The sequence below is a fragment of the Eulemur rufifrons genome, chromosome 5, assembly GCF_041146395.1.
Source record: "Eulemur rufifrons isolate Redbay chromosome 5, OSU_ERuf_1, whole genome shotgun sequence".
In the NCBI taxonomy this organism is placed as follows: domain Eukaryota; kingdom Metazoa; phylum Chordata; class Mammalia; order Primates; family Lemuridae; genus Eulemur; species Eulemur rufifrons.
Genome location: NC_090987.1, coordinates 41,772,713 through 41,831,013, shown reverse-complemented (window position 1 = coordinate 41,831,013; position 58,301 = coordinate 41,772,713). Strand labels below are relative to the sequence as shown.

Here is a 58,301-nt window from a genome sequence, read left to right as displayed (position 1 = left end):
TCAGGAGTTCAAGACCAGCCTGAGCAAGAGCGAGACCCCGTCTCTACTAAAAATAGAAAGAAATTATATGGACAACTAAAAATATATATATAGAAAAATTAGCCGGGCATGGTGGTGCATGCCTATAGTCCCAGCTACTCGGGAGGCTGAGGCAGGAGGATCGCTTGAGCCCAGGAGTTTGAGGTTGCTGTGGGCTAGGCTGACGCCACGGCACTCACTCTAGCCTGGGCAACAAAGTGAGACTCTGTCTCAAATAAATAAATAAATAAATAAAACCAAGAACAGTACCATATTCCAGGGTAAAGAACACTGAACAGTATAAAGATACTAGTTCTTTCTATTATTTGATTTTATGTAATTATCCTGGTGAATTTTTAAATAATTTATTGATAGTATTGCAAACTGATGTACTTAATGCTTATTCTATGCTAGGTTTTTTCCATTAATTTGTAGATTATTAATACAGTTGCCATAAAGGGATTTCTTTTAAATTGACAATATTAACTACTCTTATCATTTGACAAATACAGTTGTTTCTCAATACTAGTGAGGGGTTGGTTCCAGGATCCCCTGTGGATACCAAAATCTGTGAATGTTCAGCTGGGCGTGGTGGCTCATACCTGTAATCCCAGTACTTTGGGAGACCCAGACAGGAGGATCGCTTGAACCCAGGAATCCAAGACCACCCTGGGCAATATAGCAAGACCCCATCTATATAAAAAATTTTTTTAAATTAGCTGGGCATGATGGCACAAACCTGTAGTACTAGCTACTTGGAGGCTGAGGCAGGAGGATTGCTTGAGCCCAGGAGTTCAAGGCTGTAGTGTGCAATGATTGCGCCTGTCAGTAGCCACTGCACTCCAGCCTGGGCGACATAGCAAGACCCCATTTCTGAAAAAGAAAGATATGTATGAGAATGACTGATGAATTCAGGAAAGCAGTTACCTCTGAGGGATGGAACAAGGAAGGGAATTGTAATAGAAAGGACACTACTGAGTTTTTAGCTAGGTAATGTTCTGTTTCTGGACGATGGGCCATAAGAAATTGCTGATATGTGATTGGCCTATAAAAACAGTTTCACATGGTTCAGCTTACTATTTCTGTGCATTTTATATCTACAATATTACACAATTTTCAAAGCTGTGCTTGAAAATTTGGCTGAAGGACAATAAATAAACTGAGAGTCTAAGTACTCTCACTGTAGCAACTTTATCCTGGAAAATGACATTGGTAAGTGTGGGCATCAGACATTTGCTATATTTATGCTTGATGAATAAAACTAAAGGTGTTAGGAAAGTTTCAGAGGCCTAGGTGTTATTAGCCTGTGGTGTACTAGTAAATATTTTCCAAAGTGGCTGCACCATTTTACATTTCCACCATTAATACATGAGATTTCCCATTTCCACATCCTCACCAACACTTTTTATTATCTGATATTTGAATATTATCCTTTTTTGCTGTACAATAGCAAATGCAATATCCATATTGTGCCAACTTATTGCTTAAAGAGACCAAATAACTTCTGGGTTTGAATAGCAATTTTTTTCTCCAAGATATTGTTGCTTTTTAAAACATGATAATCTTACATTAAAACCACTGTAACGAAGATCACATTTCCCTCTGTATAAAGTCATGCTCAGGAAAATCAAACACCAATTAGATTTTTACATGAATCTTCCCTAGGACTTCTAGTAAGGAACACACCATACTAGGTCAGCCTGTCAGGAGAGGAGGTAGGAAACAATCCCATATCTCTTGACTGAAAGAGGCTTCCAATAAGCTATGTGCCCTGGAAACAAAATTTGTCTTTCAGCTCTTGTTCCAAATCACTGCCATATCTCATAATAACTGTTAGAGCCGGTTCCCCTTGGCCCCAGGAACAGAGAGGCAGAGTCATTGAGGCTGCAAAAAGGCAAAGGAGTTTATTGGCTAGTTCGAGCAAGGGTCCAAGTCCCAGAGCACCAACGCAGTGGCCTCTCCACAAACTAAGACCCCGCCCTGGGGTAAAGGTTAAGCTTTTATACTTTTCTGTATGCTAGTTTTCACACGACACGTTAGTCTGCACACGACATACTAGTCTGCACACGACATACTGGTCTGCACTCCATCCCCCTTTAGTTTATTCTTTTAGAAGTGGCTGATCGCGTTGGCTCCTGATTGGTTGACTCTAAGCTTTGGGCTTTCTGCGCCGGCGGGGAGGGTGGTGGGGGGAACTGTTGTTGCATACCTTCTAGTTTTTGGTTACACGCGATACTGGGAACACATGCCCTGCACAAGCCGTTCATGCGCTGATCATGTCTTGCCCTTCTTATCTACTCAGTTGGTTGGAGGGCCCCTGGACTCTCCAGCCTTTTATCAGGAAGTAACTTGTGGTTACCTCCCCGGGGCCTTGTTTTCCTTAACTTTAGTGAAGCCTGCCATGGCTCCACTTACGCTAAGCACCAAGCCAGCAAGCCACATATACAGAAGCAGAACTAGGCTGTTAGCTTCTCACATCCAGGAAGCCTAGCCTATCATGGAGTTACCCTTGCTCTTATACCTGTTTTTCATTCTGATTAACTATATTTATCAAACAACTAAAAGCAAGCACAGTCACAGAAGCAAATAGCACCAGTTAGAATCAAAGAGAGCACACATTTTCCTACTATCAATTCCTGTTCTTCAATTGGCCCTTGTCTACTGGCTGCAGGGGAGCAATAAGTCCTAGAGGAGTGGAACTGCAAGGCAGCTAAGGCCACGATTGTCCTGTGTTCACTAACAAACAGCCTTCATAGTGACAGACCCGGCCATTTGAGGACACAGCTGGCCCTGAGCCTTTCGCTCCGGGGATTTCTCAGGGATTATTTTGATGCATCTGGAGGGAAAAAAATCAACCTTTCAATTCTACAAGCCAAATAAAATATGGAAAGCAAACTGACAAAAACTAACAAGACTAGAGCTTCAATTTCCTTTGTCTTAATCCATAGTTCACTGAATAGCCATGCAACACTTACTTTTTTCCAGTAAGAGCCTTCTAAATCAGGGATGAGATTTTGCAATTTCAGTGACTATAAAGGTGCCAGCAGATGTTTCCAATTAAACAAGAGTCGCTTTCACATGTTCCCCATTTCACATGCTGATCTATATTACTTCACAGTCTGAACCTGAATTCTATTCTGAAGTGTTAAGATTTGAGTCAGGGGCCTGGCATTTGTTTTTATTGTGTACTTCCCCACTGTAGAATTAAAGCATTTGATAATTATTTTTTGTTCTTGCTAGAAATAGTGTACATCATCTGAGGGATTTGGCTACTATGGATTTGAATATACTGGTTGCTACTATAGTTTGGGTGTTTGTCCTTCCAAATTCCACGTTGAAATTTGATCCCCAGTGTTGGAGGTGGGGGCCAATGGGAGATTTTTGGGTCTTGGAGATGGATCTCTCACAAGTGGATTAATGTCTCCTTCAACGGTGAGTTCTCACTCTATTAGTTCCTACGAGCACTGGCTGTTAAAAGGAGCCTGCCACCTCACACTCTGGCTCTTTTGCTTCCTCTTGCCATGTGATCTTTGCACACACTGGCTTCCCTTCACTTTCTGCCATCAATGGAAGCAGCTTGTGGCCCTCGCCAGAGGCAGGTACTCAGTCTTGAACTTTTCCAGACATCAGAATCATCAGCCAAATAAACCTTTTTTTTTTTTTTTAAAAAATAAATGACCCAGCCTCAGGTATTCCTTTATAGCAACGCAAACAGACTGGTAGGTAAAAGAAAACCAATAAACTCTTTGCGGGGACTGTATTAGGATTCTCCAGAGGAATAGAACCCATAGGCGATATATAGAAAGAGATTTATTATAAGGAATTGGTTCGTGTGATTATAGAGGCTGAGAGGTCCCATGATCTGCCATCTGCAAGTTGGAGACCGAGGAAAGTGGGTATTGTGCCCCCGAGATAGTTTTGGGCAGGAAACCAAGGCCTGCCCACCATCAGCCCCCCAACCCCCCTCCACCGCCCCCTCCCAGCCCCTCAGGAACACCTTGAGGCTGTAAAACAAATTCTGAAAGCAGTTTCTGGCAAATGTAAAGAGGAAGATTTACATTTCCTTTCTGTTTCTGTCTTTCAGCTCTTTTTAGATGTTTGTGACAAAGGAACCCAGCAGGGTGCCTGCCAGCTTGGGAGAGAAACAGCAGAGAGTAGGGAGAGCTCATGATTGATCTTTAGATGTTAGGAAATTGCAGGATTAGATATTTTCCTGTTATTCAGCAAGGCTGCTCTTTCAGTGGAGCGGCTTATTTCTCCCTCCCCCACGTCCCTGGCAGTCAGTGGGTTCCCAAGCTGCTGGAGAGCTCGTCTACACTCACAAGCCCAAAAGCTGCTGCCACCAGTGAACTGGGAGCTTTGTGAGGAGGAAGCACTAGGCAGCTGGTGCCCTCGGGGTCACTTCCCATCACTGCAGACCAGAGCCCGGATGGCAGGCGCCATATTGTTTCTCCACCCAGCTTGCAGCTTTGTCCTCTCCAGGGGGCCTCAGCTCCTCAGTTTTCATCTCGCTTGTTCCCACACAAACATTTCCCAACTTCGGCCAACACTATGGGAGCCCCAGGGGGGCCGGTGGGTCCCAGGGAATCTGCATGACCCCAGCGTCTGGACATTCTGGGTGGGCTGCTTTCTGGAGAGAGGGACGGAGAGGACCAGAGTGCTGTCTTTCTTCCAGTCAGATTCTTTTCTTCCCCTTGTAGGGGGAGATAACCTTGGCTTGATCTTTTCTGCCAGAGTGTCAGGAAGTAACACACTTCCGCATACCTTACTGTGCCTAACTTTAAACATTTACTGCACTAAGAGCCCCCTACCCTCTCTTCCTTTGCGTCTTAACAACACCCCTTAGCCAGCGGGGTAAGAACCAGCTCGGGCGGTGGAATCCGGGCCAATGGGATGAGACTGAGCCACAGGTCTGCGCCCTGTGCAGCGCCTGCTGGCTGGCGGCTCCGACTGCCGCTGGGCGCCCTTCTGATCAGAAGTAAAGGTTTGGCCTTGCAGAGACAATTTGCAATGTCTGACTACTTTCTTAATGACACCGCGGGTCATTTCTAACACCCTTCCCCTGCCCGTGGCTGCTGAGAGACATTGATCCAGGGCTCGCAGGAACTGCTTCTCCTCTCCGTTGGTGCATTTACCACACCCGGCCTTCCAGACATTGGGGCTCAAACCTTTCCAGAATCTTTTTCTCCCCTTCACCACTCCCACCTGTGGCTGCCAAGAGAGGCAATAGAGCCACCACGCCAAGGCTTCCACAGAGAATGGGGCCGAGACCTTTCCTATAGCAGACTGAGGCGTGCTGGGACTATGAGCTCCCTGCCCGCTGGGCCTCCGTGGTGCTGCTTGCCAGGGGACTCCATCAGTGCGGGGCATGCCTTGAGGTGAAGGAACATCCAACCTGCTTGGGCACCCAGTGGGCAACTTGGGTTCAGCTGTGCTTCTTCCTGGCATGGTCAGGGATAGATCTTTGGGGACCCAGGGACAGGCCCACAGGCAAGATCCCCTACCCTCAGGTCTCATCGAATTGCTCAGGGGCAAGGAGGGGAGATTTGTGATTGGGTGAGGCCACTATAGCCCCTCCCTGGCAGCTTTGCCCAGAAGCTGGGAGCAGACCTTTGACCCTTGCTAAAACAGATCCCTTGTGAGCTTTGGTGGAGCCTGGGGGCAAGCTCACCCAACCCAGCCCCACCCAGCTGCATTCCCCAACCTGCCTCTTCTGTGACAGAGAATAAGGACTCACCTGAAGTTCCAGAGCCCCACCCACCAGCTGGGGCAATGAAGTGCTTCTGTGGAGGGACTAGAGCTGGTCACAGGACCCAAAAACAATACTGCAGCTTGTTCCTTCTGGCAAGCGCCACCTACTGGCAGGGAGGTCAATTTGCATGCCTTTTACAGCATTTACTGATTCAATCATACTGGGTGTAGTTGAGTCTCACCCACAAGTACCACCTGTCTCAGAGATTAAGCTGGGCATGCCATTATCTAATCAAAAGAAAATCAAAAAATAAGAAGCAAAAGCTGCTCCAGATGAGAAGAAATCAGTGAAAGATTTCTGGATACTTAAAAAATATAAGACAATAACTCTGTATCAAAGGAAACCAACCAAAATGAGAATATTGAAATGACAGATAAAGAATTTTGAATATGGATTATAAGGAAGCTTAATGAAATACAAGAGGAAATACAAACCTAAGGCATGAAACTATAAGAATTCTAGAAGAAAATGTTGAAAAAATTCTTACAGACATTGGCCTAGAGGTATAATGCACATTATCTGTGTGAGGGGCACACTTATAACTTTGACTCAAACTTTATAAAATCAATTTATGTAACCAAAATGTTTGTACCCCCGTAATACTCTGAAATAAAATTAAAACAAGGGCTGGGCGCGGTGGCTCATGCCTGTAATCCTAGCACTTCGGAGGCTGAGAGGCAGGCAGATTGTTTGAGGTCAGGAGTTCGAGACCAGCCTGAGCAAGAGTGAGACTCTGTCTCTACTAAAAAAATAGAAAGAAATTATATGGACAACTAAAAAATATATATATAGAAAAAATTAGCTGGGCAGGGTGGAGCATTCCTGTAGTCCCAGCTGCTTGGGAGGCTGCGGATCACTTGAGCTCAAGAGTCTGAGGTTGCCATGAGCTATGATGATTCCACTGCACTCTAGCTGGGGCGACAAAGTGAGACTCTGTCTCCAAAAAGAAAAAAAAAAAAAGAATTTCGTTGTTTTTTTTTTTTTTTTGAGACAGAGTATCACTCTGTTGCCCGGGCTAGAGTGAGTGCCATGGCGTCAGTCTAGCTCACAGCAACCTCAAACTCCTGGGCTTAAGCGATCCTACTGCCTCAGCCTCCTGAGTAGCTGGGACTACAGGCATGTGCCACCATGCCCGGCTAATTTTTATTTTGTATATATATATTTTAGTTGTCCATATAATTTCTTTCTATTTTTAGTAGAGACGGGGTCTCGCTCTTGCTCAGGCTGGTCTTGAACTCCTGACCTCGAGCGATCCACCCGCCTCGGCCTCCCAGAGTGCTAGGATTACAGGCGTGAGCCACCATGCTCAGCCATGAATTTCGTATTTTTGATAAAAAAAAAAAAGGCTGGCCGGGCGTGGTGGCTCACGCCTGTAATCCTAGCACTCTGGGAGGCCGAGGCGGGTGGATCACTCAAGGTCAGGAGTTCAAGACCAGCCTGAGCGAGACCCCGTCTCTACTAAAAATAGAAAGACATTATATGGACAACTAAAAATCTATATAGAAAAAAAAAAAAAAAAATTAGCCGGGCATAGTGGTGCATGCCTGTAGTCCCAGCTACTCGGGAGGCTGAGGCAGTAGGATCGCTTAAGCCGAGGAGTCTGAGGTTGCTGTGAGCTAAGCTGACGCCACGGCACTCACTCTAGCCTGGGCAACAAAGTGAGACTCTGTCTCAACAAAAAAAAAAAAAAAAAAAAAAAAAGGCTTTAATTCCCCCTGTTCAAATTCTTGATTAACTTTACCAAGCATAATATTACATGTGGGCTTTTGTTTCCTAAACTGAGAATCACTCTCCCTCTGTCAAAATGAGATTGGAGGCCGGGTGAGGTGGCTCACGCCTGTAATCCTAGCACTCTGGGAGGCCGAGGCGGGCGGATCCCTGGAGCTCAGGAGTTCGAGACCAGCCTGAGCAAGAGCGAGACCCCGTCTCTACTAAAAATAGAAAGAAATATATGGCCAACTAAAAATATATATAGAAAAAGTTAGCCGGGCATGGTGGCACATGCCTGTAGTCCCAGCTACTCGGGAGGCTGAGGCAGAAGGATTGCTTGCGCCCAGGAGTTTGAGGTTGCTGTGAGCTAGGCTGACGCCACAGCACTCACTCTAGCCCGGGCAACAGAGCAAGACTCTGTCTCAAAAAAAAAAAAAAAAAACCAAAATGAGATTGGGCATAATGGGTCTCTAAGAAATCCCATCCCAGCAGGTGTATAGGGGCACTATCTACTATACGGAAAACATGCTGCCCTATAAATTCTCCTAATTTAAGTAGAAGAGGATTAGATTTAAAAGCTATAATTGGGGAGTTTGAAACCCCCATTTGAATCTTTGCTTTTTCTGAGGGAGAGGGTTTTTAGTCAAGGTAGGGTTGAGGACTGATGGACTGACAGTGTAGCACTAGTGTCCACAAGGGCTCTGGTGTCTTCCCCATTTATGGATATTTCTATTTCCCCTAAAGCACTTGTTGGAAGTACCCTCTCTATTCTCTTGGAGCATCTTTATTCTGATTTTAAAGTTCTTTTGGTGCCTTTCTCTGGGGCCATCAGCCCATTTGTGCAAGCACCCATTTAAGTTTCTTGCAATCCTCTTTAAGATGTTCTTTGTTTTTGTAATAGTGGCAAACTGATTTCTCTTTGGCTTGTTGTGATCTTTGTAGGGAATGAAACCCTTGTGACCTTCCAACTTGGTTACTAAGTTGCTTTAGTTGTAAACTCATAATCTTAGAGGCTGTTTCCTTTTCTTTCTTAATAATCATTTGTGACAATTATTCAGCTATGGGCAGAGAAGCCCAAGCAACATTATTTCTTTTTATCAACGTCACTAATTCATCATCTAAGCCTTGTACAAATCCAGAATTTGGCAAAATGTCACTTTTACCATGCTCAAAGTTTTCAGGAGGTATCCCTGAATGTTGTTTGAATGCTTTTTCAAACCCAGTGTAAAAATCAGGTATGGTTTCATTTGGGTGTATTTTACATTGTTGTACCTTTGTCCAGTCTATAACTTTGGGGAATATCTGTGGTAAGTCTCACAGAGGTGGTTGCAAAGTTCCCTGCATTTTTCTTCCTCATTTGCATCTATTTTGTCAAAATCATCTAAAGGCTGCTTCCAATCAGCTACCCTAAACCATTCTTCCACTTTGTTTTTGGGGACCAGTAACTCAATTAGCTGATGTATGTCAGAAAACCCTGGATCACAGGTCTTAAGTGTTAATTGGAATTCCTTGGCAAACCCAAGGGGGTCTGGATCAGAGAATCCAGATACCAGGGCCCTTAACTGTGATTTGGTCTAGGGTGTACACAATATGTTAGGATCCCCTTTTCCAGTGGGTTTTAGTCTAAAAGAAGCAACTACTATTTCATCTTCTCCTCTTGCTATTTCTGATCCTTTTGCAGTTTAAGGTAAAGGAATAGGGGAAGGAAGAGGAGGAAAAATGAAATCATCCGGACAGGGAAGTTCAGAGAGCAGAGGGTTGGGGGAGCAGAAGGAGAGACAGTTTCTGGTGCCTTCCTGATTTCAGTAGTGGCTTCTGCTAGTTTCTTTAATTCCGAGACAGTCTCAAATATTTTCTCATTAACTTCCTGGAGCGAGGCAAGTTCATCATTTCCTCTTTTGGATGATTTCAGGTGCCAGTTCTATTATGCCCCCATTGATTTTCCTTGATTTGGGAGCCTAATTTCTATAATTTAATGCACAAGAAAACCAATTTGGAAATATCAAAAGTTCTCCATTTTGGAAGCCTTAGACCTAGGTCATCCTTAGGAAGTGTAGGGCTGGTGGCAGGCACCCGTCCCCTCCCTAATGGAAAAAGAAGAAGCCCATGAGACCTGCCGAGAACAATGCCTGCAAGGCCCACCTAAGTTAAAGGACAACCACACCTGGATGGTTACCCTGATAAGGGTCTCGGTTCCTAGAGTCCACACATACCACCGGCCCCTCTTATTTCTCAATACCCGCCCTAAAACTGCAACGGAAAATTCCTTGCTCTCCCCACCATAAATCTTCCCGCCAAAGAAACCTCCACCCCCCGCCCTAAAAACATATATAAACCCACTCAAAACTTCTGGGCGATGCAACTTCTCGGGTCTCTCTCTCTCTCTCTCCCCGCCCCCCAGGACCCGAGAACCTCGCCTGGGCCCCCCTCTCTTGGGACCCATTATCCTCACCCAGGAGCGTTACAATAAAGCTTCTTTACTTATCCCTTTCAACTCTGCTTGTCTTTCTTTCTCTGGCGCTGGCCAATCCAAAAAACCTTACAGTAAGGTCTTCCTATTTACACAAATACTTGCAAGTAGAGGTGCTGTAATTATCAAACATAAAACCAGCTGGGGTGCTCCAGAGGGGCCATTCTCCTTGCCTTTCCTCATTTTTGTGAGGATTTGTTTCCCATTTTTCTTTAGAAGAAGGAACTGGATTGTGGCCTGGGGTTATTGTAGTGGATCGCAGTGTGCTGATTGTGGGCGGGACTCCACGGTGTTTAACCACTGAATCATTCCTGCCCTCTTTCATGTCTCAATTTCTCTCTTTGGAGGTCTACTACCTCTGAGAGGATTCACAACACTGAATGATCAGCTCTTATATGAGTTTCCTGGATGAGCCTTCTTTTAATTAATTTTGTTGGGGGGTTCCCTGTCGGGCTACTTCATGTCTCAAGGAATCATCCCAGACATTCACCCAGGGGCACCTTTCAGCTGGGAGGAATAAAACACCCTTTCTCTTTGGAACTGAGGAGCTTAGTTTCTCATTTATCTACCAAAATGACAGTCTGGTCCCTTGTGCAAATGTACAGACAAGCCAATTGAGATTAATTTTGAGATTAATTAAGAGAAGTCTCTTTAGAAGGCACCTCTGAATAGAGGTAAGAGAAACCCAAACAAGTTCCTAGGAAATGACAGCTAAGAATAAACCAGGACTGTCAACCTGTGCAGTGGTCCCCAACCTTTTTGGCACCAGGGACCGTTTCCAAGGAAGACTGTTTTTCCATGGAAGTGGGAGGGGGAGGATGATTTCAGGATGATTCAAGTGCATTACATTTATTGTGCACTTTATTTCTATTATTATTGCATTGTAACATATGATGAAATAATTATACAGCTCACCATAGATTGGGGACCCCTTCATGTAGTGGGAGGTCCAGGGCTCAGGAGAATTTACCAGGTTCTGCCCGAGGAGAGGATTGAAGTGGGGGTGTAGGGCATCAACAGGCCTGTGCTGGTATCTTAGCTCTGGGTTGGGGTGACTCTTTCAGCAGGGGGAGGGGCGGGGTGTTGCTGGGTGTGTGTCTTGAGTCTTCTCTGAGCACCACGTTGGGAACCAGGAATTGTGGATGGAAAAACCCAAACTCTAAAACAATATAAAGAGATATATTCTGAGCTGAATGTGTGTGATTGCAGCCTGGGGGACAAGTTCTCAAGAGGTCTTGAGAAAATGAGCCTGAGGTGGCTGGATTACAGATTGGTTTTATACATTCTTGGGGGCAGGAATTACAGGTAAAATCATAAATCAATACACGGAAGGTATTCAATGGTTGGGCCAGAAAAGGCAGGACATCTCAAAGCAGGGGCTTCCAAGTCTCAGGTGGGTTTTAGCGATTCTTTAGTTGGCAATTGGTGCAGGCTTTGTCTGCAGACCTGGAGTCAGTGGAAAGGAATGCCTGAGTTAAGACAGGAGTCAGGATGGTTGAGTTAAGATCAGGTGGTCTTCTATCTCTCCTGTGGTGATGCTATACCAGAATCAAGTTGGAAAGTAAACCACATTATACTGGGTTAACAGAACTCTTTTAGCAAGATTTAGTTCTTTATAGGCATGACTCATCAAGCCTCTTGGGAATCTGGGCAAAAGAAAAAAGGTAGGAGTTCAGTTCTTTCTTTCTCTTACAGCTTCAGTATCACACTGGTTAGTCCTCATGAGTCTGGAGGGATTAAAAAAGAAAAAGAAAAGAAAAAACTGGTTAGGAAAGCCCAGGGGAGGCATGAGGGAGGGGTAGGCAATTCCTCTGAATGAATGGATTTTTTGTTGTTGGTTTTGCATGCTTAATATAGAAGTGCCTCTTGTTCCTTGGGAGAGCATGGTCTTTGAATACACATACAACCTTTGAATTGTGCCTGCTAAATTATAGCAGGGGACTTCGGCACTCAAAGAATTCTGACTTTCTGAGATTATAATAGAAATTCTCAGCCATACTCTGGACTTTATTTTGCTAACCATAATGAAGCAACTGTAAATTAGTGCTGTATTAATTGTTTTAAAGCACTGAGATGGTCCAATTCTAACCTGTAATTACGTTATCTGTTTGAAATAAATTTGTGTCTGAACAGCTAATGAAACTGTCAAATTGTACAGTTAATATTCTTGACAGCTTTGTACTGTGGAATGTGCTTAATAAAAAAGTTTGACCAAAAAAAAAAAAAAAAAAAAAAACTGAAAAACTGATGTGTGGTACACATGAACTTAAAACATTATGCTAAGTGAAAGAAGCCAGTCACAAAAGATCGTACATTATATTATTCCATTTACATAAAAAGCAAATCTATAGAAACAGACATTAGTGGTTTCTTAGGGCTGAAGGACTGGCTGGGGAAGAGGAGTGACTATGAACGGGTTGGGGGGGGCGGGGGGGGGTGGTCTCTTTTTGAGGTGATGAAATGCTCTAACTTAGGTTGTAGTGACTGATGGCTGCACAGCTCTGTAAACAAACACCACTGAATTGTGCACTGTAAATGGGTGAATCTTATTGTATGTGAATATCTCAGTAAAGAAGTTAAAAATATGATTTAGGCCAGCAAGCATCCATATATGCCTTTTTTTTTTTTTTTTTATGAGACAGAGTATTGCTCTGTTGCCCAGGCTAGAGTGCTGCAGAGTCAGCCTAGCTCACAGCAACCTCAAACTCCTGAGCTCAAGCAATCCTCCTGCAGCCTCCTGAGGAGCTGGGACTACAGGCTCGCGCCCACCACACCTGGTTAATTTTTTCTATTTTTTTTTTTTTTTTTTTTTTTAGCAGAGATGGGGTCTCACTCTCACTCAGGCTGGTCTCAAACTCCTGACCTCTAGGGATCCTTCCGCCTCGGCCTCCCAGGGTGTTAGGATTACAGGCGTGAGCCACAGTGCCCGGCCGTATTTTTTTTTCCATATATACCTTAAAATCCAAAATTTTAGCTAGCTATTTACAAAGCATTATGAAAATGTGTTGGGGCATAAAATATGTGAGACGCAGACCCTCTCCTCCAAGGGCTCACAAGTGATCTTTCTCATCTAGTCATAATTTACTCACATAAATCACTCCTAAATGTACTGGCCAGGACTCTGAGGTGGCAGTGAAAGCAGATCAATTGAAAGTGAAAAAGGAAATTTCTTAGCTCTTACAACTGGGAAAACCAAGGGCTTTTGACTTGACTAGAAACAGATGTTCAAATAAAGGCTTTAGGATTCTTCTTCTTTCCTTTTGGCTCTTTGCACATCAGGTGTCCATGGTCCTTACGGTTTTTAATCCCAGAAACAGAGTGTCCTTCACGATAGTCTCCGAAAAAGTCTAGAAGAAAACTCTGAAAAGCAGGATCAGCCGCCCTGGTCCTAGACCAAATGTAATTATCATGAGTGAATCAGAATACCTGTACAGATGAAAAAGCACTGGTGGTATCAGCGCTATCATCTTAGACACAGTATTGAGAGAGTCTACAAGTACACTATCAGGAATCCCTCAAAAGGTGGCATTTTTTGTAAACAATTTTGTGTTAATATGTTTTATACATGGTTTTCTCAATGTGATCCCTGAGGCAAAAATAAATGTATTTTTTAAATAGATTGAAATAGTAAAAGAGGTGGGAAAAGATGTTGAATGATATGGAAGATATCACTATTGGCTGGCTAGCCCAACAACTGCCAACCCCTTCTCCCTTGCCTACCTCCACTGTCATTGGAAAAGTTTGCTTTCCCAGTCTCTCACTCAATTTGGGTGGCCATGTGACACAGTTCTGGCCAATGGATATAGGCGCAAGTGTTCTGGGAAAGCTTTCACTTTCCCAAAAGGGCAAATGTGTCTGGTCCCCACCCCTTACCCTTTTTCTTTCTCTGAACACAAATGTGATGTCTGGAATTGCAGCAGCCACCCTGTGTCTAGGAGATAACTAGACACCCTGCTAAGGACAGAGTGAAAACAGAGCCTCTTTGATAACATCGGTAAGCCACCAGCCCTGGGCCTGCCTGACAGGAGATTTCTTGTGATGCAAGATAATTAAGTGTCATTATTCCTTAAGGCACTGTTAGGTTTCCTGCAGCTGAAAGTATTCACAAATGGTGTGAACCTGATATTCTGGAAACAGTGAAGCAAAACAGTTGTAATGTTTCTTACTAATGCATTCATGAAATTATCATAAATTCCTTTCTAGGGATTACTTTCTGGGCCCTTTCTGGAGATAAAAACTCACAAAGAAACAATTTAGAATGAAAGAATCTATTTTAGCATAATGATATACATGTGTGCACATATACTATTTTAAAAATAAGCATGTAAATTATAATCATTATAAAACAAAAACCAGCCCTAATTTATTATCATCAGAGTAAAAGAGCACATACAGAGGTCAGTTTAACATTGTTGCATTTGCCTTTTAAAGTTAAAACACATAAAATATTGCATTTTATTTTATCTAATTTCGGCTTTCATGTTATCATCAAGTATAAATACCCTTAGGAATGTACCACCTTATAACTTACATTCACATAATCAGTCTCTTAACAGTTATTAAAGTACCATTAAATCACCTAAAATGAGTAATCTAAAAAAATACTAGCTTAAATTAAAACCCTGAGGAATTAAAATTTTTTTACACAATAGTTTTGGTTAAGTGCAATTTCATGTATGTACTACTTTGTTTAAGGTCATACTTGGTAAGGCATAGTAAAAATAAAAATCTACATAAATAACAATCTAATATTATTTAATGTCTTGCTACAAAGTTTTGTTTCTCTAAAAAGTAGTTTTTGCATATCATTCTGGACCTCTTCACCCATTTGCTGGCTTATTTGCTTTACATACAATAGTTAAAATTTGTGCACTAAGCTGAGCTGCCTTTACCATGGTGGTTCACACAAAATGCACCTGAAGAACTACATGTTGGAGAGTTCATGTCCATGCTCAACCATGGCTTGCACAAACTGCTTGAAGACTCGATCCATGTAAGTAGATTGCCTTGGCCAGATTCCCTCCAGAAAACCAATATGGCCTCCATGAGAAGTAAGGACCAAAGCAACATTAGGGTTTTGCTTAGCTGTTTCTATTGGAATAGCTTGAGGAGAAAAAGGAATAGCAGTAAGAGAGAGAAAAATAATCATTAGTTTTTTGTTAGGGAAAGTGTATCCTTTTATCATTTCTAATCAATATAAATCAAAACACCATAAAATAATATTTGTAGAGGATGGCTAAATGGGATGAGTCTAACTTATTTTTATTTTTATTTTTTTGGAGACAGAGTCTCACTCTGTTGCCTGGGCTAGAGTGCTGTGGCGTCAGCCTAGCTCACAGCAACCTCAAACTCCTGGGCTTAAGCAATTCTTCTGCCTCAGCCTCCTGAGTTGTTGGGACTACAGGCATGTGCCACCATGCCAGGCTAATTTTTTTCTATTTTTAGTAGTTTGGCTAATTCTTTCTATTTTTAGGAGAGACGGGGTCTCATTCTTGCTCAGGCTGGTCTTGAACTCCTGAGCTCAAATGATCCGCCCGCCTCGGCCTCCCAGAGTGCTAGGATTACAGGGGTGAGCCACTGCACCTGGCCTAGTCTGACTAACTTATATCAACCATCTATATTCTTATAACGGTTCATATACTGGACCTTCATTTTTGGAAGAATTAAATCTTAATCCGAGATTTAATCACAACACAAAAATATAGGCCAAGTCTTGCTTTGAGAAATTAAAGTAAGATAATTCAAGGAATGGTGAATCCTTACATTATGTTCTTTTTTTTTTTTTTTTTTGAGACAGAGTCTCACTTTGTTGCCCAGGCTAGAGTGAGTGCCGTGGCGTCAGCCTAGCTCACAGCAACCTCAAACTCCTGAGCTCAAGGGATCCTCCTGTCTCAGCCTCCCGAGTAGTTGGGACTACAGGCATGCACCACCATGCCCGGCTAATTTTTTTTTTTTTTAATATATATATTTTTAGCTGTCCATATGATTTCTTTCTATTTTTTTAGTAGAGATGGGGTCTCGCTCTTGCTCAGGCTGGTCTCGAACTCCTGAGCTCAAACGATCCGCCCACCTCGGCCTCCCAGAGTGCTAGGATTACAGGCGTGAGCCACCGCGCCCGGCCTTTACATTATGTTCTAACTTTCCAACTTAGGTGTTGTACCAGGGAAAAAAACTAATCTTAGCACCTTTGTGAGAGTCATAAATTCATTATATATGATTTTGATTAACTTTATATGACATTAGACTCTTAAAGCCAATCAGTGGTTATATTAAGTTTTGAAAGTTATAAATATGATTTATATAGAAAAAACATATATAGACAGCAAACAAAACAAAAAAAACCGAATAAAATTCTCCCAAATGGTGACAGTGTTTATCTTTGAGTGCTAAAACGTGAGATGAATTTTCCTTTTTCTTCCTTCTCTGAATTTTTTATTTGTAGTCAAGAGAAAGAAAAACTTTATTTTGCAAACATAGTTGCTGTATTTACTATAATTCACAAGTAATGACTGTTTTTTCATATGCTCTGCAAAATCCACCCTGAGTATAAACTTTAAAGGCTATGAATTAAAGTGTTTTTTTCTTCCTTCCTTGAGTTCAGACAGTGACAAAGTTTTGATTTAAGGTCTCTAATGAATTGAAACCTGGCATGAGAAGTGTTTTGCTTTCAGATACCGCTAAATCTTATCTCCCTAATTAAGATGACGTGGCTGATGCAATAATTAGACCTTCACAACTTGGGCTGAGTTTTAGGGGTAAATGAGTTAATAAAAGGGAAGATCTCCCTACCCCACACCCCTCTGAGGAGACAAAGGAAGCAGACACACTATGAGAGAACTGGGCCCCTTCCAAGATGGTGCTGCTACCTACAAAAATTGCCTCTTTAGACAATGATCTAAAGTTGACCCCTGACAACACTCTGAAGAATAAACTGAGAGACCCTACAGCAAAACCTCAACATGCCAAGTTCTTATCCAAAAGGGGTCTTGAACTCACATCTTTAGCTAGCTACATCCATCTCAAGGCGGAATATTTAAAAGTGAACATCTATCTTGGGTTCATGTGTGGGAATTTAAGAGAGTAGGGAATGACTGATACTACTTTTGTTTTACTTTTTTCACCATACATTTAGAATGCTTCATTTGCTCTAATGGAATTATTAAGAGCCCCAATTTCATACTCTGGATACACTCAGAAATTTCTAACACTGATAGTTACGGTCTGCCACATTCGAGTCATGTGAAAGATGCCGGCTGCCTGCTCTCTCAGACTGCCGACAATTGTCCACTATTTCAGTGTGGCAAGACTACTTCAAGGGCTTGGGAAAGAATAGGAAGTAATGAGCTTAAACCTCACTGAAGTGGGTCAGGTTAAAATGTTGGGAATTTTTTGTTGGTAGAAAGGTCACTGAAATATAAAAATGGATAGAGAAGTACTACTAGACTTCTTTAATTCAACAAAAATACACTAAACAATCACCATGTAATTCAACTGATATTAAAGTTCAGTTTCATTTTCTGATTTGTGGTCAAAGGCCAAAAGTTCCAGCTACCTAAAATTATTTGTGATTAATCATAAACCACACAATAAAATGGGATCTCTTAGAGAAACGATAGGTACTTTAAAAAAATATATACATGTGAGGATCTTCTGAAATTTCCACAATACATACGTGTTATATTTGTAGTTAGAATAATTTTTTAAATGAAATACTTGGGTAAGATAGTTTTAAAGTATAATATTTAGGGGGAAGTAAGGAGAAAAAGTTTTATAAAATACTTTGAGAAATTTCATTAGAAAAAAATTGTAATAGAGGTCAAGTTTATTGATTTTTAAGCTAGTATGATTACTCCTAATCATCTTATATTGCTTCAATGTATGAACACATGCATACATAACTTTGTTACCAAATTTCACATTTCTCGATTAAGAAAACAAGAAAGTTAATTTTGGAATAATTTTCTTTTATATGGTATCCGAGGGGAAAATAAAGACTGTTTCTCTTCAAATATGACCTTCTAGTCCAAATATGCTCCACTCATTGAGATTTTCAAGGCCACTGTGTTTGCAAAGTCTCAAGTTCTCTTTCAGGTTAAAAGGGAAGAAAAACTTCAAATTCTTCTGTATAGGAACCTCAGGAAGAATACGGAGGTGATGACAGTGCTTTGTTTTTTTTTTTTTTTTTTGAGACAGAGTCTCACTCTGTTGCCCAGGCCAGAGTGCCATGGCGTCAGCCTAGCTCACAGCAACCTCAAACTCCTGGACTCAAGCAATCCTCCTGCCTCAGCCTCCCAAGTAGCTGGGACTACAGGCCTGCGCCACCATGCCCGGCTAATTTTTTCTATATGTATATTTTAGTTGGCCAGATAATTTCTTTCTATTTTTAGTAGAGACGGGGTCTTGCTCTTGCTCAGGCTGGTCTCGAACTCCTGAGCTCAAACAATCCACCTGCCTTGACCTCCCAGAGTGCTAGGATTACAGGCATGAGCCATCGTGCCCGGCCTCCGACAATGCTCTCTTGAGGCAAAGATACTGTAACATAATCTCCAAAAACCAGTGTATTTGATAAGAAGAAAATGTTATAAAAATGAGAACAAGCAAAATATTGAGTCATGTTTGTTCTGAAGCTCTTACAATGGAGCAGATAAGGGTCGGAGAAAATGTTTTAAGAATTGATCTGAAACATTTAGATATTAAGTTATGAATATGCAGGGGTTTTTCATTTATCACAGTGGAAAATATTTTATTTATTACTACATTATCTTAAAAAGAACAATACTGTATTTGTTGGAGACAGTCTCTCGCTGTTGCCCAGGCTGGAGTGCAGTGGCGTGATCACAGCTTATTGCAGCCTCGAACTCCTGGGCTCAAGGGATCCTGCCACTTTAGCCTCCTGATTAGCTAGGACTATAGGCACGTGCTACCGCATCTAATTAATTTATTTTTATTTTTTTGCTCACTATGATGCCTAGGCTGGTCTTGAACTAACTCCTGGCCTCAAGTGATCCTGTCGCATCAGCCCTGTGCTGATTACAGTCGTGAGCCAGCATGCCTGGCCTAAGAACAGTATTTTTAAAAGTTAATTCATGGCCGGGCGCGGTGGCTCACGCCTGTAATCCTAGCACTCTGGGAGGCCGAGGCGGGTGGATTGCTCAAGGTCAGGAGTTCGAGACCAGCCTGAGCGAGACCCCGTCTCTACTAAAAATAGAAAGACATTATATGGACACCTAAAAATCTATATAGAAAAAATTAGCCGGGCATAGTGGCGCATGCCTGTAGTCCCAGCTACTCGGGAGGCTGAGGCAGTAGGATCGCTTAAGCCCAGGAGTTTGAGGTTGCTGTGAGCTAAGCTGACGCCACGGCACTCACTCTAGCCTGGGCAACAAAGTGAGACTCTGTCTCAACAAAAAAGAAAAAAAAAAAAAAAGTTAATTCATGTCAAAATATATTCAGAGATGTTAATTTTACCATGACTAGGCGAGAAAACATCATCCACAGAATTCAGACACAACACTGGAATTGCTACCGACTTCAGTCTACGATTTGGACTGGCATCGGTATAATAATCATCGATTGTTGGGTATCCAAACATGACTGAAGTGAATCGTTTATCAAATTCTCTGATGGATTTAGCCTGAAAAACAAAACCAAATTATATCTATTCTTGGAACAAAAAGAAGAAATAAAAATATTACATAAAGTTTCTCTCTCCTACCTTCATGACATGATCCATATCAATTTGTTTTACAAACATATGCCGGTGCCTGGAACAAAAGAATTTCAGAAGTAAACATGAAGGTCATTCCTACCTTAAACATACCTAAAATATATATACAGCAGGAGTAGTACATTGATGTTGGTGCTGAAGTTATTTTTTTAAAGGACTTTTGTTTTTTTAGAGACAGGGTCTTGCTCTGTGGCCTGGGCCGGAGTGCAGTGGCATCGTCATAGCTCCTGCAGCCGCAAACTCCTGGGCTCAAGCGATCCTTTTACTTTAGTCTTGGGAGTAGCTAGGACTACAGGTGGGTGTCAACACGCCTAATTTTTTTTTTTTTTTTTTTTTTTTTTTGAGACAGAGTCTCACTCTGTTGCCCAGGCTAGAGTGAGTGCTGTGGCGTCAGCCTAGCTCACAGCAACCTCAAACTCCTGAGCTCAAGGGATCCTCCTGTCTCAGCCTCCCGAGTAGCTGGGACTACAGGCATGCGCCACCATGCCCGGCTAATTTTTTCTATATATATTTTTAGCTGTCCATATAATTTCTTTCTATTTTTAGTAGAGATGGGGTCTCGCTCTTGCTCAGGCTGGTCTCGAACTCCTGAGCTCAAACGATCCGCCCACCTCGGCCTCCCAGAGTGCTAGGATTACAGGCGTGAGCCACCGCGCCCGGCCTCGCCTAATTTTTTTGAGAAATATTTTGTAGAGATGAGGTCTCGCTATTGCCCAGTCTGATCTTGAACTCCTGGCCTGAAGCAATACTCCCGCCTCAGCCTCCCAAAGTGCTAGGATTAACAGGCATGAGTCACCGTGCCTGGCCAAAAGTACTTTTTTTTTGATTTAGGAAGAATGAGCCAATACTGTAATAATAAAAATAAAAGTAAGTGTTGTTTCATAACAAATTGTACATATACACTGCTACTAATAAAGCAATTTTGTCAAAAATGCCTTAAGCCAGAATCTTCCATTTGGATAAATTACTTAATGATATTATTTTAAAAACTGCTACATTAAAAACTAGAATATTTTTGCATACTTATTTTTTAAATGTTGGTCATTTTTCTCGTACAACTGATATTTTAATTCAAATCACTCTTCACTGTTCTTGCTACTGTCTCCCATTTCAGTGAGTACCTGAATAATTAATGATATGATGATCCTTTAGTATTTTTTTAACATTATTTATAATCAATGTCTGTAATATAACAAACAGGTTAAGTTTAATCCAATGTTTAATGTCAACTCAAAAGATAACTATGGTTTTCAACAAGTCATGTACAAATTATACTTTTTGAGTTTATATTTATCAATTCACTTAAAAATTCAAGGTAACATATAATAAAAAATAAACAGAAACCGCTCCATGTTCTTTGCTACCATGCCAGTTTAACTGTCAGAAGACACACAGACAATTCCAGAAAAACTAATGCAAAGACAGTATTTTGGTGATAAAAGAACCTCGAGGGCCGGGCACCATGGCTCACACCTGTAATCCTAGCACTTTGAGAGGTCCAAGTAGGAGGACTGCTTGAGGCCAGGAGTTCAAGACCAGCCTAAGCAACATAGAGAGACCCCATCTCTAAAAAAATAGAAAAATTAGCTGGGCATGGTAGCACACGCTTGAGAAGCTGAGGCAGAAAGATTGCTTGAGCCCAGGAGTTTGAGGTTGCAGTGAGCTAGCCCAGGCAACACAATGAGATCCTGTCTCAAAAACAAAACAAAACAAAAAAAACTGAAACTGTGAGAACTGAGAATGTCTAAGTGAGCTGCATTCTCCTAAGTCTCTCAAACATTCCATGCCCACGAGCTTAAGGAGCCATATTATTCAGCACTGAAATCACTTAATACTTTACTTACTACCTAGGAAAGAATTAGGTACTGAGAAGATTAGCAACAAGTAGAAAGTCCAAGGAAATAGCTCAAACATTACTTGACTCATTTTTATGCTAATGATTTTACTCTTCTAGAATTGAAAGTGATTAGAACAGAGATCTTCAAAGTGGGGCACATACCTTAGGGGTTGTACAAGACAATCCACTGGGATTCAGAAAGAAAACATCACAACTTTTATCTATATTTTTAACTTATATGTACGTTTTTCAAATTTCTGTACGCATTTACAATATAGAGAATATTTTGGTACAGTAGTAAATGCACACAATGTATAAATAAATATACATTTATTTATGTATGTCAGTAGTGTTATGCTTTACAACTTTTTTACTGGTAGGCCATGTAATCTAAAATGTTTGGAGACAAGAAGTTTTAAAGATAACTTACTTATTAACTGAAGACTGGAGACAGGTTGTCAAATAGTAATTAAAAAGCAGCCAGTTTAGGGGTTTTTCCAACGACTCTGTGCAAGCAAAAGTATTCCAGCCAACTGAAAAAGTTGCAGCTGCCATCAAAGGAGTTTTGGGTCCAGTTTTGCCCAGGTAATTTAGCAGCAGCATTCTAAAATGAGGAGATACAGGAAATTCAGTGATTAATTTGTTATATTTCTCAAACATCCTATTTCTAACTATAGACTTCATATGAACTATGGAGAAGATAATATAAACCAGAAATATAAACCAGTATTTAAGTCCTCTATCTTGGAAGAGTCTGCAAATATCTTCCTTCTTTCTTTACGTTCATGTATGTATTTATCTTGCAGTCAGCCATACTGTGAATGGGACAAATCATAAGTTATTCCTTACATATGTATCTTATGAAATTAAACATGAGAGAAATCTACCCTAAGAGTGGTTTTCAAGCGTGGCTGCATGTTGGAATCACCTGGGGAGTTTTTAAAACTACTGTTGGTATCTGGGTTTCACCTCCAGAGATTCTGAGTTAATTGGTCTAGGTGGCCATCCTAGTCACTTAGGATCCTTGTACCTCGTATCAACTTTCTAAAGGGCTCTCTAGCCTAGAGTTAGACTTTCTGAGTTGTGGTAGAACAGTTGGCCCCTCAAGTATTTAGTTTATTAAATATGAAATGTTTGATTTCAAATCAAAAGATGTAGTTTATTTTATATCAAACAAGAAGCAATACAGTTGATCAAAGTACGTGCCTATCGATACAGTTTTGCCATCTTAATGGTAGCTTGTTTATGCCAGCAGTGAAGAAGGCTGGAGAGCTAGTGGCGATGAAATTGCAAAAGGCATTTTCCACAGCGTGTTAAGAATTTAATATTTTTTCTTGCAAGAAGTGGTCCAAAGCCTGGAAGAAGTGGTAGTCAGTTGGTACAAGATCTAGTGAATATGGTGGATGACAGAGAGTTTCCAAGTCCAGCTGCTGTAGTTTAAGCAGCATATGGTCAAGCGTTGTCTTGCAAGAGGATTGGCCTGTCTCTATTGACCAATCTTGGCTGCTTAATCGCAAGCATCCTCATCATTTCTTCCAACTGGTCGCAGTGGACATCTGCTGTAATCAATTGACCAGGTTTCATGAAGTGGATAATACCAGTGCTGGACCACCAAACAGACACCATTAGCTTTTTTTGATGAATATTTGGTTTGGACTGTGTTTTGGCACTTCATCTTTATCCAACCATTGTGCCAAACATTTGTGATTGTCAGAAAATAATCCATTTTTCATCACTTATACAGTATAGAAATGGTTTGTCTTTATGTTGTGACAGCAAAAAAGGCAAGCTTTGAGATGATTTCTCTTTTGATACTGGTTTAATTCATGCAGAACCCATTTATCCAGTTTTTTTTTACCTTGCCCATTTGTTTCAAATGGCCCAATATTGTTAGAATAGTAATGTCAAACCTTGTTGCTAATTCTTGCATAGGTTGAGATGGATTTGTTTCCACTGCGGCTTTCAGCTCATCATTATCTCCTTGGTCTCAAGTCGCCCATATGGCTCATTTTCAAGATTTTTTTTTTTTCTTTTTTTTTTCCTGAGACAGAGTCGCACTCTGTTGCTCAGGCTAGAGTGCCATGGCATCAGCCTAGCTCACAGCAACCTCAAACTCCTGGGCTCAAGCAATCCTTCTGCCTCAGCCTCCCGAGTAGCTGGGACTACAGGTATGCGCCACCAGGCCTGGCTAATTTTTTTCTATATATTTTTAGTTGTCCAGCTAATTTCTTTTTATTTTTTTAGTAGAGACAGGGTCTCGCTCTTGCTCAGGCTGGGCTTGAACTCCTGAGCTCAAACAATCCACCTGCCTCGGCCTCCCAAGTGCTAGGATTACAGGTGTGAGCCACCATGCCCGGCCATTTTTAAGATTTAAAAAAATTTTTTTTTTGTTTTTTTTTTTGAGACAAAGTTTCGCTCTGTCACCTGGACTAGAGTGCTGTGGCATTACCCTAGCTCACAGCAACCTCAAACTCCTGAGCTCAAGTGATTCCCCTGCCTCAGACTCCTGAATAGCTGGGACTACAGGTGCATGCCTTTATTTGAATCAGAAGCTAGATAAGCTCTATGTATTAGGATTGGAATGTCTCTTAAGTTTCTTAATCCAGGGGTTCTTTCTCCATCTCTGTCTGTTTCCTTGTAGTTTATTTTTTTTATTATTTTGGTGAGAAAGGGGGTCCTTTTCCTATCAAAGGAAAAACACCCTGTTTTGGGGTAACATCTTGGCATTATTTTGCTCTTAAGTAATAACCAAGAACTATTCTCAGCTACTTGGTCGTGTCTACTCCTGGATCTTTCTTCTCCTGAGTTTCCCTTTCAGCCCTTCCAGTTTGTGCATTTTACCTTCCTCCTAGCAATTACTGACCTCTGCTAAAGAGTAGGGTCACCAAAACTAGGACCCTAGAATGAATCCTTCGCGGGAGAGTCAGCATTATCCTTTAATGGCCTAGTGAGCCACAGTACTGTATACAAGCAGTCCAGCTGATCTAAAACTGCTGTCACAGTCACCCTGCAAGTCATTTGGATTGGAAAAAAGAATGAAGGAGAATTTTTACCCATTTCTTCTGTGTCAGAACCTGGGCGATTAAGAAATCAAGTACCGAAAGTTTACTGAGAAATGGAATTAGGGTATCATCCTTTCTCTTAGCTGGCACTGTTAAACTCAGATTTTTGACACTGTTGTTAGATTAAACTCAATTATGGTCCCTCTCACCAAAATAGAACTACGACAGGATCAAGAAAGTTAATAGAACAAAAAGAAAAGTAGAAAATATGTGATAGGAGATAAGGACAAATAACAGGAAGGAATAGGAAGAGAAAACAAGCCATTAGATTGTTAAGTATGAAATGTCCAATTTCCTTAAGTACCAAGTTTGACAGTCGATACCTCTGACATTTCACTTTGACACTTCTTTTATGTTTATTGTGAAGGTACATCCTCAGCCTTTCAAACACACTTTTTGGCTTGTGATTATCTTTCACATTTTTTTCTTAGAGCCATTTTTGTGAAACCATGGATGTCACAAATTTGTGTTATTTTCAATTTTGAGTTCTGTTGTGGAATCAATGCAATGCAGACAGCTCAAAATATCAATGAAGTGTTTGGGAAGGATGTGGCTAATGAACACACAGTACATTGATGGTTTGAGAAGTTCTGTTCTAGTGATTTTAATCTTGAAAATGAGGCCAGGCACGGTGGCTCATTCCTGTAATCCTAGCACTCTGGGAGGCCTAAGGCAGGATCACTTGAGGTCAGGAGTTCAAGACCACCCTGTGCAAGAGCAAGATCACGTCTCTACTAAAAATAGAAAAATTAGCTATTCGCAAGGCTGAAGCAGAATGATCGCTTGTGCCCAGGAGTTTGAGAGGTTGCAGTGAGCTCTGATCACGCCACGGTACTCTAGCTAGCCTGGGTGACAGAGCAAGACCCTGCCTCAAAAAACAAACAAACAAACAAACTCAATGATGTCTGAGATTTGGTTCACAATAATCATGAAACTGACCTTTACAGAAAGAATAAAAAGCCACAAGGTGGGAACTGTGGTAGGGCCTGAACTCTGTATAGTTGAATATATATATATAACCAGCCATTGTTCCCTAGCTTGCTCTCCTATTATTGCTTACTACTCAGGAGTCCTATAGCTGATGGTCATAAAGATTCTTAGCTTTCTTTCTTTTTTTTTTCCTGGTCAAATGAAAGAGCGGGAGTGGAGAAGGAACAAAGGAATCTGTAACTGGTTGTGGTCAATTGGTTGTAAACACCACTGCACTTGGACCAACCTCTCAGCTTTCTTCATTGCTCCCATAGATAACATCACTCTTGTGAAACCTAAGGCTTGTTTTAAAAATATCTTGAAGGCGTTACATCCCCAGAGGACTGGCGGCCCCACCTGGACCAGTGGTCCATACCAAGGAACTGACTCAACTGGTCTTTCGACCCCCAACGAGGAACTGGCTCAGCACAAGACAGTTTCTACGACCCTATGGTTCCACCTGGAACCCAGCCAATCAGCAGACCCAACTGCCTTGCCCTTTGCCTGACAAACTACCTTTAAAAATCCTTTCTCTCGGGCCGGGCGCGGTGGCTCACGCCTGTAATCCTAGCACTCTGGGAGGCCGAGGTGGGCGGATCATTTGAGCTCAGGAGTTCGAGACCAGCCTGAGCAAGAGCGAGACCCCATCTCTACTAAAAATAGAAAGAAATTATATGGACAGCTAAAAATATATATAGAAAAAAATTAGCCAGGCATGGTGGCACATGCCTGTAGTCCCAGCTACTTGGGAGGCTGAGACAGGAGGATCGCTTGAGTTCAGGAGTTTGAGGTTGCTGTGAGCTAGGCTGACGCCACGGCACTCACTGTAGCCTGGGCAACAGAGTGAGACTCTGTCTCAAAAAAAAAAAAAAAAAAAATCCTTTCTCTCAAATTCTCGGGGAGACAGATGTGAGAATTTCCTCCCTTCTCCTCGCATGGTGCCTGAGATATTAAACTCTTTCCCTGTGGCAACACCTGTCTCAGGGTATTGGTTTCCTCTTGAGCAGCGGGCAATGAAACTGGATGGGCCGTGACAGTCAGAGTTGGGTGATGTGATAATTATTAAGGCTGAATGATGAGTTTATGGGGATACTTCTGTCTTTACTTTTATACATTTTGGAATTTTCTATACATTTTTGAAGCTTATTTACCAGCTTATTGGGAGACTGGGATGTGACTGGGTCTGGAGTGGCGTGGGTTTCTTGACTAGACTCAGTTATGGCTCAAAGCCCACCCTTGGCCTCAGGCATCACAGGTGTGGGGATCACAGGGCACTGGGCAGAAGGATCTTCACAGATTATGCTTTTGTCTGTTGCATCTCCATAAGAAAAAAATGTGTCAAGCTGTAAAACACATCCCCAAGTGGTAAGCCCACTTGGGGCCGTGTCACAGTGCTAGGCAACTAGAAAGGGTGCTTCCTTCAAACAATTTACAAGACATTAATATTCAATCAGCTGTAAAGGCTAATGGTCAAGTTCTGCCTCCAGGCACTGAGGGCTCAAGGAAGCATGAATAGACATTTCCCAGGAGCTTCTGAATAGAGAATCTGGGCCTGTTTATGTAAGGTCTGGCCTTTTAAAAAGTCAAGAATTTGTACGATTAAGAGGAAAAAGTTCAGCCCTTACCCTGTTCTTTAGGTCACTTTGTGGGGCTAAAGAAAGAGAAGCTAAATTCTGTCCATTAAGCACAACAGAGATTCTGCCTGGGTTTTCTGCATTGATTTAGATTTCTTCCTTTAGTAGGTCAAGTCAGAGGTTCCATGCTAATGTAAGAAATGTATTCTTTTCTCTTAGTTTTATGTTTATCAGAAACTAAAAAGCTGTAGTTAAAGCCTATTTTTCAGAGCATATCATTTGTAAAGGCTATTCATTTTCAAGTAAATAAACTAAGCTATTTTGAAAACTAAAACGACAAATAAATCAATTATAAAATTAAGAAAAAATACCATTTTCTATTTCAAGTGTTTCCTGATTTTAAAAAGTAGTTTTGGACAATAGTTTAGGGAATATAAAGCATGGTAAGATGCCGGATAATAAAAATTTTGGATTTCCTTAAGCTCACTGTCATGAGAACACCAACCAAAAACAGTAGTAGAAATAAGCCTTTATCTAAACATGGCAAATAAAAGTTCCAAATAAGGCCCAAAGTAATGGCAAGCAGCACAAATTATAATATTCACGTGCTTAAAATAGCAGCTGGAGTAGGGGGTGAATAACCAAATTTCAGTGTCTAGGAGAGCACTCCATAGTAGATCCATTTGCCCAGCAACTGTAAAATAAAACAAAACAAAATACCACCTGGGGAAAAATAATTTTGAAGGCCACTGCAGTTGGAAAGAGCAATAGGTGATTATTTCTGTGACTGGAGGGATGAAAGTCATGCTGCCAGTTCAGCTTCCCAACCAGCGAGAGGGGTGGCTGGAGTGCGTCAGGGAGTCAGAAGGTCAGCGTGGCAACCGCTGAGTGATGCGAACCAACTTCATGGGCTTCAGATGAGCCTCCAAGCTCACAAAACCCAGAGAACTTCTGTCCTTTTCACTGCAGTGACTGGTAGTCAGTGGTCCATTAAAATTATTAAAAATTCACCTGAATTAATTCCTTCCTTCCTTCATTCAACCACATGTGATAAAATATGATAAAAATAATCAGACATTTATTTAAAAATGTCTTTGCAGCCAGTTTATAGTCCGCTGAAAGAGATAGCCAACAAGATTGCTTCCCTCTCAGAAAGTATTTTGGAAAAGGAAAATCTTACCCTCCCATTGAAACCCCAGCTGCCAGAAAAGGAGCAGAGGGGAACAGGCTGTGCACATGGTGGATAACTGTCTCTAGGTCTTCAGTGTTAGCACAACAATAAGTCCTTGGCGTCTGGAAGTAGTGACAAGTAAAGCACAAAAATTAAAATGTGAGGTTAACGATTTGCATAATGCAGAAATGTAAATAAGAGCAAGACATCATAAATATGAGAAAACCACCTTTGCACACACTACAGTGATAATGATTTATCATTTTCACATCTTGCAGTACACATATATGCCATTTAAAGTCAACACGATTTGGGTTGGCACTAACAAAAAGCCTGTGAACATGCAAGGAAGGCTTGGTGCAAACACGGCGCGACCAATATAAATACCTTAAATGAAATAGATACGAAATACCGTATGCAAATGTGTCTCCAACTTAACAAGAGAAGAAGAAGTGGAGAATTATATTTTTCTTAATAGAAATAAAACAATCTATGCCTGAAAAAGCCAAAATAATTCTTTATTAAAAAACAAGCAAGCCAGCAAAAACGGCTTTCCAACTGTGCCACAAAAATTTTAAATTGTAGCTAATTTCTAACTAGGAAACTGTCTTCTCCACTTTGAGTGCTGTTAGTGAAGAAGTGTGGTTTTCTTGTGCTGCCTTTGCTCTAGATCAAGCAAAATAATTTTGATTTACTAATCAAATGTTTTCTTTTACAATAGTATATATGCATGCACGTAGCCCCAGCAATGTTACACTGCAATAGACACTTAAAATGTTAAAATATGTAAAACTGATTATGCCTCAATACATAATGCATTTAAACAAATGGTTTTCATGTGAATTTCATCGATAAGGTTTTGTTTGTAGCTGAAAAGCATCACAGATGTTTCATTTGAGATCTGGAAGGAGGAGGCACTCCTCTCTGTAGAATATATGTGAACATGTATGTATGAATAAAGTATATGTGAGAAAAATAACCAGAAATTTAACAGGGAAATAAATCTGTTAACATCACTCTAATAAAAATATGGACACTAGTCACCTGCACCACCCAATTTTATTATTCCAACAAACCATGATCACTAAGAAGGTTATGTATCACCCACCGTTCAATCACTAATAAATAGTCTGAGAAAATTACAGTTTTCAGCAATCCCTCCAATTAAACTCATCCCTGAAACATGGCCTATTGCCACTGTCATTTTTTGAAATCTGCAAATATGTAACTCTCTAGAAGGCAAATGTTAACCTGACAGTATTTACAATGGCTCACATTTATTGAATCATTATATTTGTGTCCACAAAACCCTGAGGAAGATCCTATCATTATATCTATCTTATAAATGAGGAAACTGAATTTAGAGACGTTAAATAACTCTTATTAATATAACATCTTAACAGATAATAAGTGACTATGCTGAGATACTTAAAAAAATACTTTGCGATTAAACGCCCTCGAGGGACACAAGTTCAATCTAAAATCTACACTAGAACAGTGTCTTCTACCATGCTTATCATAGTGACTTCAGAATTTGTCATGAGAATTTAGGTGAAGAAATCCTTACTCAGCATTTTTATTACATTCAAATCTATTCACACTACACAGCTTTAAAATTTCTGAATTATTTATGAATAGTCCTCAATATGGCTTTAAGTCAGTGGTCCCCGATCTTTTTGGCACCAGGGATGGGTTTCATGGAACACAATTTTTCCACACAAAGATTGTGGGTGGGGGGCAGCGATTTTGGGATGATTCAAGCACATTTATCGTGTAGTCAAACCTCTCTGCTAATGATAATCTGCATTTGCAGCCGCTCCCCAGCCCTAGCATCACCGCCTCAGCTCCGCCTCAGATCATCAGGCATTAGATTCTCATGAGGAGCCGCAACCTAGATCCCGCGCATGCGCAGTTTACAGTAGGGTTCGAGCTCCTGTGAGAATCTAATGCCGCTGCTGATCTGACAGGAGGCGGAGCTTATGCAGTGATGCCAGCCATGGGGAGCAGCTATAAATACAGATGAAGCTTCACTTGCTCACCTGCTGCTCACCTCCTGCTGTGCAGCCTGGTTCCTAACAGGCCACTGACTAGGTGTTGGGGACCACAGCATTAAGTGATGTATGTGTGTATATGTATGGACGCATGAGTACATACACACTGACACATAGACGCGCACAGAGTTAGGGCATTAAAAAAATAGCCTATGGAAAATTACTAGGCTCACAGAATTTTAGTGTCAGCAAAGACTATAGAGGTTAGCTGGTTCCTTATTTACACACAAGGAAATTAGGGCCCAGCGAGGCTGAGTAGTTTGCTGAAGATCACAAAGTAGCAGAGCCTGGATTATATGTTCATAGTAAGTGAACTAACTCCTGTAGAGCACCAGGGTTCCACGAGGTAAATAGTAAATAAATCAATTATCTGGTGCCCTCAAATATAAGGTCTGATTTTTCTCTAAATCTTTTTCTCCAAATACATTACATTAAGATCAAACTCATATATTGCCAGTAAAGGAGTGTTTTTTTTCTGGCACTGCCTTTATTTTAGATAAAACAATATACAGTCTGATATATTAATTAAATATCCAGTTCTCCCCATGCTGCTAGCTTTCCACTTCTTACCCAGTCTCTGTCATTTCCCCCCCAACCCCAAAAGCAGGTATTCATTCCCAAAAATTTTGTCTTAGGCTTGTATCTGCTCATCCTCTGGTCAATATCCCATTCCCGAAGGTCTTTTTCACCCCTGTATCTTCATCAACCACTTCTACCCTGTGACCAAACCTAAATACACCCGTACGCTCTTACTTTCATCCTGAGCTCCAGACCCAAATTTCCAAGTTCTAGAAGGCAGCTTCCCGGTAATGTTCTACCAGTACTTCAAACTCAAAATGCCCAAAAGCAAACCCTTTTTTCCTCTTAATCAAAGCTCCTCATCGGCTCCTAACTTCCCATTTTTCTATCATTGGCACCTCTATTTCCTTAGTTACAGCTGCAGGTGACATTGCCTTCTCTCTCTCCCCTAACAGCACAGCCAATAAACTGCCAAGTCCTGCAGCTTCTTTCTCCTCAGCATCTCTTCAGGAAACACGGGAAACCCTTTCTTTCCACTCTAGTAAAGGCCTGGTCAGTTGGATTCTCTGAAGAGGGCCCCTGAGGTGAGGATGTTGAGTGCAGGCAGTCCATTTGGAAGGTGATGCCAGGAGGCACCAGATTCCCAGCAAGATGAGTCAGGAAAGGTAAGAAGTCAATAAAGAAAATGTTACCAAGCAGTTATGGCAATGGGCAAGACTCAATCCCCTTGGGGTCCTCTGGGAGATTTTGGTGAACAAAGCTTAAAACTATCCCAACTGAGTTGCAAGTGAGCCAAGTTATTTATCTGCCAATTCCCTTTAGCCACTGGTGGAAGGCTACCCCTGGAGGACATTAACTCCCTAGCACTTGCAGGTGGCCCTTCAGTGGCTAGGGAAGGCTCCCAAAGAGATGAAGGTGCTTGCGGTTGACGCGCTCAGTTGGGCATGCGTGGGAATGGTGTGTGCCCAGCAGGTGAGGGTCTGAAACCAACTGTCTCTGCTCCCAGGCCTTTTTCCTCTCAGCTGGATTGCTGCAATAACCTCTTCGCTGGCTGACACCCAGTTTTCCTCATAATCGTCTATAATCCTACATCCAATGCACTGTCAGATTTAATCTTCTTAAAGAACACTTCCAGCTCTAAGCACGACAGACTTTCTGCTTAAAATTCTTCATTGTCCTTCCATTGCTTGAATTAAGTACAAATTCCTCTGCCAAGTGTTCAAGGCCCTCTACAATATGATGCCAAGTAACCTTTCCAGCTCTGTATTTTATTATTTCTCCATATGTACAGATTCAGGCCAAGGGGAGACTGCTGTTCTCTTGTTTGCTAGGCTCTGTTCTTTTTTTTTTTTTTTTTGAGACAGGGTCTTGCTCTGTCACCCTGGCTAGAGTGCAGTGGCATCATCATAGCTCATTGCAACCTCAAACTCCTGGGCTCAAGCAATCCTCCTGCCTCAGCCTCCCAAGTAGCTGGGACTACAGATGTGCAACACCATGCCCAGATAATTTTTTCTATTTTTGGTAGGGTGTCTCAATCTTCCTCAGGCTGGTTTCGAAATCCTGACCTTGAGCAATACTCCCGCCTTGGCCTCCCACAGTGCTTAGGATTACAGGTGTGAACCACCTCATCTGGCCTGATGACTCCTTAATATCCTTGCCACCTGAGTAAATTTTACCTGCCTGGTGTCCTTTACTGTCAACACTGCCTGTTGACATTGTGTCTTGGATAAATGTCACAGCAGGGAAGACTTGGCCCTGTCCTCTAGGACCTCTCGGCCTTCCCTAATTCTACCCTTAACTGCCCTGTCCAGCCTGCTCCCTGCCTCGCTACCCCATGTGAGTCTCTCTCTGTTACTATCTGACTCGCCTCTATCTCTGACAGTCAGCAACACTTGTCAAATTGACCTGAGACACACAGAACTGAAAGTGAGAAGACCTGGTTAATAAATTCTGATATGCCAAATTATGTGGTTATATCACACAACCTATTGCTACTCAATGGGCTCCAACAGGAAACATCACACGTCTTCTTTCCTCACAGGATCTAAAGTTAGAAACAAGCAGAGTCTACAGCACGTGGGACCCATTGAAGGAAAGATTCACCCACAATACACAGCAAAGACACTTAGGGGGCAAAACACCGAATTGGTAAGCTTTGCAAAAACTGTCTTCATGCCTGCAGATACAACTAGAAGCTATCTGTCAATTTATGAGATGGGGTCTCGCTCTGTCACCCACACTGGAGTGCAGTGGTGTGATCCACAGCTCACTGCAACCTCGAACTCCTGGGCTCAAGCAATCCTCCCACTCAGCCTCTTTAAAAGATCTGTTGTAGAGACAGAATTTTGCTATGTTGCATACACTGGTTTCAAACTCTCTCCTCAAGAGATCCTCCTGCCTATGCCTCCCAAAGTGCTGGGATTACAGGCTGAAGCCACTGAGCCTGGCTGAGTAGCTTTTTATTTATTTTTTATTTTTTACATGATCCCCAATATTCTGAAACTGAGAACCTTTTTAGACAAAAGACATCAGTTAATTCTCAGCTACGAGGGCTACTAATACAACCAACAACTATTCTATTGCAATAATTCCTGTCTTTGTCTATGCTTCCAGGACAGAAATAGGTGAAACCACCTCATCAGAAAGGGGATGAAGGAAGACCTGGCAGGGTTCAGCTGCGTGGTTAAAACTCCCAGGTGAGATGAGATGGAAAAAATATTCTGGAAAAGTGCAGAAAATCGAAAAGATATATAACCTTCCAACAGATGTGTGGACATAATTTGACAATAATTATAAACCAAGATTGCTTAAATTGTTCAACTACAGCTATGGTCAGAGAGCAAACAATAGTACTTTGTTTAATGGCTGTTAAAAGTTAGTTTTTTTAAAAAAGTATTGAAGAGAATAATGAAATATAATTAATTCCTCATTATTCATATATAATGGGAAAAGAATAAAGTATATATCTTATATTTATGAACTACATCTAATTTATCCTTCTTAATCAACTAAGGGCTTCTAAAAAGTAGACAAACTGATTTCTCCCTAACCTGAAAGATGATTTTCTTGTCCTCGGTTTAGAATATCTGTTTTAGAATTAAATTTTTAAAAATTTTCATTAAAAATTTTTTTTGATCTAGAAAGAAATTTTAAAATTCACCGTGTTAATCAGGTAGCCTGACTCTCTCTAGCTATTCTTGGAGGAGATTAATTTGCTAATCTGCAGCAGAGAGCAGGACTCAGAATCCCTCTCTCTCAGGGCTGGGGTTACCGCACATCCAACACCGAACCAGGCTGCCTAGGATTTTAGTTTTCTGCCTGGCAAAATGAAAACTGAAAAGACACATAAACATCTTTTTAAAAAATCATTTAAATTTCACATCTACTTTATTGTTAATGTCTGATAAACATTAGGAACTTAAAATATTTTATCAGGAAGTTAGAATATTTTATTTTACAATCTTCATCTCTCAAGTATTTCACTATCTGCACTCCAATATTGATAAGATGCTATTACATGAGCTCTGTGATTCTTGTGTGGATGTGGGCCCCACCAAAAGGAATAATCCTTTTCTAATACAGGACTAATTATGCACTTTAATTGATCTCTACAGGGTGATTTGTTTTCATTCCACCCATCCCCTGTCCAGTACCTAGTGAACCGCCCAAATTGTCTCTAGGAAAATTCATCTTATTTTTGGAATATGAGTTCATTAAATAAGAAGTCAGAGAAAAGATAAGTATACCACATACATAAAACCAGCAATTTAACGAACAATCATTTTACCTAGTCATCCACAGACATAGAAAATGACCAAGTGTCAACAAAGGGCCCCAGGAAATTTCCTGGCCAACTCTGAGGCCAAGCTGGCCTCTGTGCCACATTCCTGCTAATGCTCCAGATGGCTGCGGTACATGCTCGTGCAGTCATGCTCTACAAGACCAGCCAGCTACACCAATAAATGAGCAGTTTTGCTAGCGGCTTATAGCAGGTCAGCCACGCAGACAGGAGTTATTGTCAGTCCAGGCTCCTAAGAGGCAAATCTCATGCCCTACCCTGGCTGGGTTTGGGACCAGACGTGGCTCACCTGGGTCAGGGAGGCTGCCGCATGTAGGACCACTCATTACCTGCCAGGGGTTTGCAGCCCTGTTTGCACATTAAACTCATGGAAGAGTGTTGAAAAAAATGACAGACACCTGGACTCCAAAGGAATCAAAATCTCTGGGGCATGGGGTTCAGGGATCAGTATTTTTCAAGGCTTCCCAGAGGATTCTATGCTCAGAGAATAAAAGAAACGGGGTAAGAGCTAAGCCGAGAGAGGAGGATGCTGACAAGAATGATAAAACCTACCTAGAGTGACTTGGGAGAAGGGACATCTAGTTTGGTGGGGGTCCCAATCCCTTGGATTCCTTGCAGCACGTGGGGAAGTACTCCCAAACATCTCACACCTTATAGGATCACCTGCTACATATTAAGCATTCAATAAATGGTAGCTAGCTATTAAATTATTATGATGATTTCTAAAACTCTTTAATTATTTAATACTTTTTATTTGGAAAAGAATTTTAAATATAGAAAACTGTACAATCAGTTGTGTGCCCACCACTTATAACAGTTGATATTACTGGCCTGGACTCATCAAAGTTAGGAGAAAATTCTCAAGGATTAAATGTGTTCACACAAACATTCTGGCTGAGACCAACCTTCCCGAGTTGCAAGGTTATGATGCAGGTGAAGGGAAGAGCAGTTGGGAAAGGGCTGACTTGGGTGGGACAAAATGTAGAGCAGGGAGGTATTGAATGTGAGAAAGAGAGTGCCTGAAGGTGCAAGTGTGAAAACGGAATAGTGCCCTGGCTGGCCCTGCCCTCTAAATCCCTCCTTCCTTAGGACATACAGGGAGGTTGGTCCCTTAACCCTCTCTGAACGCCTGTCTCAGAAAACAGCTCAGGAAGGGAAAGAGCTCTACGTCCCTCTGACCCTATTAGCTTCCATGGAAAAGCTTACTAAGAAACAACAGCAGATTTTTCTAGATCTGAATCCTTAACCAAGCAAAGAATCTGGGGTTGAGGAGAGAATCCTCTGACAGAAAACATTCCTTCCCTCTACCCTCAGATTTTCAGTCTGACTTGACCAGAAGCCAGTATTGAAAGGTCAAGCCACTGGACTAGACAGGCGGAGTTCCTGCCCTAAGGCCACTAACCAGCTTTATGACTTCACGTCAATCACCCTACTTCTCCAGGTGTCCTCAGCTGTGGAAGGTTTCTGGCATTTGAGATCCTCTGAGGCAGAGCCACCAGGAGTGCCAGTCCAGGAAGACATGAGCTGTGGCATCAGAATGCGAGTCAGCGAGTTGTCTCTTCATTAAGAAAGGACTGCTAAGGGGGCAAAGAGAGGTAGCTTATCTAAACAGTGTGCGGGGAACTGAAGTTGGTTTATTCCTTTTTGGGGGGAGGGAGGGATATATGAACCATTGTTTTTAAAAAATTTAGTTTTTTAAATTGACAAAAATTGCATATATTTATTGTGTACAATATGATGAACTGAAATACGTATACATTGTAGAATGGCCAAATCAAGCTAATTAACATATGCATTAACTCACATAATATTTTTTTTGTGGGGAGAACACTTAAAATATGCTATCAGTGATTTTCTACCCTCTGCTTCTATAATTCATAAACTGGCTTACGGTTCTGTCGGAGCCCTTCATCTTGCCAGGGGCTGCTGTTTGCCGGTTTGAGAAGTTGGTCCACAGGCCATACTTTGTGAACAGCACTGCTTTAAAGAGTCTTCCGACTTCCACTTGACCTTGTTGGCTCTCCCTTACCTGCTGAGCTGGCTCTAACTTGAAGTGGAAAGCACCTGAAGGTGGCTTTTCTTTTTAAAGCTTTATGAGATATAATTCACATACTATACAATTTACTCATTTAAGAGTATAAGTCAGCAGGCCGGGTGCAGTGGCGCATACCTGTAATCCTAGCACTCTGGAGGGCCGAGGTGGGAGGATTGCCCGAGGTCAGGGGTTCGAGACCAGCCTGAGCAAGAGCGAGACCCCCGTCTCTACTAAAAATAGAAAGAAATCAGCCGAACAACTAAAAATAGAAAAAAAATTAGCCGGGCATGGTAGCGCATGCCTGTAGTCTCAGCTACCCTGGAAGCTGAGGCAGGAGGATCGCTTGAGCCCAGGAGTTTGAGGTTGCTGTGAGTTAGGCTGACGCCATGGCACTCCAGCCCAGGCGAGAGTGAGACTCTGTTGCAAAAAAAAAAAAAAAACAAAAGGGCCCATATGTAGCTTTCAACTCAAATGTAGCTAAGTTCTTTGTAAATTATCATCCCTAAAGTACATGAAATAATCAGTAACATTAGGGAGATTGTGGCTAACTCGGATTCCTGGATTCCCACCCTTGAAAACCAATCTTAGAGGAGAAGAAAAGGTCCCATTTACTCCGAGTGCTCCCAGAACCCTGAAGGAATGTCTGAGGCTCAGCTGTTTCCCACAGTGAACAGCCCCAGAGAGGAAAGGTACGAGCTTCTAATTCCTAGTGAGAAAGACCTTTGGCTTTCCCTCAATCTTGCAATGAATGACTAATGGAAAATGAGGACAATACGGTGGCAGAAATTTCTCATTCCAGCCAGTTCTCCTCCACAGGGAGAACAGGCCTCTGCTGTGTCTGTGGAGTAGGTTTTCTATACTTTCTAAATAAAACTTGCTTTCACTTTAAAAAAGAAAAAAAGAAAATTTCTAGTTCCTAATTCTCCTTTGCAGGAGCCATAGTAATCTCTATAAATTCTAAGTGTATCTCTAATGTATTACAGCAAACACTTTACTTTCGCAATTGTTCCACTCCTAGGAGAACTGCTTACCCTAAATTCCACTTCACCTCTGCTAGTTCTTGTGGGTTAATTTCAGATAGAGACAGTTTCTTTCTGTTTGATTTTTGCTGATTCATCTTTTGCGTTTTTTTTAAGCCTACTCTAAGGTCTTACTTACTCTGGGTCTGAGCCACACTAAATTCTTTCTGGAACAAGGCAAGGTATAAACAAACATTAAATAAATAAATAAAATAAACAAACAGAAGAGTTCCTCTAGTATGAAACAGTAACTGTTCATAGCTCTAGAACAGAAAGAAGGATTATCAAGGGATCTAAATATCAAATTTAGCCCTTACCTGATAATATTGGCATCTTGTTTTTGTGATCCAATTTAAGAAAGAATAAGGATGTAGAATGACCAGAATGTAATTATAATTATATCCTTTTAGAACTACTTTAAAAAAGAAATGTAAGGGAGTGAATTATAATTAAATATATACTTTTTGTGCCCTAATCACCTAAGAGTTAATACAGTAGCAACTATGCCTTATATCAAAAAGCTTTATTTTATAAGATATTTTCACATTCATTATTCCATGTGAACTTCAAACATCCTTGTGAGTTGGCAAGTGCATGTTATTATATTATTATCATTTTCAGATAAGAAAAAGAGATACAGAAATGACTTTTTCTCTATTGCTTAGGTGGATAGTTGTGAGAACAGAACTTTAACTTGGGGCTTCTTACTGAGTCCAAGGTACTTTCTGCTACACACACCCAAGCTGCTTGCCAGACTGTAGCTCTAACACCTTAGTTTGCATTCTCCATTTTGATACAGATATTTGCTGGGGTTAGCAGTTCATCAGAATTTAACCCACACACTTTTTAAGACACCAGAAACCAAGCTACTGCTATCTGTTGGCTTAGAACTCTGTGAATTCTTTAAAATAATTTTTAAAAAGTGTATATACTATCCCTTTGTGAGAACTCAAAGTATTATTAGAGATTTTTCAAAAATCTAATTAAAGTTTATGGGTGAAAGTTACTGGGTTGCTATGTTCTTTCAAAGTAAATTCCTAATTAATTTTAAATGCTACGGATACAATGTTTTTGAAGTCTCCTCCTCTTTTCTCTACTCTTTCTTATTTATTGTTTTCTAAGATCCCCTTTTGCTCTACTCACTCTTCCTAAGAAATCTCAACCACTCCTGGGATCCGACTCTTCCCTGTGCACTGAGAACCCTCGTCTCTCTTGCTCACACATCTCTCCTGAGGACCAGTCCAGTATATGCAACTGTTCACTAGAAATTTCACCTGGATGATCTAAAAGCACCCTAAACATCTAAAGCAGAACTTATTATCTTTATCACACCACAATCTTATACACTTTGCTAAATTTTGTATTTTAGCAAATATCAGCGCCTTTGACGCCTCTCTCTTTACTTCCCACAATACAATTAATACTATTCTATTCTTTCTGCCCCATGAATACCACTCATTTTTGTTCTGTTCTCTTCATCCCTCCTACATCTGCTTTCAAGCTCCACATTATGAGTAGGTCTGTAGTTAACCGCTTTCCACCTGTTCTCCCAGCCGCTAGCTTCCTCCCCCCTTCACCTCTTTCCTATACATCCCTGCCATAGTTCTCCTCCTAAAACAGGAACATGATCACATTATGCCCCCACTTCAAAATGTCAGTGGTTCCACACTAGGTTTCTTAGGATCCTACACATGATTCTTCACAATCTGGCCTGACTCTTGTGGAAGAATTCCTGTCGCTTCCTGAACAGTAAGAGGGAGTAGAGCATAATGGTCAAGAAGGAAGAACATAGTCTGATCCCTTGGGTCTGAATCCTGGCTTTGCCATTTCTTGGCAGGGAAAGTTCCTAATCTGCCTGTGTCTCATTTTCCTCATCTGGAAAATGGGGATGATGGCAGCTGTACTTATCTAAATCACTGGGTTTGTTTCTATTGCTGAACATTAAGTATGAAAAGACGTGACTGATACATTCCAAGGACTCAACAAATATTAGATAAAAAGATGATGATGATCATCCAGCCACAAGAAAGTAGTTACTATTCCATGCTATTTTTTTTATTTTTTATTTTTGAGTCAAACTCTCGCTCTGTTGCCCAGTCTAGAGTGCCATGGCATCAGCCTAGCTCACAGCAATCTCAAACTCCTGGGCTCAAGCAATCCTACTGCCTCAGCCTCCTGAGTAGCTGGGACTACAGGCATGCACCACCGTGCCTGGCTAATTTTTCTATGTATATTTTTAGCTGTCCATATAATTTCTTTCTATTTTTAGTAGAGGCAGGGTCTCGCTCTTGCTCAGGCTGGTCTTGAACTCCTGAGCTCAAGCGATCCTCCTGCCTTGGCCTCCCAGAGTGCTAGGATTACAGGTGTGAGCCACCACGCCCGGCCTATTCCATGCTCTTTAAATGCCTTGTTCTTTAAACTAAGAGAGTCTCTATCCCTCTTCTGGAGGCTTCAAGATCCAACTCAAAATGTTACCTCTAATAGGAAGTTCTCCCACGTCCCTAGGCACTTCGTTTTCCTTCCCTCTGTGCTCTGTAGCCTTAATATCTTCCTGTGGTGGCACTGAGCACTGAGTTTTGTGTATTTTTATGTACCTGACTCTCTCCCATAACCAAAGTTTGAGCTCCTAAGGATTAGGGTTGTCTCATTAACATGCATTACTCCACACCCTATTGCCTTGCACAGTGCCTGATCTAATAGGTACACACTGCAGCTCTGCCAAATGAGTATATCTTTGTCTCCCACTTTATAGAGACCTAACAGGCTCTGCAGCATATTATTTCCATGAGAGCCTCAGACCATTTCCTCCCCCTTTGTATCCTGGAAGCGCCTAGAGGAATGCACAGCAGACAGGAGCTGTTCAAAATGATTTGCTTGGGCCATGGCCACAGTGACAAATTCAAATCTTTCCCTTTGCAGCACCACCTGTCTACCAGATTCCTAAAAGACTGGACTGAATGAGGGAATGTGAACTTTCATATCTAACTATTTGTTATGAGGCACTTGAGTAAGACCATAAACACTTTACAACTTTTTGCTTTTGAAATCGTAGGCATCTTGACTCCCTCCAGAGCTTCTAAGTCACTTGTAAGGCAAAGTACAACAGCTCTTTCCAGCACGACTTAATTATTTATAGTCTTAATGTCATTCTCTATAGACTCAAAAAAAAGTTTCTTTCAATTCTGGAAGAATTGCCTTTGATGGTTGAGCTGGTGAGGGGCTAAAAGGTAAAAAGCTGCAAGAAAATTTCAGAGAGTGTAATATTATCTCATTGCAACTCACAGATTTAAGCGGCAGATAAAGCCGATGATATTCTAAGAGTTGAAAGAACTTCTATCCTAGCAAAAATTCAACATTAGAGGGAGGGAAAAAAAAGACTTGATTTAAATTGAAAAAGTTTAAATAACATTTCTGCTACATGAACTTCATCCAGCAAAAAGACATAACATGAAGTCAGTCCGTTTCATGACAAAAGTAAATTTCACAGGTTAAAAAAAAAAACTATCACTGTACTAGTTTGTTTTGTACCAGTTAATTTTTAAAGGAAATGTGTTGTGCACTATAAATGATATGGATGAGTATCTACTGATGTCAAATTATAGTAAGTACAAAATTTTAGTTATAAAATATTTTTTTTCCCCAACCCCTCATAAAATAAAATCTTTAAGTCACAATAGTATCTATGGACATAAAAAAGTAAAATAAAAACATACAATCTTAATTTCTATAAAAGTATATTACATATATTTTATTTATATATAAGATCCGAATGAACACAGACTAAGGGGATTTCCTTGGTTGTATAATTATGGGTCTTACAGATTTCCTTTTTTTGGCTTATCTGTATTTTTCTATAATGAACTTGTATTGCTTACATAAACAAATAGTTATTTTAAATAAAAAGAATATGCTTTTTGTTATGAAACTGGAAATGATTCTTTCAAAAATTAAGACTGTTCTCATTTAAGTTTACTTACCAAGAGATTCTCTCCCGCCATTCCTCTGTTGTTAAAAACCACACATCTAAAAACCAGGAAAGTAATTTTTGTTATTTCTACACATGATATATAATATTAAAATCATCTTATTGATGCTGATTTAGAGCACGATAAGATTTTAAGACTCTGTTCTACAGACATGATAATGTTTGACCATTTCATCTAAATGCACTTAAATAAAATTCCAGTTCTCTAAATTCAACCTGTGGGTTCAAATTAGAAACCATACAGTGAAGTCATGTTAATTTTTCCTACCAAATGAGCAGAATTTTTATACCTTCTTCCCATGCATATATGTGAGTCTCCAGTAAGTGTAATTAAAACGATTCTAAACACAAGTCAAATTTAAATGTGTTTGCTTCAAAGAAAAAACATATGTCCTCCACCCATTTGTAACATTAATAGGTATCTATTTATATCCTAGGAAATAGCCTTGTTTCCTCAAGGCTCAGCAAACACGGAAGCTGGAATTAATTGTACACAAGGGTAGAGCTGCAAAGAGCCTGGCGCCGGAGATAGTAGGGTGGGCCGGCACTATGCTACTACATGGGGTTCAGTGGACCTAGGAGAGGAAAGATTATCTTGTGTTTCCTCTGATCCTGCTTGTATCTCCTGCGTAAATGAGTCACGTAAATGGCTTAGATCAATGTTGGCTCAAGGCAAGCATTCACAGAAAGTTAGCTACTAGTAGCATGCTAGCTTTGAAAAGTTATCTGGGCTGGAGGTGGTGGCTCATGCCTGTAATCCCAGCACTCTGGGAGGTCGAGGCGGCAGGATCACTTGAAGTCAGGAGTTCGAGACCAGCTGAACAAGAGTAAGATGCTGTCTCTACTAAAAATAGAAAAATTATCTGGGTGTGGTGGCACATGCCTATAGTCCCAGCTACTCAAGACGCTGAGGCAGGAGAATCGCTTGAGCTCAGGAATTTGAGGTTGCAGTGAGCTAGGCTGACGCCACAGCACTCTAGCCCAGGTGACAGAGAGAGACTCCATCTCAAAAAAATAAATAAATAAATAAATTTATTTTGCTTTTTGTCGCTGTACTTATCCAATCAATCAAGGCCATTTAAGATTCAAATTCTCTTGCTTCAGGGTGCTGCTGGCCATTGCACAAACTCTGTACATAGTCCCTGATGAACTAACTGTCCTACAGAACACACACAACTCTGACCCTCTTCTGGCACACCACCTTCATTCAATGTGGTATTCAGGAAATGTTTTTGCAAAGGAATTCACTCTAGCATCTCAAAAGTCACATAGAGAATTTTATTAGGTCCAGCTGAAAGAAACCTCAGAAATCTGATATGAGGAAAAGCTTAAAAATATCACATTTTATTGACTCGTTTAAGACAAGCCTCAAATATACTACAAATACATGCATAAAAGATGGAGTAGGCTCAGCTACTTTTTTCTTGCTAAAAAGAATGACAAGACAAGACTAGATATAAATAAAATTTAAGTTGGCCACTTGTATTTACTTGCATAAGCACCTTAGTCATACAGGAATCAATGCTACAGTTAATTGTGACCTTGAACCTTGAAGCTCCTAGTCATTCAGAAAAGAACATTTTCAGAGTGCAAACGTTAAATAAGGATTAAAATGGCTTCTGGGGCAAGATGTCATCATGTGATGCCACTGAGAGAAGGCAATGGAACCAGTGAGGGGAAAGAAAAGGATGATCTGCAAACTCAGGAAAAAACTGCATATACATCTGGGATTTTCTTCCAAAGTGCAGACTGGGATATTTGCACTTTCCTTCAGGCAACTTTGGAAAGTGGATCATAACTCTGGCATCTCTTGCTAGAGGCGAAATTGTGCTGATCTCTCCATAAGCCTTTGTTCCTGACAATGTTCAATCAATCGGCCGCAGTCATCATTGTATACTTCTAGCCTTGGTCGTGAGGTAGAGGGGGTAGAGCAAAGCAGCAATTTTGCCCCTTTCTCCCACTTCAGCTGGTGATAAGCAACCAGCTTCTTTTATTTAACCCATCTTCTACCCTGACAGTTATCAGGGAACACTGTACATATAGAGCTAAAAGAGCTGATTGTGAAACTATTGTTCCTAAGGCACTGATAAGCCTGTTAACTTCTGTAACAATTTCTTTTTAATTATCATGGAGACATAATAGTTGTACATATTTATGGGGTACATGTGATATTTTGATAAGGCATACAATGCCTGATGATTAAATCAGGGTAATTGGTATATCTATCACCTCAAGCAAACAACTTTTACAGTTTATTCTAAACAATTTTAAAGGATTTGTATGTGAGGGAAATTGTTCTGCAAAAGTTATTTTTCTTACATATTTTAGCTATTTAAATTTTCTTCCCAAAACAAAAAAAATATAAAGAGAAGAAATATCAAATAAAGAATAAATCTGATATGAAGAACTTTCTGTAACAACAGAATCCATTAACCAGGGAAGCAGCTGAGTTTCCTTTTAACAATGAAGGTTAAATAAAAGACAGAGACCACCTATAATACAGAGCTTCTCAATCTTTAGCACTAGGTACATTTCAGACCGAATAATTCTTTGTAGTAGTTCTGTCCTGTACATTATAGGATGCTCAATAGCATCTGTTTTCTACTGACCAGATGCTAGTAGAAACTAACCTCGATATAACAATCAAAAATGTCTCCAGACATTGCCAAATGTTCCCTGGGGGCAAAAGTGTCCCTTGGTTGAGAACCACTGTTACTGTGAGATGGACCAGAGAGAGCCCTGAATCTGTTCAAGGCCAGGGATCTACCAGAACACATGTTGTGGTCTTAAATACTACATGAGTAGGAGCAGATTCTGAGCTTGGGCACAGAAGAAAAGCATTGAGAAGTGCTTGGGAATAGAGTACCTTTCTAGGCCTGCTTTCCAAATCTGCATGATAAAGAGATTTTTATCAGACAGCCTTAAATATTTTTTAGTTCTAAGATTCCCCAAGTCTTTGAGTCTGAGAATAGCAATAATAATCAGCAAAGGGTGGAGTGAGAGGAACATTCAGGGATTAGCTAATCATTCTATACTGATTTCAGGTAATAATAATATAATAACAAGGTCAGGTGAGGTGGCTCACGCCTGTAATCCTAGCACTCTGGGAGGCTGAGGTGGGAGGATCACTTGAGGTCAGGAGTTTGAGACCAGCCTGAACAAGAGCAAGACCTCATCTCTACTGAAAACAGAAAAAATTAGCCAGGTGTGGTGGCATGAGCCTATAGTCCCAGCTACTTGGGAGGCTAAGGAAGGAGAATTGCTTGAGCCCAGGAGTTTGAGTCCAGCCTAGGCAATATAGTGAGAACCCCATCTCTAAAAATAAAATAAAATAAAAAAATAAGGCCAGACGTGGTGGCTCATGCCTGTAATCCTAGCATTCTGGGAGGCCAAGGCAGGAGGATTGCTGAGCTCAGGAGTTCGAGAACAGCCTGTGCAAGAGTGAGACCCAGTTTCTACTAAAAACAGAAACTATCAGCCGGGCATGGTTGTATGCGCCTATAGTCCTAGCTACTCGGGAGGCTGAGGTGGGAGGATCACTTGAGCCCAGGAGCTTTAGATTGTAGTGTGCTATGATCATACCACTGCACTCTAGCCAGGGGCAACAGAGTGAGACTCTGTCTCAAAAAATAAAAAAATACAAAATAATAAAAATTGTATACCTTAAATCCACCATATTTGGTAATTATATTAAATGCAAATGGACCAAAAATCCAAGTTTAAAGATGGAGACTGTCAGACTGGATAAAAAAAGCAAGATCTAACTACACGCTATCTATAAGCAATACATTTTAAATATAATGACATAGATACTTTGAAAGTTAAAGTATTAATAAAGATATATCATGGAAACAGTAAGCAAAACAAGGCTGAAATGCCTATAATAATATCAGATAAAATAGACTTCATGACCAGAGATTAACAAGAACATTTCATAATGATAAAGAGTTAATCCATAGGAAGACTAACAATCATAAGTGTGTATGTAGCTAATAACAGAGCTTCTATATACATGAAACAAAAAATTAATAGAAATAAATGGAGAAATAGAAAATCTAAAATCATATTGAGCTGGGTGCGGTGGCTCAAGCCTGTAATCCTAGCATTCTGGGAGGCCGAGGCAGGAGGATCACTTGAGCTCAGGAGTTCAAGGCCAGCCTGAGCAAGAGCGAGATCCCATCTCTACTAAAAATAAAAAAAATTAGCCCAGCAACTAAAAATAGAAACAAAAGATTAGCCAGGCATGGTGGAGAGCGCCTGTAGTCCCAGCTACTTTGGAAGCTAAGGAAGGAGGATCACTTGAGCCCAGGAGTTTGAAGTTGCTGTGAGCTAGGCTGATGCCATGGCACTCTAGCCCAGGCAACAGAGTAAGACTCTGTCTTCAAAAAAAAAAAAAAAAAAAAAAAAATCATATTGATTTCAGCACCCTTCCATTAATGAAACAAAAAAAATCAGTAAAGATGTAAATAGTCTGAATAACACTGTCAACTATATTAATTAAATTTACATTTATGAACACTACATCCAACAGAATACACATTCTTTTCAAGAAATAATAATATCTAAACATTTCCAAGCTTACTAAGGTCATAAAGATAGTAAAACAAATGAACATAAGTCATGTACCTTTTTCTAAAATGTAAAGCTTCAGAAATCAAACACAATAATTAACAAGAGCATATTACTGACTGTATTACATACCCACCTCATGATTATCACATGGTAATGGAGAACAAAGTCAATTCATAATTCAGGAACTTCATTATCTCTTGTTTCAACTCTTTCCCTACAAAATCTATTCTCTGAGTTGGAAACATGACTTGTTGGATGGTCATGTCTTGAATTTCCCTGATAAAACTGAATCCTGATAATATTACAGGTATACATTATCCTGGTAGGCAACAATCATAGGATTTGAGGAGCTCGTTGGTCCCAAACTAAGACCTTGAGACATCCAGGGTTGTAAAAAGTAGTAAAAAAAAAAAAAAAAAGGTCTTCAAAAACTATCAGCATTTTAAAAAGTCTAACAGAAATCACACATTTATCTGACACATTTATCTGCAGCAAGCCTGTCACACAGTGGCTGTCTACATCTGATCAAATTACTAACACTGTAGTTCTGCTTTTTGGTTGGTAAAATGGGGTTAATAATATGTATCTTGGAACTGGGTACATATTAAATAAGATAATCTATACGTAGCACCTAGTATACAGCCTATCATGTGGCAGGCACTTAGCAAAGCTAAATTTAATTGTAGCAAACCAAAGTGGCAATTCTGGTTCTCTTGCTGATCATAAGTTCTAAATGGTTGTATAAGTTAAAAAAAAAAAAAAAAAAAAGACCAGCAGGTTAATATTTAATTAACACAGTTTATTTTTTAGGTATAATATTTCAAAACCAGTGGTCACAAGGGGAAAAGAGTCAAAGATATCTTTTTTTTTTTTTTTAAGAGACAGAGTCTCACTGTCACCCAGGCCGGAGTGCAGTGGCATGATCATAACTCACTGCAAACTGGAAATTCTGGGCTCAAAAGATCCTCCTGCCTCACTCTCCCAAGCAGCTGGGACTACAGGTGTAAGCCACCACCCTCAGCTAAGTTTTAAATTTTTTTTGTGGAGACTGGGTCTTGCCACATAGCCCAGTCTGGTCTTGAACTTCTGGCCTCAAGAGATCCTCCCACCTCAGCCTCCCAAAGTGTTGCAATTACAGGCTTGAGCCATCACGTCCAGCTAAGAAAAGATATCCTTAATGTGAGAAAGCCAAAAACCTTATGATAGAGTGAGCATAAAAAATTCTCTTTCAGCTAGGCATGGTGGTGGTGTGTCTATAGTCCCAGTTATTTGGGAGGCTGAGGCAGGAGGATCACTTGAGCCCAGGAGTTCGAGTCCAGCCTGGGCAACATAGTGAGACCTGTCTTGAAAAAAAAAAAAAAAAAGAATTCTCCTTCACAGCCTAGTGGTTAGGATAAAAATTTAAAAAACAGAACAAAAAAAATTCTGTCTCAGTGATCTCTTATGCTATTTTATTGGAATCTTTCCCTCCCCCCCCAATAGCTCTGATCCTAAAATTTACTCAGCTGCTTTTTGATGTTCTCATCTTTTATCTTACTCATCTGAATTCTAGCTGGTCTCTAATATTTTTGTAGATTTTGTCAACTAAACACCTAGTTTAAGTAGCCAACAGAAAACCCTACTGGGGCCAGGCGCAGTGGCTCATGCCTGTAATCCCAGCATTTTGGGAGGCCAAAGAGAGAAGATCACTTGAGGCCAGGAGTTTGAGACCAGCATGGGCAACATAGTGAGACCCTGTCTTTACAAAAAATACAAAAATTAGCAGGCTCTGGTGGTGCATGCCTGTAGTCCCAGCTACTCAGGAGGCTGAGACAAGAGGATTGCTTGAGCTCTGGAGTTTGAGCTATGACTGTACTGCTGTACTTTAGCCTACCTAGGCGACAGATTACGATCCTATCTATAAGGAAAAAAAAACAAAAGAGAGAAAACCCTATTTAATAACAAAAGTACTCTACATCCACAGTGCTCAGAACTAACAGGAATTGTTATTCCAGTGTCACAAGTTATTGCTGGAAACCTGATCACATAAAACAGAGTCAGAGCCAAGTATTACAGGATAATGTAGATTACAGCAGCCACTCCACCTTGGCAAGGCATTTTCTTCCTTCTCCCCATACAACCCCTAGTCTGGCCAGGCCCACTGCTGCCTCTGGGCCTTCCTGGAATAGTTTCTTCTTGGTACTAGGGCCTATAGACAGTAAATACCTCATTTCCATCTGACCAGACTAGAAGAGTGAGGCTCTTCCCTAAGCTACACAATGGCCCTAATTCACACCTTAAAAGTTTCATAGCTATTACTTTTTAAATGTTTGTTATGGGCCATGTACTAGTCAATGTTCTTTATTTACATTACATGCAATCCGCACAACCCTATGAGATGTAGGTATTGTTACAGGTAAAAAAAACCCCGAGGTGCAGAGAGATTAAATAATTTGTCCATGGATGGACAGGTAGCATATGACAGAGCTGGGTTCTGGACCCAGGCAGATCTGACTCAAGAATCCACTTAACCACCTCACTAGGCTGCTCAGCATTATCTAAGCTAGTAACATTCAAGTCTTTTTCCAAAGAAGACGGGTGCTCTGAACAGAGTACCCTTTGAGGGCACGCCAACTCTGATAAAAAGAGCTTTGTCCCTGAAAGTTTGTTAATTGAGGTGCCATTTTATAGCGGAATAGCTAACAATTAATTCCCCAGAGAATGGGACCACTTGTCAGTATCCAACATAACTTTTTCTAGAATACCATTAAATACGCTAAATTCTTCAGTGATTTCTAATTTCCATTACTCAATCTAGCTAGTCTCATGAATAATCAGTTAACTGTCTTATTCTCAAACTTATAAAAACATTAAGAACAAAAAACGAATTACAAAATATTCTGGTGTGAATTTAAAATGATTTTTTTTCTAAAATACTGCTTTTAGATCAAGGGGAGGTAATCAGAACTCACCCTTTTGTTTCACTGCCTCATTTTCCTTAGTTAGTCTTCCTCCATCCTCCCTCCCTCGGGAAGAGTCTGCAGATGACCCCTAAGGCACCTCTAATGATGCAGGAAAAGCTAAATTTCATCTAAAGCTCCTCGAGCTTTAGATTACCAGCTACTTCCCTAGATAAAAAATTCTCAGGCCCAAATCCCAAAGTTGAAAGTAAAGGAACATTTAAAAGCAGTCAAACTTTTTTTGTTTTTTTGAGATAGAGTCTCACTGAGTTGGGCCTGGCTAGAGTGCAATGGCGTCAGCCTAGCTCACAGCAACCTCAAACTCTTGGGCTCAAGGGATCCTCCTGCCTCAGCCTCCTGAGTAGCTGGGACTACAGGCATGCAGGCATGAGCCACTGTGCCTGGTTGAAAGCACTCAAATTTTACCTACTTTCAACATCATCTCCCACTTTGAGTCTCTCTCAAAAATATAAATGATGAATAACTGCATCCTTGCTACCAACAGGTAGACTCTGCAATGTAGAATAAAAGATCTTGATCCTGTTAAACCATACCAAAAAAAAAAAAAAATCAATGCTTTCTCTAAGTAGTCAAAAAAAAAAAAAAAAGGTTACAAGAATAAGAAATGTCTTGAAACACAAATCTACACTCTTGAAAAAATCCTTCCCTTTTGCTCTCTTCTAACAACCCTCCTGTTTCTCTCCTTTCTCTGTCAAACTTATCAAATGTGTGATCTGCTCCTGCTCTCGTCTCCTGAGGTCATCTTAACCCCCCGCAGCCTGGCTTCCTTCCTCATCACTCCTCTGAGATCTTCTCAAGTTTTGCTTTAATCATCCTGGTTCTCCTTGCCCTTTCAGTTGCATCCGACACCTCTGACCTACTCCTTCCCTCCATACAATGTCCTTCTTGGTTCTTCTGATATTCCTGAATCTCAGTGCTTCCATCTCTGACCACTCAGTGACATGGGCCACTAGTCATCTCCTAATAGCCATCCTCCCCTTTTCCTCGGTAACAGAGGTCTCAATTTTAGTTGGTAAGTGGCTGCCCAAAATAAAGAAGCAACATAATAAAAGAAGCTTATGTTCCTGCCACCATAGAGCATCATATAAGTGGTGATTCACCTTCTTGAATTTTTACATGACAGAGAAATAAACTTGTATCTTGTTTAAATCACTATTGTTTTGAGTTTTTTGTCACTTGCAACCAATCCTAGTTTTTTTGTTGTTTTTTTTTTGACACAGGGTCTTGCTCTGTTGCCCAGTCTAGAGTATAGTGGCCTCATCATAGCTCACTGTAGCCTCAAGCTCCTGGGCTCAAGTGATTCTCCTATTGCCTCAGCATCCCATGCAGCTGGGACTATAGGCATGTGCCACCATGCCTAGCTAATTTTTCTATTTTTTGTAGAGATAGGGTCTTGCTCTTGCTCAGGCTGGTCTTGAACTCCTGGCCCCAAGCAATCCTCCCACCTCAGTTTCCATGAGTGCTAGGATTACAGGCATGAGCGACTACACCTGGCTCAATCCTAGTTCTTTTCAATGCTTACTTCCCTACTACTATGCACTCTTTGCCACTTCAACTAGACCGTATGTTCCTTGGGAATATAGGTTCTGACACTGTACTGTACAGTACAAAAATACTTAATGACTGACCTAGATTTTAATGAACTTATTATTATGTATTTCTGGATAGGTCACTCTTTTTAATATTCATTTGGTTGGAATATAACGGTAAATGAAGGCTCTCAATTAAAAAAGGTCAAGGTAGAAATGATTCAAGGGCCAGGCGTGGTGGTTCACGCCTGTAATCCTAGCACTCTGGGAGGCCGAGGCGGGAGGATCGTTTGAGCTCAGTAGTTCCAGACCAGCCTGAGCAAGAGCAAGAACTCATCTCTACTAAAAATAAAAAAATTAGCTGGGTGTGGTGGCATGAACCTGTAGTCCCAGCTACTCGAGAGGCTGAGGCAGGCGGATTGCTTGAGCCCGGGAGTTGGAGGTTGTAGTAAGCTATGATGATGCCATTGCACTCTATCCAGGGTGACAGAGTGAGACTCTGTCTCAAAAAAAAAAAAAAAAAGATAATTCAGATGTTGCCAGAGTTACTGTTTTTTTTTTTTCCTTTTTTTTTTTTTTTTTTGAGACAGAGTGTCGCTTTGTTACCCTGGCTAGAATGAGTGCCATGGCGTCAGCCTAGCTCACAGCAACCTCAAACTCCTGGGCTCAAGCGATCCTCCTGCCTCAGCCTCCCGAGTAGCTGGAACTACAGGCATTTGCCACCATGCCCGGCTAATTTTTTCTATGTATATTTTAGTTGGCCAGATAATTTCTTTCTATTTTTAGTAGAGATGGGGTCTCGCTCTTGCTCAGGCTGGTCCCGAACTCCTGACCTCGAGCGATCCACCCGTCTCGGCCTCCCAGAGTGCTAGGATTATAGGCGTGAGCCACCGCGCCCGGCCTTTCCTTGTTTTTGTTGTAGTACTAGAAATTAATTCAGGGAATGAGAAAAAGATTTAAGAAAACAGGATATTATTCAGGTATACAAAATAATACCTATTAGGCTATGGTACTGAACAGAGATTTTTTTTTTAAGCAATTTTGAATGAATGGATAAGATTTCTAACTACTTTATCAATCATATAGGTGTAAATTACTAGAGGGAACTACCTTTTTCTCCAGTCCTCTGGTTTCCACGAAGGCTTCTCTCTAAACAGACTCCTGGCCTTTCTTACTTTACTCACTCTCCAGGAGGCAGAGGACTTAATTGATTGATAAAATTTGGAAGAATTTACCTGGCTCAGCAATGTCCTCCTCTCAGGGGCAGGTCTACCCAAGACAGTATATACTACAATCCATCAATGAACACAGAGAGGCCATCCTCATACAGGCAGATAACACAGTCCGTCCCATCCAGTTCTATTTATCTTTGACTTACTTAGTAAAGTCTTTGCTCCCAATTATCTTAAACTTTAGCCTAGTTTTCATCCCACCCATCATTAATTTTGAATTAGTGGACCTTAAAAGTATTGTGTTTTTGTCAGTTTTCAGGTGTAAGAAAAAAATTAACATCAACAATAAACCATTATGTTTCATTTGTCCACATGCTGAGAGTTAGGTTCCCTCTAATGTCTAAATCATAACCCAGCAGTAAATCACTGACAGTTCCCTGGTGACCTGACAGAATTTGGGACCTTCCCTAAGCACTTAACCTGTACACAAGATAGTAACTGGGGTAGGGTGGCAAGTAGGGATGTTTATACTGAACACACTGAAACTCTCTTGTAAATAGATGTTTATATTGTATTTCCCAAGGGGTAGGTTTGTTTGTACTTGCTCATCTAAATCATAAAGCATTTTCTACTCTGATCAGGGACTAGAAGATGAGGGAAGGAAGACATAAACATTTTCTAAAGGCCCACTTTGTGCAGGGCACTAAACCATGCACTTTATACATTCTAACCAAACTCTCTGAAATCAGTGAGAAAACTGTGATGAGGAAAGTCAAATCAATTGCCCAGGGTCACTCAGTAAGTAGTTCTGACATTTGAATCCAGGCCTGATTCCAAAGCCCACGTACATTCTCCGATATTATATAGCTTTCCATGAGCCCTGCTACCTGCTAGATCCCATGTTATAGTACCAATGACTTAGGTCACTTTGCTACCTAAGGACTCAAGCTAGTCTTGTGCCAAACTTCCAGATCTATTTTTTTTACTTCAGTGGTCTTTGAAACTACTTGGCTGTCTGTGGTAGATTGCAAAAATATTTTACAGCTTTTTCTATCAAGAGTTAGAGTCGGCCGGGCGCGGTGGCTCACGCCTGTAATCCTAGCACTCAGAGAGGCCAAGGCGGGTGGATCGCTCAAGGTCAGGAGTTCAAGACCAGCCTGAGCAAGAGCGAGACCCCGTCTCTACTAAAAATAGAAAGAAATTATATGGCCAACTAAAATATATATAGAAAAAATTAGCCAGGCATGGTGGCACATGCCTGTAGTCCCAGCTACTCGAGAGGCTGAGGCGGTAAGATCACTTAAGCCCAGGAGTTTGAGGTTGCTGTGAGCTAGGCTGATGCCACGGCACTCACTCTAGCCCGGGCAACAAAGCGAGACTCTGTCTCAAAAAAAAAAAAAAAAAAAAAAGAGTTAGAGTCTGTTTTCCTGCCCTTTGACTCTGGGCTGACCATATGATTTGCTTTGACTAGTAGAATGTGCCAAACAACATTGTAGGAATTCTTGGCCTGGGCTTTAAGAGGCCTCGCAGGTTCTACTTTTGTACTCTTGGGACTCTGCCACCAAATGAACGAGCTCAGGGTGAGCCTGATGGTAGATCAGAGATCATATAGAGCTGAGATGATTCCTCTTGGCTTAGGCTCCTTAACCATGTAGCTCTCCTGGACCACAAATGCACAGATGATCTCAGCCAAGACCAGAAGAACCACTCAGCTGAACTTTGCCCAAATTGCCAACCCACAGAATTGTGAGCAGAATGGTGGTTATTATAAGCCACTAAGTTTTGGGGTGGTCTGTGACACAAAAAAAGCTAACAGACACAGCCTCTCTGACCTAGATCCAGAAACTCCTTACAGTTAAAAATAAATGGGGGTAATGCCAGTGGCTCATGCCTCTAATCCCAGCACTTTGGGAGGCTGAGTCAGGAGGATCACTGAGGCCAGGAGTTTGAGACCAGCCTGGGCAACATAGTAAGATTCTGTCTCTACAAAAAAATGTTTAATATTAGCTGGGCATGGTGGGATGTGCCTGTAATCCCAGCTACTCAGGAGGCTGAGGCAGAAGGATCACTTGAGCCCAGGAGTGCTAAGTGGCCTAAGCACTTAGCTACAGTAAGCTAAGATCACATGCTACTTCACTCTGGCCTGGGGAACAGAGCAAGACCCCAACTCTTATTTATAACATAACATAAAGTAAAATAAAATAAAATGGTATAGGACTAAGGCCTAAAGGCCATTGAAAAGTTACTGATTTATTCATCCATTCTGCTTCCTACAAGACTAGTTTGATTCAATGTCCCTAAACCCAAACAGGCTGGATCTTCAAGCAAGTAACAATGAACTGGCCCAGCTTGCTCCTCTCATATGCTGTTGAGGCAAGAACAACTTCTCACAGCTCTTTGTATCTCCTCATAGTACCTAGCACAAAGCCTTCCTTTTATCAGGCATCTTCAATAAAATTTCTGAAACAAGAGAGACAATTTTAACCCTTAGTGAACCTAGAACCTTCCAAGCATACTTTAATGATAGCCTTGGTAATAAAATTTGGCAACTTTTACAAGTGATGGACAAAGCTACATGTGCTGGCAACTCCATAGTTTGTGACACTCAGTCCTTGAGTTTTAACCACATTGTTTTTAAAAGCAGTTTCTAAGTCTTGGGAGACAGCTCAGGCCAAATCTAGAATCAGCAATTTAAAGACGTACAAAAGGCTTTATGATCTTCTGTACTTTCTGAGCATGACTAAATTTTAGCAAAAAACTTGGAACCAAGTCTCACATCTAACTGGATGGTGCTTAAACATGGAATGTCACTTTGTGGAGAAAATACTCTATATCTGTAAAAGATCAGAGTTAATTTGCTAGAATTGAATTAGCTATTATGGAATTTTTCCTTTATATCAAAATGTTTTTCTTACAATAGACTCAACATCAGCTTTTCAAACAAACAAGTATTATAAGTTTAACAAAAGATGTAATTTTAAATACAACTCACAGAGTGTTCTGTTACAATAATTACTATCAGCTAAAAAAAAGACTACAGCACAAAAAAGCAGTACCTTTTATAATGACTGTAAGTAAGATTTTAGAGCTGAACCTGAAACTTAAAGTTGCTAAGTCATTTGCAAAAAATTAAATTGTACCTGGTGACTGAGTTGAATAATGGTTACTCAAAAATGCTGTGGCATCATTAACTGGGCACTAGCCATGTGCACCTGCAAATTCAGATGGCCAGAAGAGGCACAGATCACCTTTGGAAAAATAAGGATGACCTACAAGCTGATTCTGAATATTTTTTACACCTGGGATCTGAGCCAGGGAGATAAGATTAGTGAATCCAGGGCCCAAATACAGAGTGTGACATGAAGGCCACTGTGTACTCTCTCAGTTTGTAATTGCTGTTCTCCATAGCACTCCCTCCCATGGGGTCTACTCCTTCTTAGACCTGGGGGTGGGGGGTGGGGGTGGGGGTGGGCAGCTTCTATCAATGCTCAGGTGATTCTAATTTCATTCATTCATTCCACCTACATCTGCTGAGTGCCTACTATGCTAAGTGCCACTTCATGTGAGATGATTCAGCTATGCATCTTCCTGAAAAAGAGGAAGCAGATAAAAATAATAATTTAAGGGATTGCTTAATCCATGCAAGAAATACTAAGTATTTCTGAAACAAACATGTAGATATATTTCTACTTCATTTAGAATGAATTAAGTGAAAAATAATTTTACTGGTACCTGTATCCTAATTCTTCACTGAGATGGATCATATGAAGGATATACGATTCCTTGCTTGTTCCAGTGAGGCCAGGCAACAATAAAATAGTAGGTCTGGTGCTGGCATCCATGTAACATGTACTGTTATTGTTATCAAACCAGTCCAGTGAAATCTGTCCTCCATCTGCAGTTTTAATAAGTTCACTGAAAGGAATAATTCAAAAGACATTACTTGTTAGGTGTTTCAAATCATGTCTTAATTTTAATGTTTTAATTCTATAAATATATGACATTATTTGATCATCTCAAAATAACCTTTTCCCAACATTCAATAACACACATATCTGTACCTGTATATCACCTTCCTTCAGTGTGAGGCTGTTATAAAGATTAGTGCCATAAAGTTTTTCCAGGAACCTTACTAAAAGGTAGTATATAAAAATGAACTTCAAAGCACTTCAAACATTTATCTTAATCATTTTCTCATTCCTCTAAAATACCCAGCATTTAAGCCTTATTTGATTGAGGTCACTCAAATAACTCAACAGGGAATTATGAATAAGTAAAATGCTGATCTGATCGCTGTTCTAGCTCTTTGCACTCAATAATGCAGTCTCCCAACAGAGTACGTTAGAAAATTTACTTCTTAAATAATTTAAAGTACTTCTCACATCGTATCTATCAACTTACAGAATTTTCCCAAATAGTGCAAGTTCCAGGCAGCAAAAGGAACTCCAGAAGGAGTAGATGACTCAGGGAAATTAATAACACGCACCATTTCAATCTCCTAGTTACTGATAAATTCTGGACCTTATCTTTAACATCTCAAGGACCATTATCATCAAGAACCTATTTGCTTGCCAAGATGAAGTCATTTGCCAGGAGTCGATCCCCCAAAACCCAAATTAACTGGCATCCTTCTCGCCCCCCTCCAATCTCCAGGATCTGCTACACACCAATGAATTGGTGCACATCGTCAGAGGATCTAGGTCCTTGGGACAGATGCATGACAAACTAGAAAACAGTAATCTCTAGACATTTCTCTCATCCTAGAAATAAACCATTTCCATCGGGGCGGGAGCTCAGGGAAAGGGAAAGGCAAAGCCTGAGCTGCAGCTGGGTTGGAGCAGGGGACACACCGTCCGTTTTCATGCCTTCTTTCTGTTCTACATGCTTCCTAAAGCAGAGATGCTATGAACCAAGAACTGAGAGGTTGCAAAACACTGTGATTTTGAAGAAATGACTGAAAATGGAAATTTACTTACTTCCTGTATCGCACAAGAGGCTTGACAGTGATGAAAGGCCTCAGCAGCGTCTGTCCTCGACTCTCCCAGCACCAGACCGTCGGGTAGTACGTTTCTGTCACCACCGGACAGTGGTCCTGGAGGAAGCGGCTGAAACTCTCACCGCCCGTCACTAACTGCGGCTTCTGAAGGGAAAGCCGTATCAGGGAAGGGTCCAGAACAGAGGAAAGTTTCTGCCAACCGTAAACAGAAACCAGCACAGACTTGTCCCCAGCGCGTGCATTTCCTCCGATACCATCTCTGGAGGCTGACGCAAGTAATTCACTATCACCACGGACTGAAACACTGGTTTGCGAAATCCCTCGAGGGGAAGGCGAGAGCTAAGGGGAGTCTTTCTCAAAATTGCTACAGCACTGCCGAGTGCGCCGCTGGGTCTAGGAACGGCGACAGGGCAGCGCCACCGCGCCGAGGTCAGCGGAGTCCGGGCTGCGGTCCGAGGACTCGGGCCGGGACCAGCCAGGCAGGCGGCAGGGGCGCACGCTCAAGGGGCCACCACTCGGGAGCCTCACGCGCGCCGCCCCCAGCACCGCCACCCGCCCCTGCCAGCGGCTGCCTCGCGCATCGCCGGTGCCCTCGCTCCCGGCCAAGCCACCCGCGGGCCTGCGCCTGGGCGCCCATGCCGCCCCCCGGCTCACCTTGGCAATGCTGCTCAGGTAGTAGCAGGCGTACGCGACGCTGAAGCCCAGGATCAGGGATAAGCCCATCCCCGAGCCGAAGAACCCAACCCGGACTTGGTGCTCCAGGTAGAGGGACAGCTCCCGGGAGAGCATCCGCAGGTCCATGGCTAAGGACTGCATGGCCCGGGGAGCGCGGCGCGCCAGTCCTGCGGCTGGAGGCGAGCCTGCGGGCAGCGGGCAGCAGGCAGAGTGGAGACAGCGAGCGTGGCGCCGCCGCCGACCCGCCACCAGCGCGCCTCCAGCGGAGCGGAGCGGAGCGCAGCTTCCGCCAACGGGCGCGGCGGAGCGGCCCGGGCGGCGCAGCCCAGCTCCCCCGCACGCCGCCGCCCCGCCCCGGCCTCCCGGCGCCGCCCCCGCTGCCAGCCACTCAGGAACCTTCCAGAGGCGCGGTTCCGAGCCCCGCCACCTGGTAGGCGAGTTGAGGTCTCCCGGCCAGGTCGCAGTCGCCTTGGGGGGAGCCCCAGGAGTGGGGAGAGAGCGTGAGCCGACTTCGGAGAAGGAAATGGGCCTGGCAGCGCTGGGTCAGGGCTTGCGGGCAGGCACCTGCTCCAGTGACCTTGAATGATTCTGCTCGGCCAGCGTGGGTCTCCGTCAACTAGCAGCTTAGGGCGCCCGGGGAATGTGCTTTGGATTCGAGGATTTGGGGAGTTAATGCCAAAGATATGTTAGGTATATTTT

General features: G+C 41.4%; 1 protein-coding gene across 3 annotated transcripts; it reads right to left on the bottom strand.

Annotated features, from left to right (window-relative positions):
• Nucleotides 1–14,202: 14,202 nt before the first annotated feature.
• Nucleotides 14,203–57,875, bottom strand: ABHD3 (abhydrolase domain containing 3, phospholipase). Of its 3 annotated transcripts, XM_069468194.1 has the most exons (9): nt 57,582–57,875; nt 56,908–57,071; nt 55,664–55,846; nt 41,691–41,736; nt 28,300–28,412; nt 21,945–22,118; nt 19,666–19,714; nt 19,419–19,584; nt 14,484–15,053 (listed from the first exon to the last, which is right to left on the bottom strand). In XM_069468194.1, the coding sequence occupies exons 1-9, from the start codon at nt 57,741–57,743 to the stop codon at nt 14,875–14,877; spliced, it is 1,236 nt and encodes a 411-aa protein (XP_069324295.1). In that variant the 5' UTR covers nt 57,744–57,875; the 3' UTR covers nt 14,484–14,874. The 3 variants fall into 3 exon arrangements, with proteins under 3 accessions (XP_069324294.1, XP_069324296.1, XP_069324295.1); XM_069468193.1 differs by lacking the exons at nt 28,300–28,412; nt 41,691–41,736 and having other exon boundaries at nt 14,203–15,053; nt 57,582–57,853; XM_069468195.1 differs by lacking the exons at nt 41,691–41,736; nt 55,664–55,846; nt 56,908–57,071; nt 57,582–57,875 and having other exon boundaries at nt 14,203–15,053; nt 27,843–28,396.
• Nucleotides 57,876–58,301: the final 426 nt, after the last annotated feature.

Bases quoted from the DNA above. Each gene is read 5' to 3' on its own strand.
- ABHD3 (XM_069468194.1), bottom strand. From the start codon at position 57,743: ATGCAGTCCTTAGCCATGGACCTGCGGATGCTCTCCCGGGAGCTGTCC. The intron at 28,413-41,690 runs GTAAGTAAACTT...CACTACTTCCAG, and splicing joins TGGCGGGAGAGAATCTCTTG to ACGCCAAGGACTTATTGTTG. The intron at 22,119-28,299 runs GTAAGATTTTCC...TCCTCATTTTAG, and splicing joins GCTGGGGTTTCAATGGGAGG to AATGCTGCTGCTAAATTACC.